Genomic DNA, 60,948 nt, shown 5'->3' with positions numbered 1-60,948 from the left:
GGGAGGGTGTTGGGGGCACACTGCCAGCACCCAGGGATGGCTGTGCCCTGTGTCCCCGGCCACCTGATGACTCCCTGTCTTTGCAGCCGTCAGTGCAGGCGTTGCGGGAGAGCACGGAGCAGCTCTCCCTGCGCAGCGGCGCCTGTGCCGTGCAGCTGGAGCACGCCCAGTCCCTGCTCACCCAGTTCTCCGAGGCCCTCGAGGAGCTGCTGCCCTGGCTGGAGGAGACGCAGGCCCTGGGGGTGCAGCTCTCCCCCAATGCCATCAGCTACGAGGCCTTCAAGGAGCAGCAGGCGCTGCTGCAGGTGCGGGCAGGGCAGGTGCCAAAGGGACTCGCTCGGCTGCCCCGCGGGTTGGGAGTGGAGAGGTGACAGGATGGGGGTGGCATCGCCATGGGGACCACGGGGCTGGGGCACGACACGAGCAGGACTCCTCTGGGAGCGGCGCACATCCCTGTGGGGCGTATCCCATGAGGCACATCCCACCCCAATGCACCCCCACGGCTCTTCCTCGCTGCCAGAGCCTGCGGGAGGCCATTGCCGAGCACCGGCCGCTGGTGGGGAAGCTGCAGCGCGTGTCAGCGCAGCTGGTGGAGCTGAGCCCAGAGCAGGGAGCCCCGTTCCAGCGGCGCTGGCAGGAGGTGGAGGAGCAGTACGGCCACATCCGCGAACGCGTGCGCCAGGCAGCGGCTCTGCTGGAGGATGCCCTGCCGCGGTACAGCCAGGTAGGGGGCTGGCACTGCGATGGGGCGCGTCCCCAGGGGCCTACCCTCGAGTGACCGGGCTGGTTCCCAGCTGTCGGAGCGCATGGATCTGCTGCTAGAGTGCCTGGAGCGGCTGCAGAGCCGGCTGCAGAGCCAGCCCCCTGTCCGCGGCGACGCAGCCCACTTGAGGGAGCAGATCCGGGAGAACAGCCTGGCCTTGGGCGAGCTGGAGAAGCTTGGGGTGGCCCTGGAGGGTGTCCGTGCACAGGGCGAGGAGCTGCTGGCCACCATGCAGGCGGTCAGCTCCGACGCCGCGGCCAGAGGTACCAGGACGGAGGGGTGGGCACGGCCCCGCTGGCAGGCGATCTGTGTCCGTGCCAGGGCTGTGTGCGGTTGCTGAGTCCCTCGCAGCACCCTGACCCGTGGTTCCCCGCAGGGATCCAGGAGCGCACGGCACAGCTGCTGTCGCAGTGGGGCTGCCTGCGCGGCCGCTGCCAGGAGCAGGAGCGGTGGCTTCGGGAGCTGCTGGCACTGGCCGAGCGCTTCTGGCATGGCCTGTCTGAGCTGGCCGTGGCGCTCAGTGACACCCAGCAGCTGGTGCTGGGGCTGGAGGAGGCTGGTGGCGAGCCTGAGGCCATCCGCACGCGGCTGCGCACCATGCAGGTGTGGCTGGGCAGGGGCTTGGTGGGCAGTGCCACGGCACAGGCAGCCCCCTGGTGTGGGCAGTGCCCTGGGCAGCCCCCAGTGTGGGCAGTCCTGAGCCCCATGCCCTGCACAGGCACTGCGGGAGGAGATCGACGCGCTGCAGGGTGAGCTGGACACGCTGGGCAGCCTGGGCGTGGAGCTGATGGCCTCCTGTGGGGACCCTGACAAGCCCGATGTCACCAAGAGCCTGGATGATGTGAGTGTCCTTGGGGCTGAGCTCAGGCAGGGACAGGGTCCTGGGGTGTGTGGATGCTGTTTGTGGGGGTGGTGTGTCCCCTGACCGCCATCAGTGCCACTGACCCCTGCACCCCAGACCCTGCTCAATGCCACTGACCCCCACAGAACTCCACTGATCATGTGCCCAGGCAGTCCCATGATGTCTCTGATCCCCATGCCTGCATGCCCGTGCAGTGACACCCCTGTGCCCCGGCATCCCCCATGGCATTAGTGACTCCCACACTCTGTACCCCCGGGGCACTGCTGACCCCCCGTGCCCTGTCCACCCTGACCCCCACGTCCTGTCCCCCTGTGGCCTGGCCCTGCTGTGACACCACTGACCCCCGTCATCGGCCGCAGCTCTACTCCTCCTGGCACAGCCTGAGCCGGGTGTGGACAGAGCGGAATGGGCGCCTTGAGGAGCAGCTCCAGGCTGCCCTCAGCTACCAGGACACAATGCAGGTGGGTACCAGGGCCCGCAGGCAGATCCCCCATGGATGGGTCTGCGTCACCTTCCTGTCTCCACTCAGGGCTGCGAGGGGCCATGGGGCCACCATGGGGCCACCTTGGGGCCACCATGGGACCCCCCAACCCCACCCCCCTGTCTTCCCTATCCCCAGCGGCTGCTGGAGTGGCTGGACGCAGCTGAGCTGCGCATCGCCGAGGAGTTCCTGGTCGGTGGGGACCTGGACATGGTGCAGCAGCAGCTGGCGGAGCTCAAGGTGCTGTGATGAGCCATGCTGGACCGTGCTGTGCCACGCCATGCCCCGATCCCCAGAGCAGGCAGGGGCAGGGAGGGTAGAGGGTGCTCTTGGCAGAGGTGGGATGGAGGGGTGGCAGGTTGGACAGTGCTGGTGCCCCAGTGCTGAGCGCTGAGGAGCCAAGTCCTGCCGGGGTGGCCAAGCCCTGTCCCCCACAAGCCCCACAGGAGCAGCTCAGGGCCCAGGTGCCTGTGCTGTGCCATGTGGTGCACTGGGGACAGCCAGACCCTGGCCCGGTGTGTGGGACCAGATCACCAACCAGTGCCACCCCCCAGGAGTTCAAGCGGGAGCTGTACCAGTGCAAGGTGGATGTGGAGAGCCTGCGGCACCAGGGGGGCATGGGGCAGGGGGATGCCCCAGCCACGCTCAGTGACTTCCGCCAGCGCTGGGACCACCTGGAGGAGGAGATCGTCAGCCGACAGGTGGGGAGGGGGCACGGGGGGCACAGGGCAGGGCTGGGAGGACACATGGGGTGCCATGAATGTGCTGGGTGGGTGGGAGTGTCCTGGGGGTACCGGGTGTGTGGTGCTGGGTCAGCCTGGGGAGTTGCAAGTGGGCACTGGGTGGGTGCTGGGTAGGCAAATGGGGCCGTGTGGGCACTGGGTGGGTGCTGGGTGGGCAAATGGGCACTGGGTGGGTGCTGAGTGCTCTGGGCCCGGGCTGCCGTTGCTTCCCCCGACGTCGCGGCTCCCTCCCGACAGCATCAGCTGGAGGCAGCGCTGCTGGGGCTGGGGCAGTTCCAGCACCAGCTGGCGGAGCTGCTGCAGTGGCTGAGCCGCACCGGGGAGCAGCTGCGCGGCCCCGCACCCCTGCGCCCCGACCTGCAGAGCTGCGAGATCGAGCTGGCCAAGCACAAGGTGAGGCTATGCCGTGGCCCGGGGGACACGTGGCCACAGCCACGGTCGCACTGCCGGGTTGTGTGTCCTTGGGGTCCTGGCTGTGGTGGCACCCCCAGGGTGGGTGTCCTGGCCACAGGGCGCTGCCTGGCCCCTCCTCGGGTGCTGCGGCAGCAGGGCTGGGTAGGCAGCAGCGCGAGGACGCGTCCCCTCCCGCGGTGACACCATGGAAGGAATGAGCTGTCTCCGCGCCGGCCCCGTGCCACAGCCCCTTGCCCGGGCACGCTCGTGATGTGCCTGACGCAGGCGAGGCCGCAAGGGCCGGGCTGTCCCCGCGCCGGGGGGGCCGTGCAAGAGTTGCCTGTCCCGGCCAAGCCCGGCCACGAATCGGCAGATCTTGTGTCTCGGCCCTTCCACGCACCCTGCTGAGATCAAGAGCCCTGACACTAGCTTGGGGGCACCCATGGGTGCCATCCTTGCCCGATGCAGCACCCTCAGTCCTCAGTGCTGTGGTGGCAGCGATGCTTTGGGCAGCAGAGGTGTCTCGGGGTGAGGGGCTTTGCATGGTACAGATAGAGGAACGTGGGGTGTGGGTGCCCCTGCCCCGGTCCCAGCCATGACCCTGCCACCCCATCCCCAGGTGCTGCGGACCGACGTGATGTCCCACGCCCGCACGGTGCAGTCGGTGACTGAGGCCGGGCAGGGGCTGCTGCTGTCCAGCCTGGGGGACAGCGTGGAGGGGCTGCAGCGCAGCCTCCAGCAGCTGGGACAGCACTGGGACCTGGTGCGCAGCGAGACCGAGAGCCGGCAGCTGGAGCTGGAGAACAACCTCAGCCAGGTACGGCCGAGGGACTGCGGCGCTGCCGGGCGGCGGCCACGGCGCTGAGCCCCCCCTCGCCCGCAGGTGCAGGACATCACGCTGGAGATCACGGAGCTGCTGCAGTGGCTGGAGCAGGTGGAGCTGCAGCTCTTCTGCTCCAAGCCGGCCTGGGGCCACCCGGATGCCACCAAAGAAAAGCTCAATGCACACTTGGTGAGAACCAGCGCCAGACTGGGTCCTGCTGCAGGGCCGGCCCCTGGGGTCTGTTGATCTCTTGGGGGAACGTGTGCCCCAGATCCACCCCTCTCCACACTGCTGGGCCGGGATCCTTCTCTGCTGCCTCTTCTCCCCAACCAGGCAGACCCTGGTACCTCTCCCTCAGCTGCTCCGTGAGACAGAGCAGGAGCCATCCTTGTCCTTGTCCCTTACCCTGAACCTGTCCCTATCCGCATCCCTGTCTCCATCCCCTCTCCCTGTCCACTGTAGCTGCCTCTGTTGTCCCCATCCCTGTCCCCTGTCTACTTTACCCCTGTCTACTCTGACCCCTCCACATCCCCATCCCTGTCCCCTTTCTCATCCCCATCCCTGTTCCCATCCCCATCTCTGTACCTGTCATCCTCCCCGCCTCATCCCTATCCCCATCCCGATCCCTGTCCTCTTCCTCATCCTGCTCGCTGTCCCCATCCTGACCCGCTGTCCCGGCAGGAGCTGTGCCGGGAGCTGGAGGCGCGGGCGGTCACGTACCGGGGGCTGCGGGAGCGGCTGCAGCGGCTGCTGGACTCGTGCCGCGCCGGCCGGCCCTGCAGCACCGAGCACAGCCTGCGGCTCCTGGAGCAGAAGTGGGAGAGCGTCCAGGCCGAGGCCCAGGAGAGGAAGGTGTGCGGGGTGAGGGGCTGTGACCCCCGGGGGGCTCACCCTGACCAGCCCCGCTCAGGAGTGGCGGGTGCCCGTCTCCACCAGTCCCTGCCCCTGCCTGCAGGAGCGCCTGGCCGAGGGGCTGACGGTCACCACCGAGTTCCACGGCTCTGCGCAGGAGCTGCTGCGCTGGGTGGCCCACGCCGAGGAGCTGCTGGGGTCCCCCGCGCCCCCCAGCTTCGTCCTCGACACCGTCACCGCCCAGATCCAGGAGCACAAGGCAAGAGCGGGCGGGGCCGGCGCGGTGCCCTCAGGGCCAGTCCATGGGGCTGGGGTCTGCCCCGGGGGTCCTGCGGGGCCCCTGCAGGGATCTTCCCCGGGCTGCAAGTGGCATGTCTGTCCCCACAGCAGGAGAGTGAGTGGGCTCGGTGCCCCATCCCAGCATGGGCTGTGCCTGGTGCTCTGTGTCTTGTTCTGGCACGGGCTGTGTGCGGGGGCTCCTCACCTGCCCCAGGACCACCCACACTCAGCTGCCCCCTCCCCGTAGGCCCTGGTGAAGGAGGCAAATGCCCACGGAGAGAAGCTGGGCAGCCTGGAGGCCGTGGCCGCTCGCCTGAAGGATTTCAGCCGGAAGCAGGACGGGGCCGTCATCCAGAACCTGGTGCTGGCGGCGAGGGAGCGCCTGGGCAAGGTCCTGCAGCGGGCAGCCGAGCGGGGGGCGGCGCTGGAGGAGGCCCGAAAACGCAGCAAGCAGGTACCGGGACCCAGCCCAGCCACACCCACTTTTGGGTTTTGGTTTGCTTTGGACAAAGGGCCTGGAGGGAAAGCACAAGAGGGAATGGCTTCCCACTGACAGAGGGCAGGGTTAGATGGGATATTGGGAAGAAATTCTTGCCTGTGAGGGTGGTTTCCCAGAGAAGCTGTGTCTGCCCCATCCTCGGATGTGTCCAAGACCAAGTTGGATGGGGCTTGGAGCAACCTGGTCTAGGGGAAGGTGTCCCTGCCTGTGGCAGGGGGGCGGAACTGGATGGGCTTTAAGGTCCTTTCAACCCAAGCCATCCCGGGACTGTTGATTCCATGACATGGGTCCTGCCGGGAGCTGTGCCAGGAAGGAACCACGTGGCTCCAGTGTTGTCACTGTGCTGTTCATGGTGTGCCCCATGGTGGTGCCCAGGCCGTGCCACTCCTTTGAGTGGCTCCATGGCTCCTGTCTGCGTCAGCCCAGATCCGCTTTGCCCCTGTGTCCCCCCCTCAGCCCCCACAGCCCTCTCCTCCACTGCAGTTCAGCGAGTCCCGGCGGCTGCTTCTGGACTGGATGGACGAGGTGGAGCAGAGCCTGGAGGTACCGCAGGATGCTGCCACCAGCCAGGAGGAGATCAAGTGCCAGCTGGCTGACCACAAGGTGAGGGCTGCCCCGCTCCCTGGCATGGGGGGTCCCGGGAGGGTGGGGGGCACAGAGCTGGAGTTCTGGGGGCTGCAGAGGGGGGATCCCCGGCTGCCAGAGGGGTTGAACAACTCCCCAGGGCCATCCTGTAGAGTTGGGAGACCTGGGGTAGGGGAGCACTGGGCCAAGGGATGTTGGCACCCCAACAGTCCCAGAGGTCTTGGGGGAGGAGCTGGGGGACCCAACACCCACCTGTGGGGTGCGTGGGGCCCCTGCAGGCATTCCAGAAGGTGCTGCGGGCAAAGCGTCCGGTGTACGAGGCGACGCTGCGGAGCGGGCGGGCGCTGCGGGAGGGGGCCCGGCTCCCCCAGGACCTGCAGCCGCTGGAGGAGCTGCTGGGGGAGCTGAAGGAGCGCTGGGATGCGCTGTGCAGCCACGCTGCAGAGAGGTGGGAACGGGGCGAGGGGGAGTGGGATGGGATGAGAATGAGATGCAGGTGGGATTGGAATGGGTTGAAATGGGGATGGGATCGGGAAGGGGTTGGGATGCAGGTGGGATGGGAATAGGAATGGAAATGGTATGGGATGGTACTCTCTGTTCTCCACTCACTGTGTGGGTCCCAGGCAGGCACATGGAGCTGCCCTTCCTCCCCCAGCATCCTGGTCCCTGAAACAGGACCCCATTCCCAGCATTGCTGCACTCTGCCCTTGGAGTGCAACTGGGCCCCATCTGTGTCTATAAGGCGCTGCCAGGACCTGTCCCTGGCCATAACGGCGCTGCCAGGACTTGTCTCTGGCCATAATGGTGCTGCCAGCTCTGTGGGGTGGCTCCATGGGGTTACCCCCAGCACCTGGGTGCTGCAGCATCTCCCGTGCCCCCCTCGCAGGCAGCACAAGCTGGAGGAGAACCTGCTCTTCTCGGGCAAGTTCACAGACGCGCTGCAGGCCCTCATGGACTGGCTGTACCGCGCTGAGCCACAGCTCAGCGAGGATGTGCCCGTCGGAGGGGACCGGGACCTGGTCGGGGACCTCATGGACAAGCACAAGGTGGGTGGCCCGAGGCCTGGGGGGGCCCCGCCCAGCATGGGCCCCCAGGAAGCCCCAGGCTGTGCCCACCCTCCATCTGGGACAGCATCAGAGCCAGGCACAGGATGGGGCATTGACCACTGGAGTGACCCCTGCTTGACCCCAGCTTGTGCCCTTCGCCCTGGGCCCCACGTACCCCAGTGCTGGGAAGGGTTTGAGGTGCAGGGGAGCCCTGTGCCCACTGCTGGGAAGTGTTTGAGGTGCAGGGGAGCCCTGTGCCCACTGCTGTGAGGGTTTGGGGTGCACAGGAACCCTGTGCCCACTGCTGTGAGGGTTTGGGGTGCAGGGGAGCCCTGTGCCCACTGCTGTGAGGGTTTTGGGGGGGTGCAGCAGAACCCTGCGTGGTAGCAGGGTCCACGTGGGACCCCGTCCCACCCTCCTGCCCTCCCTGCCAGGTGTTCCAGAAGGAGCTGGGCAAACGTGCCAGCTGCATCAAGACGCTGAAGCGCTCGGTGCGGGACCTGACGCGCGGCAGCAGCAGCGTGGACTCGCAGTGGCTGCAGCGGCAGGTGGAGGAGCTCAGCACTCGCTGGGACCTGGTTTGCAAACTCTCCCTCTCCAAGCAGGCCCGGCTGGAGGCTGCACTGCGGCAGGTGAGGGCTGGGGGGGCAGCAGGGGAACCCCCAGGTTGGGGTCTGCAGCCGGTGCTCCCAGGGGGGAAGGTTGAGATGGCTGTGGGGGTGTGGGGTGTGCGGGTGGTGGGTGGCTGCGTTTCCAGGGTGCTCCATGGGGTGCCCAGGCTTGGTGGGTGGCTGTGCACTGGAGGGGTGCTCTCGGCTACCTGGGTGGTGTGGGTGCCTTTTGGGGTTCTCTGTGGGGTGCCTGAGCTCGGTGTGTGGGGTTCTGTGTCGCAAGGTGCCGTGGCCAGGTGCCAGGCTGGTTGCTGTGGGTACCTGTTGCAGGTGTGAATGTGTGCAGGGTGCCTGGGGCAGGTGGCTGGGTGGTACAGGGAGGTACTGAAGGGTCAGAGGAAATTGTGTCCAGGTGTAGAGCCGGGTGTGGGGTGTCCCCTTGATCCCACAGTGGGGTTGGAGTGAGGCTGGCAGCAGCTCTCCCTTGGCACAGCGTGCTGCCAGTGCCTGTGCCAGGGGCTTGTCCATCCAGCAGCGCAGGGCTCAGGGCCTGGCCAGAAGATTCAGGGGCCTGGGGGCTCAGGGGCCGGGACCGGGGTCTGCAAGGTGGGTGCTGAGCAGGTCCCCGCTGTCGTGGCAGGCGGAGGAGTTCCACACCCTGGTGCACTCCTTCCTGGGGCGCCTGACTGAGTCAGAGAAGACCCTCAAGTACGGAGTCTTCCCCGAGGAGGAGGCGGCTGTGCAGGAGTGCCAGACCCAGCTGCAGGTGGGTGGCAGCCCCCCCCCCCCCCCCAGTCCCCGCCTCAGGTTGGCTCCAGCTTTGCCCCAGGACCCCCAACACTGGGGTCAGCTGGCCCCAGCCAGCCCCTGCTGGGCTGTGGGATCCCCACAGCAAGACACGGGATGTTGGGTGCCACCACAGAGACATGTGTGATGTTGACTCCCACCACACCAAGAGCACGGGGTTTGGGGCTCCAAATGCCCTGAGGTGGGGAGATTTGGGCACCCCCACCCCAATCCACCCATCCCTCTGGTGCAGGGGGGTGCGGTGGTGTCTGGAGGGCTGAGCCCTGGCAGTACCATGGTCCATGTCCCCCCAGGAGCTGATGCAGTCCTTGCAGTGCCAGCAGCTGGAGCTGGAGTGCATCACCTCGCTGGGGGAGGAGATCCTCACCACCTGCCATCCCGACTCCATCATCACCATCAAATCCTGGGTCACGGTCGCCAAGAGCCGCTTCCAGGAGGTGAGACAGGTGCCCTGTTCCCATCCCTGCCTGGGGGAGCAGAGTGGCACCCGCACCTGAGGCAGGCACAGCCCCACACCTCTCCCACTGCCCCACACCTCTCCCACCACCAGGGACTGCCTGGGGCAGCCCCTCCAACCAGTGCATTGCAGGGAGCTGGGGATGCTCAGCCCCAGAGGGTCTTGGCCTTGCCAGTGCCCCCCCATGCTCCCCCATCCTGTGGCCTCACAGGGGGCCACCTGGGGCCTCCACAGCCCCCCTTGGGCGGTGGTGGCTCATTCCTGTGCAATGGCAGCCACTACGCAGCTGAGGCAGAGAAACCTGGGAGCAGTGTCCCAGGGATCCTCACCCCAGACCCTGCTCCCACAGGGGCCCAGGGCCTTCCTGGGTTTTGTGGGTTTGCAGGTAAGAGACTCCTGGCACTCCTGGGACCGGTCTGGCAGGTTCAGCCGATCCCACACAAAGCCCTTATTGAGCAGAGACCTGCAGGATCTGCTCTGGATCTGCCCTGGGGCTGCCCCCCTCACTCCACTCACCCCTAAACCGGAGGGCAGCTGGCATGTCCACACAGCACAGACCTGGGGACCCTTGGCACATGGGGGTCAGCACCCCCAGCCCTTCCTCAGCTGCCCAACAGGAGCCTGGTCCTGCCCTGTGTCCCTGCCGCGTGTCCCTGCCCCATGTCCCTGCTCTACGTTTACTACAGCTGCTGGCCAGGGGTCCATGTGCCTGCCCCATAGTCATGGTGGGCTGTGGAGCCCCCACGTCTCTGCTCCATGGTCACTAGGGCAGCTGTTGTGGTTCCACGAGCCTGTCCCATGGCCATGGTGGCCGTGGCTCCCGGTGCTGACTTGTTCCCCTCAAAGCAATGGCCCTGTGGCATCTGCTCCAGATGGGAGCCCCTGGGGTCCGCAGTGGGGTGCCCCCCATGCCCCACTGGCCCTGGCTGCCCTGCAGGTGCTGAGCTGGGCACAGCAGCAGGGCGAGCGGCTGCGGGCACAGGCGGCCGTGCTGGCGGCTGAGCGGGAGGAGACGGAGCAGCTCCTGGACTGGATCACGGCCGCCGAGGAGGCGCTGGGGCTGCGGGACCAGGAGCCTCTGCCAGAGGAGGCCGAGCAGCTGGAGGAGCTCAGTGCCCAGCACGTGGTGAGGGACCGCAAACCTGGCTCTCCCTGGGGACCCTGTCACCCCCCTCACACACCCCATCCAGCCCTGGGCGAGCACCTGGCCTGACCGAGGGCTTTGGGGAGCACCGGGCTTGGGTCGTGGGTGGTGCTTGCACAGCGGCAGCTTTTGTGTTGCGCTGTCCAAGCCCACCACATCCATACCACACGCTGCTGGTTAGGGAGGGTCCTGGGAGGGGGACAGTGGGGCCCCAGGGCCGTGGAGTGCTCAGCACCAGCGCTCCATGGCAGGTGTTCATGGAGGAGCTGAACCGCAAGCAGCCAGACGTGGAGAAGGTCACCAAGAGCTGCAAGAGGAAGCTGGCGGTGGATCTGGCTCCCCCGGCAACCCGCCGACTGGCCACACGTAAGGACCCCCATCATCATCCCCCACACACCCCGGACCCTCAGCTGCCCCCTCACGCCCCTCTCCCCAGGTCGCCGCAGTGGTGGGAAGGCGCAGGGCACGGCGGTGGTGCCGCTCGGCGGGCTGGAGCCCCAGACACCCCTCATGGCCCAGCTCCTGCACCGCTGGCAGCAGCTCTGGCTGCTGGCCCTGGACCGGCAGTACCGGCTGGAGACGGCCCTGCAGCGCCTGCGGGAGGTAGGGGCACCCCAGGGGTCCCACTGCCCCGGGGGTCTTCTGCCCATGGGACCCCCTGGCCCCAGGTCAGATGCAGATGGGGTCAGCAGTCCCAGGCCCTGTCCCTGCAGCTGGGGGTCCCAGCGCACCCCATGGGTGCACCTTGACATCCCTGAGTGGCTGCTGGAGCCCAGGGTCCCCCATGCACCCCAGAGTTGGGGGTCCTGGGCAGAGACATCCCCCTTGCAGCCTTGGCAGGGCCAGGGCTGGGAGCAGCCGGGCTGCACAGCTGGTCCTGAACGTGGGACGCAGCGTGGTCACTCCGGCTGACGCGGGGTGGATGAGGGGGTCCCGCTGTTGTGTTAATCCCCGTGTGTGCCCCTCCAAGCTGGAGGAGTTCGCACACTTTGACTTCGGGGTCTGGAGGAAGCGCTACATGCAGTGGATCAGCCAGATGAAGTCTCGTGTCCTGGACGTTTTCCGCGGCATCGACAGGGACCAGGACGGGCGCATCAGCCAGCGGGAATTCATCGAGAGTGTCCTTGCCTCCAGTGAGTGCCGGGGGGACTGGAGGAGGCTGAGGGGGCTGTCACTGGGGGGCTGAGGGTCCCCGTCCCCCCACAGAGTTCCCCACCAACGTCCTGGAGATGAATGCCGTGGCCAGCATCTTCGACATGAACGGTGACGGCTTCATCGACTACTATGAGTTCGTCAGTGCTCTGCACCCCAACCGTGACCCGCTGCGCCGCTCCGCCGACGCTGATCAGATCCAGGACGAGGTGTGGGGGGGGACAGCGGGGGGGGCTGGAAGGGTTGGAGCCCTGCCTGGGGTTGAGCTGAGCGTGCCCCCGCAGGTGAACAGGCAAGTGGCCCAGTGCAACTGTGCCAAGCGCTTCCAGGTGGAGCAGATCAGCGCCAACAGGTACCGGGTAAGTGCCGACCCGTGGCACTGCCGCAGGCACCAGCCCTTGGTCCCCAGCGCGGGGTTCTGGCTTGCTCTGACGCGTATGCACAGCCTGCCCCGTGCCGGGGTCCTGCAGGGGCAGGGAGGTGGCACATCCCGATGCCCGAGGAGCCCTGGCTCCTGTGGGAGGGCAGTGCCAGCGGGGCTGGAGGGCCCGCAGGGATGGGCAGGTCTGGGTGCTGGCACCTGCTCCGGCACCCCTTCCCAACGCCCAGCCCTGCCGAAACCCCTGGCCCCCACCGTGCCCCAACGTGCCTCTCCCCGCAGTTCGGGGAGTCGCAGCAGCTGCGGATGGTGCGGATCCTGCGCAGCACCCTCATGGTGCGGGTGGGTGGGGGCTGGATTGCCCTGGACGAGTTCCTGGTGAAGAATGACCCCTGCAGAGGTGGGTGTGGGGGTCCCACACCGGGCACTGGTGCGGGGGGTCCCTGTGCCTGGCGCGGTGCCTGCGGGCCATGCGGGTCAGCGGGGGCCATGGGGGGCACAGCTTACCGCGCTCCCCAGGGTCTCGCACTGCTGGGACCCCATCATTGCCACCTCGCTGCCTCCCTTGTCACCAGTGAAGGGAAGGACCAACCTGAAGATCAACGAGAAGTACCTGTCCTCAGACGTCTTCGGAGCCGCCGCCGCCACCAGGTGTGCAGGGAACCAGTCGGCCGCCTCCTCCAAAGTGCTGTCCCCGAGCCGCTCCAACTCCAGCCTCAGCCTCTACAGCAGCGCCTCGGCGCCCAGCAGCCCCCTGGCCAGGAAGGTAAAGGCCGCGGAGCCCCCCCTGAAGTCACGACCCCCCCCCCAACCCGCCTGCCACGGGCAGTGACGCTCACCCTCCCCAGTCGGTGCTGCGGAGGACGCGCTCCGGGGACCGGTGTCCGCGCTCCCGGGGCTCGGGGCTGCCCGACGGAGCCGAGCTGCACTTCAGTGCGGCTGAGGAGAGCCTGGCTGTGGCACCCCCAGGTGAGTGCCGGGCCGCTCCGAGATTCCTGCCGCCCCGTAGCGCTGGGGGCACAGGGGAGCCGGGGTCGGTGTGTGGTGTGGGGTGGCGCAGCGGGGCTGTCCCCCGGTCCCTCGGAGCGCTGGAGCCGGGTGCAGGAGAGCTCCCCGCCCCAGCGCCGCCCCCGTGCCCTCGCAGAGCCGCCCGAAGGGTCTCCTCCGGAGCGCTGCAGCCCCTGCCGCTGACCCCCGCGCCCGCCCTGCGCCCAGCACCCTCGGCCGGCCCCACTCAGGACCCTCCTCCCCGAGGCTGGAGGACGGCGAAGCCGCGGCCGTGCCCCCCGCGGGTCTCCGGCCCGGCGCTGCGGCCCCCCGAGCGGGGCTGAGCTGTCTGTCCGTCACCGATCCCGCCGGGGCCAAGTCCGGCGGATATGCAAGTTTCTCCCGGCACACACCAAGCCCCCGGGCTCTCGTCTCCCGCCCCACGGCTCCACCGGGCAGCGCGGGGGGGTCTGAGCCCCGGTGCCCCGCTCCCAGTGCCCGGGGCTGTGGGACCAGCCAGGCACCCCCGCGCTGGGCCCTCTCCTTCTCCGTGCCGTCAGCTCAGGGTGGCTGTGGTACCCCCGGAGTTTGGCGTTGCTGACGGGGGTCCCCATCCTGCCTCCCAGGCCCCGGCGGGAGGTGGCCGGGCTCGGTACCCGGGCACCGGGACCCCTGGCTGGGTGCCGAGCCCCATTTCTGGTGCTAACCCTCACCCCTCGGCCTTCGGCATGCACGCACGGGCCCCCGGCTCTGGCCGCCCCTGCCCCGGCGGGGCTGGGGCTGCCACGGGTGGGGGTCCCTCGCGCCTGCCCTCCCGTCCTGCCAGCGGCACCGGCGGGCAGCGGGACCCCCGCCCTGCTGACGCATGCTCGTGCCACCGTGCCACCCCGCTAACCGGACAGCAGTAGAGCTGAATGTAACCCCGGCCGGGGCCACCCGCCGCCACAATAAACTGTAGTGAGGTTCCTTTTTCTATGAGCACCCAGACGGAGTCTGTCCGTCCGTCTGTCTGCTCGGGGAGGGGCTCCACTCCATCCGTCTGTCTGCTTGTCCCTCTGCTGAAGCAGGGGTCCGTCAGTCTGTCTGTGTGCTCGGGGCAGGAGGCCGCACTCTTGTCTGACTTGTGTGCTCACCCCACTCTAGCGGCTGCAGTCTGTCGGTCTGTCTGTGTGCTCAGGGCCAGGGGCTGCAGTCTGTCGGTCTGTCCATCCCCTCACCGTGCTGTCAGGGCAGGGGGTGCTGCGTCTGGGCAGCGCAGGCGGTGTCACATCGCCAAAGCAGGTGCAGAGCAGCGCGGTGGCACTCGGTGGCTGGGCACGGCCGGGTGTGCCCCAGCCGGTGCCACCGGCAGAGCTGCCTGGCGCCAGAGCCGCGGCTGGCGAGCCCCAGGCGCTGCAGTGGTGCCAGCGGGCACCGCGCCGCATCACCTCCTTTTCCAAGGAAGGCATTGCTGGCATTCCTGCTGTGCCCACGCTGGGCACCATGGGGAGAGGCCAGATCCCTGTCCCCGACTGCTGGCTGCTTTTTGGATACCCCTCAGCCCTGAGGGCACCGGGAATGTCTGCGTGGTCCCCAGCCAGTGTGGATCTGGCAGCTGTGCATGCATCACCTGCATGCCCCGTCCCAGTTGGAATGGCTGGGGGACAGCTGGGATGGGCCCAGCTGCCTGTCAGGATGGGATGGGGTGTCTGGAGGCACTGGCTGTGTCCCCACTCCAAGAGCTGGGGAACACCTTGAGCATGGGGACTGTCCCCAGGCATTGCAGTACCACAACCCTTGCCTGGCACCTCCCCGCCTTGGGGGAGTCCCAGACCCCACGCACGAGGGCTGTGGCTGTTCTCTTTGGTCCCCCATCAGCACTGCCTGGCTGCCCCCTCCCAGTCTCGGTCCCTTTGGTCACCAGGCCATGTCCTGTGCACTGTTTCACCCTAAACCCCTCTGTCCACTCATTTTCTTCTGAATAAACACAGAGCCAAAGGGTCCAGGACTGGAATTGTGCCTGGGCCAGGCACATCCCTGGCCACACACAGAGGAGCCCCATGAATGCCCTGGCACAGGTCAGGACCCCTTGCCCGGCACTGCCGCAGCCCCCCAAGAGCAGGGCTGAGCCCATGGCTCTCCGTGGCACATCTGCCAGCACATCCCGGGACAATCCCGCAGCGCTGCCGGCGCAGGCTGGAACCGCCAGTACAAGTTGCGTTGCACATTCCTATGCCTATGGAAATCTCATCCACCCCTCCCAGCTGGGACAATGTGCCTGGCACCACCGGCATCACCGGCACCTCGGCTTGTGTCAGCCGCATCCTGAGCCCCAGGCAACGGCGCTGGCTTGGGAAGCAAAGACGACAGGCATGCGGTGGCTGGGCCCACACCAAACTGTTTTGTGTTTTTGCTGCAGTGCAGCCCCTGGGGGTGCAGCAAGGCTGGCACTGATACAATGGACAGACACACCCACACGGAGCACAGGAATGGGCACACGGGAACTGCACCCACTGAAACTTCACCATCCTCAGGGAGAGGAGGTGGGGAGCAGGGATGCCCCTGGGAGAGCCTCCGTGGCTCTCCGTGGTTGGTGTCTGCAGCATGTGCTGAGTTTGAGGGATCACATTGCCAGGGCAGCAGGTGAGCAGGAGGTAGCAGTGGGGAGTGGGGCTGGACACTCGGCCCCAGGTGGGACCACCATGGCTGGGTGCTCAGCTGTGAGCCCCCGAGTCCCACAGCCCCGCTCATGGGTTGAAGCAGCTGTCCCAGAGCTGCCTGACCCCACCGCAGGGAACCAGAGGCGGGTGCTGCCCTGTTGCCCAACCACCCCAGCACTCACCCTGGCTGTGGGAGCCCTGGCAGGGGAACATGGCCTGCCTGACATCCCACTCCACACACCCCACGCAGCCACCCCAGACCTGGCTGGAGCCACTCGTTTCATCCCACCCAACAGAGCCTGGGTCCACCTTGGGGATGAATGGCCGTGCCCCAGGGCAGGGGACTGGCAAAGGGGAGAGCACTCAGGTGTGTCCCCCCAGACACCTCCCATCCTCTCTTCAGTTCTCAGGTGTGAAGAGAACTGGTGCCAGGGCAGCTCCCCCAGCCCCAGGAGGCACCGCCCAGCTTGTGCCACTCTGCTCCTGGCTTTCCTGCCCTCAGCACAGCTGTGTCCCAGGCTGCTCCATCTCCCACCCACAGGCGCCAGGCTCTCCTGCCTGCAGCTTGCACCCACATCCTGGGCAAAGCCTTTGCCTGGCGCCTTGGGCTAGTGTGGCTAGGGAAGGAATGAGAGCCACAGGCTGGAGCCCTCCAGGCCCCCATCCTGCCCCATGGAAACCACTATCCAGGCACAGGGCAGGGACAGCGGCGGGGCTGGAGGCAATGGCGTGTTGGCAATGGAGGCTGGCAGGGCTGGAGGCCCCAGTGCCGCGTGGCTTGGCATCAACACCATCTCTGATCTCAGCTGGGGCCAGCTTGTGTCCAAGCACATGCGTGTGAGTGTGTGGAGCCACTTGCACGGCAAATGTGTGTGAGCACCTGAGCTCACTTGTGCGTGAGGTTGTGGGCACCAGTGCTGGGCACCGGAGCCCCAACGGGCACCTCCTGGTGCTGAGCTCAGCGTCTGACTCCAGCCCCAGTGACAGCCGCGCTCCTGCTCTGCCTCTGCCCTTCCCCAGCATCTGCCCCGAGGGATGGGGAGTGTGGCGACTCACACCCAAGCCGGCCCATCCTCCTTGTGCTGGCACCACCACTCTGCCGGTGCCACCAGCAGCACACTGAGCCCCCCAGAGCTGGGGCCTGTGCACTTTGCTGCTGGCCCTTGGGCTGTCCATGAGCCTGGGCTGACAGCAGCTGGGACACACAGACATGGCACAGGGGACTCGTGCTGCCTGGTGATGCAGCGAGCACCAGGGGCTGCTCTGGAGGCATTGGATGGGATGTTCCTGCATATGGGAGCTCGGCCACTGGCAGCAGTTTGTGGTGGGTGGAGTGGCTGCTGCTGGGACCCCTCACTGGCTCTGCCAGCTCAGCCCAAGCTCCTGCCACTCCTGCTCAGACCCAGTGCCTCCCCCACAGCCCCTGCTGGCAGCCGGGCATGGCAACTCTGCCAGTGCACCCATGACACCCGGCTCAGTTGGCCACCAACCCAGCACGGGGGGTTTCCGCTGTAGGACAACTCCTCCAACACGGAGTGACCACATCCCAGCACCTCTGGGCTCCCCCCTCCCCACAGCCATTGTCCCTGTGGCCCCACAGCTTGGCTGGCATGGCAGGGGTGTCACTGAGGCTCCGGGAGCCGTGGCTGCCCACAGGCAGGGGAGAGGTGCCCAGGCTGGTCGCTCCTCGTCCTGGTCGGTAGCTGAGGAGCTTTGATGAAGCTGTGCGTGCTTTGGTTGGATTTGCCCACATCGCAGCTGCTCATTACGGCTCATTAACACCACAGCCCTTTCCCGCTGCCACGGGCAACAGCAGTCACCCTGCACTGGCTGGGGGAGTGTTGCAGGGCTCAGCATGGCCCAGTATGGCCCAGCACAACCCAGTATGGCCCAGCACAGTGCACTGGGTCCTGTGTGCAAAGCTATTCTGCCCCAACAGACACCTGAGGCCCCCTCCTGCCTGTCCCTGCAGCCCGGCAGAGAGGCCATGCCCCCATCAGCCGTGCCCATCTCTCCGGTCACTGGCCACCATGTCCATGCCTGGTCCCGCTGCAGCCCCGGGGCTGGCTGGACTCCCAGCGTGGGTCACAGGGCCACAGGGCAGCTGCAGAGAGGCTCCGCTGGTCCCCGCCCTGCTGGAGGTGAGCTGCTCAGCGCCTCGGCAGCAGGAAGTTCTGCGGTGCCCGTGCCGAGCCCTCTGTGGTGTCGGCGAACACTCAGCGCTGTTTGCCGATGGATTAAAGCTCCTCAGCACCTCTCATGAGCGGCACCTCTGCCAACGTCTGGGCAGCCGTCAGAAACTTGTGCCACTTTCTGGGACACAGCTGCCTCTCCATGGGCCATAGGAGCAGGGATGAGCACGGTGGCAGCCACCAGCCCCGCCAGGAAGGACGCAGTCCCTGCCGCTCTCACCAGCCCTGCTGGTGCTGCCCCTGTTCAGACATCACCCCACAAGTCCAGGGCATTGTGCCAGCCAGTGCCTCTCTTGATTCGGCAGCTCTGGGTGCTCCAGGTGACCCTGCCCGGGTTCCTTTGCCCTCCTGGACCACCAGCTTGGCACTGCCGAAGCAGGGGGCACACAGGGGCCACCCTGCCCAGGTGTTTGGCAGTGCCATTCCAATGGGAATGTCCCTCCACCTGGAGTGCACCACCACTGCCAGGACTGGCTGCACCCACAGCGGGCACCAGGGCTCCGTGCCCACTGGACCGCACCGTGCGGCATCGTGGGCTCGCCCAGCCAGCCCCGTGCCTGGATACCGGCACCTCTCCAGATAACACACTCCCACACACCATAAACATCTTGCCCAAGTGCTGCATCCCTCCCGCAGCACCTCGCCCTGCAGGGTGGGACTGGAAGAGGCTGTGGCATGACCCCCCTGCCCCAGTGGCCCCAAAGGCCTCTTTGCTCTGTGTGGTACCCGCTGCTCTCACAGGGCCCACCAAGTACCTGTGGCACTGGGGAGAGGGCTCAGGGTGCTCAGAGGGGAGCAGGAGCAGGATGTGGGGCTGGCTGCAGGGTCTGGAGAAAGGGTGTGGAGCTGGTGACGGAGGCAGGGCAGGGGTGTTTGGGTGACTCAAGCAGCAACAGGATGGTTTGGGCATGTTTTGGGCAATTCAGGCTTCATGCACATCCAGGGGTGTGGGCAAGACTGGGGGGAGCAGGGAAGGATCCCTCCTCTACCCCAGCTGCCGTGGTTCTGGGTTTAGGCCTACACTGGGGGCCCGTCAGCCCTGCAGGTGCAGCCTGGCCAATTCAACGAGGCACAGGGGCACTGCTGGCAGTGGGGAGGGTTTGGGGGGGTGATGGAGAGAAGGATGAGGAGCTGCTAGGGATGAAGGCAGTGCTGACCCTGGGAAGGAAGGTCTCTGCTCTTCACTCTCACCTCCTCTGTGGAGGGCACAGCCCACCGGAACAGGGCCACCTTCTGCACCGCAGCCCTTTTGGGACCAGTGAACCCCTGCAAGGAGGGACCCCAGCTCCCAGAGGGAGCTGTGGGGAGGGCTGGCCCGCGAGTTTCTGCGGGGGCTGGGCTGCTGTGTCATCCCCAGGGGCGGGGAAGGGCCAGGTTTTAAACGTGCTCTGGTCCCGGCCAGGAAGCAGCAGTGGAACTCCGGGCACCTGCCAGAGGAGCCCGTTGTGTGACCGCCGTGCACAGGTAGGAGTGCTCGGGCGGAGCGGACCCCGGCTGGGCACCACGGGCCCCCCGTGCCGGGGGCTGCAGGGGATAGAAGCGCTCCCGCGATCCCCGGTATGGGAGGAATGCAGCAGCACTCCCGGTGCCGGGGTGGGACCGTGGGCGGAGGGCAGCGGCCGCACGGGGCTGTGGCACCACGGGCACTGCCAGCCGTCCTGCGGCACAGGGGGAGGATGGCGGTCCCTGACCCCGGCACTTCCCAGGAGCAGGACAGGAGGTGATGGCTGCCCGGGCAAAACGGGCTCCCGGGAAAAGCCCGTGACGCCTCGAGGCTCCGACGGCGCAGGCGGGCTCGGCGGGTGCTGAGGAAGGGGCAGGTAGTGGGACAGGGCGGGCGGGGGACTGGCAGCAGCCTCCCACAGTAGCCGGTGAGGCGGGTCCACGGAGCGGTGGGGTCGTCCCTGTGGACAGGGTGCGACTTCATGCTACAGCAGCCCCATTCGGGCACCGGGCAGGACCCCGGCGGTGCGGACCCTGCGCCGGGGCAGCCGGGCGGGCAGCACTGCCCGGGAAGGGGCGCTGAGCTGCCCCCAGCCCGCTCAGAGCAGGGCCCCCCAAAGTGCGGCCCAGCTCCCTCCCTGTTCCCATCACCCTCCGCCACTGCCCCAGAAAACTTCCCTACTGCTCTCCCTCCCCCGAAATACCTCCGGCCTCAGCCTGTCCCACGAGACACCACCCTGCAGACTCTCCCCGGCCCCGCCAAGCTCCCACCCCCAGCCCCAGCCTCTCCCAGCGCTCTGCAGTCCCTGCCCCAGCAGACAACTCCTCCGCCACCCTCTCCCGACACCATGTCCCCCACTCTGCCAGTAAAACTTGTCCCTTCTCCCGGTCCCTCCCCAGGGCCCCCGGCAGCCTCTCCCTCCCCAGCCGGTGCCGGTCTCCGGGTGCTCCCTGAGGGTGCAGACGTGCGGATTGTCCCGCGGGACGTGGGGCAGCGGCGCCGCCGAGTGTGCGAGGAAGGGCCTTGCGCGGGGACTCCCGCGGGTGGCGGTGGGTGCGCGGAGGCCGCGGCTCACACTGGTGCCAGCGACTTCCCTGACGCAGCCGGGAGTGAAAGCCACGGAGCAGTGGTTGCGGCTGCCAGGGAGTGCTGCCCGCGTCGGGGAGAGACCGTGGCCCCGGGGAGGGTGGCAGGTGCCAACACCTCTGCCAGGAATCTCCCTGCCTTCGTCGGCAAAGTCGGTTACTCAAAGTTTCCAATGGGACTGATGCCTTCTGACGAAAGGGAGCGGAGCCCTTCCCCTGCCGCTCGCCCTCTGCCTCCCCCTGCCCGGGGAGGGGCGGGGGGCGACACCTCGGCCCTTTGATTCCCCAGACCTCCAGGCTTTCAAGCTACCACAGTTCTGGGTGGTAATGCCAACATTCCATCTGCACTGCGGGGCCAGTGGCCAGTTTGGCTCTGGGAACATGTGGGGACCTGCCTGGGGCTGTCCGGATACTGGAACCACACCGGTGCTGGTGTTCGCGGCCGTCTCAGCTCTGGGACATGCAGGGACCTGCCTGGGGCTCTCCAGACACCGGGGCCACACCGGCGCTGCCACCGCTGCTGTGCCCACGTCACGGCTGGGCTGAGCCCAGCTCCTTCCACGTGCAGCACAGCCGGTGCCATCCAGCCCGGCAGCTCTTGCCAGGAAAGGGCTGCAGGACCAGAAACAGCTTTCCCGGCCCCAGGAGTGGGGCGGGCAGAGGTGTTGGGAGGTGCTGCCAGCCCCGCAGGTGTTTTGCATGTGCATGGCACAGGGATGCCTGTCAGCGGCCCGCGTGGGCGTGGGCAGTCAGTGTGAGCCCGTGGGACGGCAGGGACAGCCCTGCGAGGCGGGGAAGCCCCTCGCTGCCAGCCCACGGCGCAGGACAGAGCAACTGCTCCGGCTCTCAGCCAGCAGCCGGACCCCTTGCCCTCCCCCCCAGGAGCCCCCTTCCCCCCAGGCAGAGACCCCCGAGTCCTCCTCCCCTCTCCCAGTCCTTCCCGGAGGCAGGCGCAGCCCCAGGGCCTCCCGCCCGTCCCCACCTCTTGGCGCCGGAGCCGGGCGCAATCCTGATCCTTGCAAACACAAACAGCATTGCCTGGGCAGATCCGAGCCGCACTGACATCACCGGGTGGAGGGAGCCCGACTCCTGTTGAGGCCTTTCCCCGGGCCGGGCAGCGAGCCCAGAGCACGGCTGGGACAGAGGAGCAAGAGTAAGGAAAAGGTGCTGGCGTGGCCGCGGGGCACAGAATGAGCTGGAGGGACACATGGGGATGAAGCCGGCTGCACGGAACCCCGTTGGAGAGGCTGCTCCTGGGGTGAGCAGGGCCCGGGCACAGCACTCGCCGGCACTGTCATGGTGCTCTTCGCTCCACGCACTTGTTTACACGGGTGAAAACGGGGAGGACCTGGGTCTGTGAACTCCAGGCAATGAGACAGAGCTTCTCCACAGTGTCCCCACTCGATGTGACCTCTGCGGGAAGGTCAGTGTGGCACCAGCTCTTCCTGGGGCTCTGTGTGGTGAATACCTCGAGGCAGCCCTACCCGGGCTGTGTCCTTGCAGCTGGGTCCAGAGATGCCGGTGGGCAGCACCGTGACCCCCGTGCAGGGCTGCAGGAGCTTGGGCTGGCGCGTCTCCTTGGTCCTCCACAGCACTTCGTCTGGCCCTGACAGACCGGAGCTGGGGCTCTGCCTTGGGGGACGGCATTCACGAGGGAATGAGCCATCGGACCTGCCCCTTCGCTCCTCAAACCTGCTCCAATCCCGCAGCCTCCTGCTGCAGGACGGCCTCCTGAAGGGTGCTGGCACAGACGCTGTGGAGGCTGCGGGCAGGGAGGCTCCTCTGCCGCCGTGTGCCACGGCCACAGCCCGGAGGCGGTGGCTGACCGCAGCTCCCAGAGCTCGGCACGCCCGTGCTTGACCACAAGCACCTTCCAACCTCCCGGTGTTCTCGGCCCAGTGCCGCGGCCGTGGCAGATCCAAGCTGTCAGGATCCAGTTATTAAAGTTATCAGGAATGGTTCTGCCCGAATTAAGGTGCAAACGAGACCATATGTCAAGGTCAATAGTATGGGTTTTATTTGATAGTAAACATGAGAGAGATAGAAAGAGAAAGAGAAATAGAAAGTAGGGGGTGGAGACAGAAGTAGAGTGACAGAGACAGAATAAAGAAAATATCACCACTCCGTGGATCCCAGCGATGTTCTGTTGATCCTCTCCAGCTGGTCTTCTCGGCGGTGAAGGTCCCCCCAAAAAGCAGAGAATCCGATGGGTTAATATAGCTCAGGCCAGGTAGGACCTGGCATCTCCCTGGGTGGGGGCAGGATTTGCCACTGTCTCTTACAACAGACTCCAGGTTTGTGGTATCACGCGCAGCCCTGTGGTGCAAGGAATGGCTGTGGGAGGCACTTCGGGGGGTCTCTGATGGATTAGGGCACTGCCTCGGGTGCTCCTCACTTGACTGTACCGTGGGTGTGGCCTCCCCAGGGCTGGGGGTTCCACAGCCGGGCCGGTTTGAGTGAGGGAGGATGGGTTCACTGCCCCTGAGCAGAGGTTACCACACAGCGAAACTTCCTCCCCCCACCTCGGCTGGGGGGCAAATCTGTGCAAACCTGCTCCCAGCAAATGAGTCTGTGGGCTACCATGCCGAAGCAAGCCAGAGATGATTCTTAGCACAGCTGCTGGGTTAGGCTCGCATTCTTTTCCTTGTTTACTTGTTTACTTCTCCCCTGAAGAATGGATTCCCTTTATCTAATCTCAGCAGTCTGATTTTCAGTCCAAAGTTCCAGCCAGGCATTCTTTAGGGAGGGGTGGGCTTTGACGGCTCCTTTATTCAGTTTTATGAGCAAAACTTTATCTCAGTGCTTGAGACATGAACTGTTTCAGTCTGACACAAGCACATCCCGCAGCTCTGCAAGCAGGAGGGCAGGTTTGGATTAGGTGTGATCTCACCCTAAGGTAGCCGTGGGGGCTCTTTGCCTGGTGGCCACTGCTCACTGAGATGGAGCGTCTGCCTTCCTTGCATTGCTTGGATGGGGTGAGAAGTGGGGCACAGTGGAAGGAGAGGGAGGTTCATGCAGCACCTGCGATGGGAGCGCATGGACATGCATGGCAGCAACCCTAGAATCACAGAATCATGGAACGGTTTGGGCAGAGAGGGACCTTAAAGCCCATCTGGTCCCACCCTGTGACATGGGCAGGGACACCTTCCACTATCCCAGGTTGCTCCAAGCCCTGTCCAACCTGGCCTGGAAAATTTCCAGGGATGGGGCAGCCATAGCTTTTCTGGGAAACCTGTGCCAGGGCCTCCCCAGCCTCACAGGGAAGGATTTCTTCCCAATATCCACCTAACCCTGTTCTCTGGCAGTGGAGAGCCATTCTCCCTTGCCTGTCCCTCCATGTCCTTGTCCCAAGTCCCTCTCCAGCTCTCCTGGAGCCCCTTTAGGCCCTGGAAAGGGCTCTGAGCTCTCACTGGAGCCTTCTCCTCTCCAGGTGAGCACCCCCAGCTCTCCCAGCCTGGCTCCAGAGCAGAGGGGCTCCAGCCCTGGGAACATCTCTGTGGCCTCCTCTGGACTCTCTCCAGCAGCTCCACATCCTTCTGCTGTTGTTCCCCAGGGCTGGGGCAGCTCTGCAGGTGGGGCCTCACCTGAGCAGGGCAGAGGGGCAGAATTCCCCCCTCCCCTGCTGCCCATGCTGGGGGGTCAGTCCAGGGCACAGGGGGTTTGGGGGTCCCAGTGCACGTGGACAGGGCATGTGGAGCTTCTCATCCAGCGACTCCTTGAGTTTGGCCAGATCCCTCAGGATGGCACATCGGGTTTGGACATGCTCAGCCTTTGGCTGTCACTTCCTCCTGTCTGAGAATATTTAAGTTTCTGACTTCCCTATATTTAACATGCAAAGCATAAAAAGTTGATTTCTCACTGAGCTTTCCCACTCTCCCCTCTCTCTCCAGAGTCCTGAGAGCTGTGGAAGGTGTGCAGCAGGAGGATGGAGAGCAAGCCAGCAGTGAATGGCCACGCTGTTCCCAGCTCTCCCAGGGAAGACACGCCAGGGACAAACCACTTGTGCCAGGACGCGATGTCGTGCAAACAGCAAAAAGCAGCTGGCAGAGATGTGGTGGGTCCAGATGCACCCAGGGAGCCCTCGGAGACAGCTGGCAGCATTGCAGGCGTGTACGTGGAGGCTTCAAAGAGGATAATGAGCTTTTATGAGGCCACCAGAGAGCATCTACTGAGCCTGGATTCAGCCCTCTGCCTCCTTGAGGCCCAGGCAGCCACGGGCTCCATCTCCGACCCGGTGGGGAACTGCCGTGTCCCCGTGGCAGAAGCTGTGCGGATGGGGCTGGTGGGGCTGGAGCTAAAGGAGAGGCTGCTCTCGGCAGACAGAGCTGCTACTGGCTTTGTGGACCCCTACACAGAAGAGAAAATCCCCCTCTACCAGGCGATCCAGAAGGAGCTGGTGGGGAGGGAGCAGGGCATTCGCCTGCTCCAGGCCCAGATGGCAACCGGAGGTGTCATCGACCTGGCCACTGGCGGCCGGCTCCCGGCAGATGTGGCCTGTGAGAAGGGATATTTGGACGAAGAGATGAGCCAGCTCGTCTCTGACCCCAGCAATGAGGACAGCAAAGGGTTCCTTGACCCCAGCACTATGGAGAAGGTCTCTTACTCGGAGCTTAGGAAGAGGTGTGTTGTGGATCCGGCCTCAGGCTTCCTCCTCTTGCCGCTGCAAATCACATTCCCAGGGCTGGGAGGGAGGGTGAGCAGCAGGGACCTGATGGACTCTGGCATCATCAGCCCTGATGTGTTCCGAGGCCTTGAGGAGGGAAAGATCTCTGCCCAGGAGGTGGCAGAGAATGACATTGTTCAGCACTTCCTGCGTGGGACAAGGAGCGTGGCTGGTGTTGTCTTGCCTTCTGGGGAGCAGAAAAGCCTTTACCAGGCACTGAGGGAGCATCTCCTTGTGCCTGGCGCCGCTCTCATGCTCCTGCAAGTCCAGGCCTCCACTGGCAGCCTGACAGACCCCCTAAAGAACAAAAGCTACTTCGTGGATGAGGCTGTCAGGGTTGGTCTCATTGGCCCAGAGCTTTATGAGAAACTGTCTTCGGCTGAGAAAACCATCACTGGATACAGAGACCCCTCCACCGGGGAAATGCTCTCTCTGTTCCAAGCCATCAGGAAGGGCTTTGTTCCCAGGGATCATGGCCTGTGCCTTCTGGAGGCTCAGGTGGCCACGGGGGGTGTGATTGCTCCAGGCAGGCACCTCCGTGTCCCCATGGAGACAGCCTGCGAGTGGGGGTATCTGGACGAGGCCACCAGACAGCTCCTCTCCAGCCCTCCTGATGACGTGAAGGGGTTCTTCGACCCTGGCTCCAAGGAGAAGCTGAGCTACACGGAGCTGCTCCAGCGCTGCATCACCAATCCCAGCACAGGGCTCCTGCTGCTGCCGCTCAGCGGGGATGGCAGTGAAGGATCCCAGGGAACACTCACCTTCTTTGACCACAGAACCCAGATGGCTCTGGAAAACACAGAGGTACCCATTGCTGCGGGGAAATTCAAGGGCAAGTCGGTGTCTCTCTGGAAACTGCTCTTCTCCGACTACATTCAGGGTGAGCAAAGAGCTGTGCTCGCTCAGCAGTTCCTGGCAGGAATGCTCTCCCTGCAAGGACTGGGAGAGGCCCTCAGAGCTGCCATTGAGGAAAAGGCTGCCACTGCTAATGTCACCTTCAAGGGCCTGAGGGACCAGGTGACGGCTGACCAGCTCCTGAGCTCGGAAATTATCAACAAAGACTTGTTTAAGAAACTCAAGGAGGGAGAAACATCGGCCAAAGAAGTCGTCAGCATGGACACTGTCAGGAAGTACCTGCAGGGCACGGGAAGCATTGGTGGGCTGCTGCTCCCCGACTCCCAGGAGAAGATCAGCATCTACCAGGCAAAGCGGAAGGGACTTCTAAGGCCGGGAACGTCTCTGATTCTCCTGGAGGCACAGGCTGCCACGGGGTTTGTCATTGACCCAGCTGCCAACAAGAGGTATTCTGTGGAGGAGGCTTTACGAGCAAACGTCATTGGCCCGGACGTTTATGACAAGCTGCTGGCTGCGGAGAAATCTGTCACTGGCTACAGAGATCCTTACTCAGGGGGTAAGATCTCCCTCTTCCAGGCCATGCAGAAGGAGCTGATCGTCAGGGATCATGGCATCCGCCTGCTCGAGGCCCAGATCGCCACCGGCGGCATCATCGACCCCGTGAACAGCCACCGCATCCCTGTAGAGGTGGCCTACAAGCGTGGCTACTTCGACAAGAAGATGAATTTAATCCTCTCCGACCCCAGTGATGACACCAAGGGCTTCTTTGACCCCAACACCCACGAGAACCTGACGTACCTGCAGCTGAAGGAGAAATGCATCACCGAGCCCTCCACCGGGCTCTGCCTCCTCCCTCTGAACAGCAGGAAGAGGCAGTTCATCGATGAGGCCACCAGGCAGCTGTTCAGGAGCTCCTGGCTGCCCGTCAGGTTTGGGCGCTTAAGGGGGGAGAAGGTCTCTGTGTGGGACCTGCTGAACTCTGAGTACTTCAGTGAGGGGAGGCGCCGGGAGATTTTCAACCACTTCCAGCTGAGGAAGCTCAGCCTGGAGCAAATCCGACTCATGTTGGAGGAGGAAATGAAGAAATGGGCCTCCATCAAGTTCCCGGCCATGAGAGGCAATGTGAGCGCTTATCACCTGATGGAAACTGGTATCATTGACAGGGCCCTGTTTGAGCAGGTGCTGGAGGGATCCGTCACCCCAGAACAAGTGCTGCGCATGGACTCTGTCAGGAAGTACCTCTATGGCTCGGGCAGCATTGGGGGGATTGTGCTCCAGCCATCCAACCAGAGAATGAGCATTTATGAAGCCATGAAGCAGAACATCGTGGTGCCAGGAGTAGCCCTGCCCCTGCTGGAGGCACAGGCTGCCACGGGCTTCATCATTGACCCTGTGAGCAACCAGAAGCTCCGTGTGGATGAGGCTGTGAGGGAGGGCGTCATTGGGCCAGATGTCCACGAAAAGCTGCAGCACGCGGAAGGGGCTGTGACAGGCTATAAAGACCCTTTCACAGGCAAGAAGATCCCCCTTTTCCAGGCGATGAAAAAGGGCCTGATCGCGGACAAGCAGGCCATGCAGCTCATGGAGGTGCAGATGGCCACAGGAGGCATCATTGACCCAACGTGTGGCCACTACATCCCCCTCAAGTCAGCCCAGCAGCGAGGGTGCCTGGATGAGGACACAAGCAAGGCCCTTTCCAAGCCTAGTGATGACCACAGAGCCTTCTGCCTCCCAGACAGCAAAGAGAGCGTGACCTATGCTGAGCTCATCCAGCGCTGCCAGAAGGACGATGTCTCCGGCTTCCACCTGCTGCCTCTGGCACAGACAGCTGCTCCTGCCTACACTGATGAGCAAATCCAACGGATTTTCAAGGAAACCATGGTGAAGGAAAAAGGAGTCTCCCTCTGGAAGCTCGTGCACTCAGGGTATTTCACTGAGGAACAGAGGAGCAACTTCATGGAGAAGTTCCGGTCAGAGGAGCTGTTGCTGGAGCAGCTGGTCGCTCTTGTGCTCAGACTGGTGGGGGAGATGGAGATGAAAGCCAAGACCCAGATCTCCCTGGAAGGCCTGAGGGGCAGTGTCCCTGTGGTCTGGCTGCTGGACACGGGCATCATTTCTGAGAGGACGTTTGAAGAACTGGCTCAGGGTGTAAGAACTCCTGAAGAAGTGGCTGCAATGGAGAGTGTAAAGAGGTACTTGCAGGGCACAGGCAGCATTGCTGGGGTCTTCATAGAGGCATCCAAACAGAAGATGAGCTTCTATGATGCCATGAAAAACAATCTCCTCCTCCCTGGGGCTGCTCTGAGGCTGCTTGAGGCTCAGGCAGCCACGGGATACCTGACTGACCCTGCAACAAACCGGAGGCTCAGCGTGAGGGATGCCGTGAGAGCGGCTGTTGTTGGAGAAGAGCTTAGCGAGAAACTCCTTCTGGCTGAGAGGGCTGTGACGGGCTACACAGACCCCTACACCGGGAGCTCCATCTCCCTGTGCCAAGCACTCAGGAAAGAGCTCATCCCCCTGGCAGAGGCTGTGCCCTTGCTGGAGGCCCAGCTGGCCACGGGAGGGGTTGTTGATCCCATCCACCACCTCCACCTGCCACTCCAGGCTGCCTGCAGGTACGGCTTCTATGATGAGGACCTGAACCAAATCCTCTCTCAGCTGGATGACAGCACCAAGATATTTTTTGACCCGAACACCAAGGAGAACGTGACCTACCAGCAGCTGAAGGACCGGTGCATTTGTGAAGCTGAGTCGGGTCTGTGGCTCCTCCCTCTGTCAGAAAACGCAATGTTCTGTGTGGATGAACAGACCATGAAGGTGCTGAAATCGGTGACTGTTTGTGTCAACGTGGGGCGGTTCAAAGGACAGACCGTGTCTGTCTGGGACCTCCTCAACTCTGAATACTTCTCAGACAGCAAGAGAAGAGAGCTGGTGCAAAAGTACAAAGATGAGAAGACTGAAGTGCTACAGGAAATCACAACAATCATCACCACAATCATCCAAGAGACTGAGGCACAAGGCAAGAAATTTGCTTTCAAGGGCCTGAGGAAGAGAGTGTCCGCCAGTGACCTCTTCCAGTCCCAGCTGATAGACAAAAAAACCCTCGATGAGCTCAACCAGGGGAAGAAAACAGTCAAAGAAGTCACTGAAATGGAGTCTGTCCGCAGGTACCTGGAGGGCAGTAATTTCATAGCAGGGGTCCTTATACAGCCAAGCAATGAGAAGATGAGCATCTACCAGGCCATGTGGAAGGGCATCCTGAGGCCAGGGACCGCCCTGGTGCTGCTGGAGGCACAGGCAGCCACAGGCTACATCATCGACCCCGAGAAAAACAAGAAGTTTTCAGTGGAGGAAGCATTAGAGGTGGGTCTGATCGGAGGGGAGATTTTTGAAAAGCTGCTCTGTGCAGAGAGAGCTGTGACGGGCTACACTGACCCCTACACCAAAGCCCCAATGTCCCTGTTTGAAGCCATGAACCAAGGGCTGATTGTGAAGAGCCACGGCATCCGCCTGCTCGAGGCCCAGATCGCCACCGGTGGCATCATCGACCCCGTGCACAGCCACCGTGTCCCTGTGGAGGTGGCCTACAAGCGTGGCTACTTCAACCAGGAGATGAATCAGATCCTCTCTGACCCCAGTGATGACACCAAGGGCTTCTTTGACCCCAACACCCACGAGAACCTCACATATATGCAGCTCCTGGAGAGATGTGTCCAAGACCCAGAGACTGGGTTGTACATGCTGCAGGTTGTAAAAGAGAGAGGAAAGTACTTCTACATTGATGAGTCCACAAAACAGGCTTTGCGCTCGAAGTCCTTTCAAGTGAAAGTTGGAAAATTTAAGGACCAAACAGTTTCTGTCTGGGAAGTCCTCTGCTCTCACTACATCTCAGAGCAGAAAAGGAAAGACTTGGTGATGCAGTACAAAAGCAAAACCCTTATGCTGGAAGACCTGATATCCCTCATCTTAAAAATCATTGAGGACACAGAGCGAAAAGGAGAAGCCCTCAAGGTCAAAGGACTGCGGGGGGAGGTGTCGGTATCAGAATTGTTCAACTCCGAGATAATTGACAAGAAAACTCTGGATCAGCTGCAGGATGGGAGTCTCACACTTGCCAGCCTCACAAAGAGGGACACCATCCAAAGGTACTTGGACGGCACTGGGTGTATTGCTGGGGTTCTCCTCCCACTGAGGAAAGAGAACATGAGCATCTACCAGGCGCTGAAGAAGGGCCTCCTCACAGAGCAATGTGCACTGGGGCTGCTGGAGGCACAGGCGGCCACCGGCTTCCTCATTGACCCCCGGAACAACCAGAAGCTCTCTGTGGACGAGGCCGTCTCATCCGGGCTGGTGGGCAGCGAGCTGCGTGAGCAGCTACTGTCGGCAGAGAAAGCTGTGACAGGATACACAGATCCTCAAACAGGAAATAAAATATCTCTCTTCCAGGCTGTGAGACAGAAGATAATAGTCAGGGATCGCGGCATCCGCCTGCTCGAGGCCCAGCTTGCCACTGGTGGCATCATTGACCCCAGGCATAGCCACCGCCTGCCCATGGAGGTGGCCTACAAACGTGGACACCTGGACGAGGACATGTTCCTCCTGCTTTCGGATCCAGATCATGGTAGCAAAGGCTTTATAGATCCAAACACTCATGAGAAGATCAGTTACAGCCAGCTCCTGCAGAGGTGTGCCAAAGACGGGGAGAGCGGCTTGTACCTGCTGCAGGTCCTGGAAAAGGAAGGCGACTATTTCTACATTGACGAGCAAACGAAAAATGCCCTGTTGTGTACAAAGGTCCAAGTGCCTGTGGGAAAATACAAGGGACAAGTGTTATCACTGTGGGAACTTCTCTGCTCTGAGTACATCACAGAGGAGAAAAGAAAAGAACTGGTGAAAAAATACAAAGTGGAATCCCAGCATATTGTGCAAGGACTCATTGAGACAATACTAAAGATCATTAGAGAAAAAGAAGAGGACAGAAGTGATGTCTGGTTCCAGGGAATCCGACAGCAAATTACAGCATCAGAACTGCTCAGTGCACAGATAATTACAAAGGAAACAATGGAAAAACTCCAGGAAGGAAAAGAGACGGCACAAAAAATAGCACAAATAGATAGTGTAAGGAGATACCTTGAGGGAACTGGAAGCATCGCTGGCGTGCTGGTGCCCTCCAAGGCCGACCCTGGCAAGATGGAGAAGATGAGCATCTACCAAGCCATGTGGAAGGGCATCCTGAGGCAGGGCACGGCGCTGGTGCTGCTGGAGGCCCAGGCGGCCACCGGCTTCCTGGTCGACCCAGTCAAGAACCAGAAGCTCTCTGTGGACGAGGCTGTGTCCTCTGGGCTGGTGGGCAGTGAACTACAAAACAAACTTCTCAGTGCCGAGAGAGCTGTGACGGGCTACACCCATCCCTACACGGGACAAAAGATGTCCCTGTTCCAGGCCATGAAGCAGGAGCTGATCGTCAGGGATCACGGCATCCGCCTGCTCGAGGCCCAGATCGCCACCGGCGGCATCATCGACCCCGTGCACAGCCACCGCCTGCCCGTGGAGGTGGCCTACAAGCGTGGCTACTTCGACCAGGAGATGAGCCAGATCCTGTCCGACCCCGGCGACGACACCAAGGGCTTCTTCGACCCCAACACCCACGAGAACCTGACGTACCTGCAGCTGCTGCGCCGCTGCGTGCCGGACCCGGACACGGGGCTGCTCATGCTGCAGCTGATGGACAAGGGCTCCGTGCTCTACCAGCTGACCGAGGATGCCCGCAAAGCCCTGCAGGCCGCCCGCACCACCCTGGCGGTGGGGCTCTTCCAGGGCCAGAGCGTCAGCGTCTGGGAGCTCCTCTTCTCCCGCTACATCCCTGACCACCGGCGCCAGGACCTCCTGCGCCAGTACAAGGCGGGGACGGTCACCATTGCAGAGATGATCGACCTCCTCACGGCCATCATCACCAAGGCTGAGGCCCAGGGCCACAGTGCCAACGTGGCCCCCAAGTCCGCAGAGAGAGAGGTTCTGCCAGAACCCATCCAGAACGGCAGTGCTGCAAACTCCCAGAAGGAATTGAAACAGAAGCGGGAGCAAGAGCGGGACCAGGAGCGACAGCAAGAGCAGGAGCTGGAGCGATCCCTCAAGTCTTACACCGTCGAGGTCTCGGCAGGCGGCTTCCAGGGCAGGAAGGTGTCCCTGTGGGAGCTCCTCTTCTCCAAGTTCGTGTTGGAGGCAAAGCGTCGGGAGCTGCTGGGGCAGTTGCGGGCCGGGAGCCTGGCGCTGGCCGAGCTGGCCACGCTCCTCACCCACCTTGTGGAGGAGGCGACGCAGCGCAGCAGCAGCGTGAAATTCACAGGCCTCAGGAGGCAGGTGAGCGCCTCGGACCTGCTGGACTCGGGCATCATTGACACGGACACGCTGGCCGACCTGGTGCAGGGCGCCAAGACGGTGCAGGAGGTGACGCAAATGACCTCGGTCAAGCGCTACCTGGACGGCACGGGTGTCATCGCCGGCGTGCTGGTGCCCTCCAAGGCCGACCCTGGCAAGACGGAGAAGATGAGCATCTACCAGGCCATGTGGAAGGGCATCCTGAGGCAGGGCACGGCGCTGGTGCTGCTGGAGGCGCAGGCGGCCACCGGCTTCCTGGTCGACCCAGTCAAGAACCAGAAGCTCTCTGTGGACGAGGCTGTGTCCTCTGGGCTGGTGGGCAGCGAGCTGCACGAGAAGCTGCTGTCGGCCGAGCGGGCCGTGACGGGCTACTCTGACCCCTATACGGGCGACAAAATCTCCCTGTTCCAAGCCATGAAGAAGGAGCTGATCGTCAGGGATCACGGCATCCGCCTGCTCGAGGCCCAGATCGCCACCGGCGGCATCATCGACCCCGTGCACAGCCACCGCCTGCCCGTGGAGGTGGCCTACAAGCGTGGCTACTTCGACCAGGAGATGAGCCAGATCCTGTCCGACCCCAGCGACGACACCAAGGGCTTCTTCGACCCCAACACCCACGAGAACCTGACGTACCTGCAGCTGCTGCGCCGCTGCGTGCCGGACCCGGACACGGGGCTGCTCATGCTGCAGCTGATGGACAAGGGCTCCGTGCTCTACCAGCTGACCGAGGATGCCCGCAAAGCCCTGCAGGCCGCCCGCACCACCCTGGCGGTGGGGCTCTTCCAGGGCCAGAGCGTCAGCGTCTGGGAGCTCCTCTTCTCCCGCTACGTCCCTGACCACCGGCGCCAGGACCTCCTGCGCCAGTACAAGGCGGGGACGGTCACCATTGCAGAGATGATCGACCTCCTCACGGCCATCATCACCAAGGCTGAGGCCCAGGGCCACAGTGCCAACGTGGCCCCCAAGTCCGCAGAGAGAGAGGTTCTGCCAGAACCCATCCAGAACGGCAGTGCTGCAAACTCCCAGAAGGAATTGAAACAGAAGCGGGAGCAAGAGCGGGACCGGGAGCGACAGCAAGAGCAGGAGCTGGAGCGATCCCTCAAGTCTTACACCGTCGAGGTCTCGGCAGGCGGCTTCCAGGGCAGGAAGGTGTCCCTGTGGGAGCTCCTCTTCTCCCGCTACGTCCCTGACCACCGGCGCCAGGACCTCCTGCGCCAGTACAAGGCGGGGACGGTCACCATTGCAGAGATGATCGACCTCCTCACGGCCATCATCACCAAGGCTGAGGCCCAGGGCCACAATGCCAACGTGGCCCCCAAGTCCGCAGAGAGAGAGGTTCTGCCAGAACCCATCCAGAACGGCAGTGCTGCAAACTCCCAGAAGGAATTGAAACAGAAGCGGGAGCAAGAGCGGGACCGGGAGCGACAGCAAGAGCAGGAGCTGGAGCGATCCCTCAAGTCTTACACCGTCGAGGTCTCGGCAGGCGGCTTCCAGGGCAGGAAGGTGTCCCTGTGGGAGCTCCTCTTCTCCAAGTTCGTGTTGGAGGCAAAGCGTCGGGAGCTGCTGGGGCAGTTGCGGGCCAGGAGCCTGGCGCTGGCCGAGCTGGCCACGCTCCTCACCCACCTTGTGGAGGAGGCGACGCAGCGCAGCAGCAGCGTGAAATTCACAGGCCTCAGGAGGCAGGTGAGCGCCTCGGACCTGCTGGACTCGGGCATCATTGACACGGACACGCTGGCCGACCTGGTGCAGGGCGCCAAGACGGTGCAGGAGGTGACGCAAATGACCTCGGTCAAGCGCTACCTGGACGGCACGGGTGTCATCGCCGGCGTGCTGGTGCCCTCCAAGGCCGACCCTGGCAAGACGGAGAAGATGAGCATCTACCAGGCCATGTGGAAGGGCATCCTGAGGCAGGGCACGGCGCTGGTGCTGCTGGAGGCGCAGGCGGCCACCGGCTTCCTGGTCGACCCAGTCAAGAACCAGAAGCTCTCTGTGGACGAGGCTGTGTCCTCTGGGCTGGTGGGCAGCGAGCTGCACGAGAAGCTGCTGTCGGCCGAGCGGGCCGTGACGGGCTACTCTGACCCCTATACGGGCGACAAAATCTCCCTGTTCCAAGCCATGAAGAAGGAGCTGATCGTCAGGGATCACGGCATCCGCCTGCTCGAGGCCCAGATCGCCACCGGCGGCATCATCGACCCCGTGCACAGCCACCGCCTGCCCGTGGAGGTGGCCTACAAGCGTGGCTACTTCGACCAGGAGATGAGCCAGATCCTGTCCGACCCCGGCGACGACACCAAGGGCTTCTTCGACCCCAACACCCACGAGAACCTGACGTACCTGCAGCTGCTGCGCCGCTGCGTGCCGGACCCGGACACGGGGCTGCTCATGCTGCAGCTGATGGACAAGGGCTCCGTGCTCTACCAGCTGACCGAGGATGCCCGCAAAGCCCTGCAGGCCGCCCGCACCACCCTGGCGGTGGGGCTCTTCCAGGGCCAGAGCGTCAGCGTCTGGGAGCTCCTCTTCTCCCGCTACGTCCCTGACCACCGGCGCCAGGACCTCCTGCGCCAGTACAAGGCGGGGACGGTCACCATTGCAGAGATGATCGACCTCCTCACGGCCATCATCACCAAGGCTGAGGCCCAGGGCCACAGTGCCAACGTGGCCCCCAAGTCCGCAGAGAGAGAGGTTCTGCCAGAACCCATCCAGAACGGCAGTGCTGCAAACTCCCAGAAGGAATTGAAACAGAAGCGGGAGCAAGAGCGGGACCGGGAGCGACAGCAAGAGCAGGAGCTGGAGCGATCCCTCAAGTCTTACACCGTCGAGGTCTCGGCAGGCGGCTTCCAGGGCAGGAAGGTGTCCCTGTGGGAGCTCCTCTTCTCCAAGTTCGTGTTGGAGGCAAAGCGTCGGGAGCTGCTGGGGCAGTTGCGGGCCAGGAGCCTGGCGCTGGCCGAGCTGGCCACGCTCCTCACCCACCTTGTGGAGGAGGCGACGCAGCGCAGCAGCAGCGTGAAATTCACAGGCCTCAGGAGGCAGGTGAGCGCCTCGGACCTGCTGGACTCGGGCATCATTGACACGGACACGCTGGCCGACCTGGTGCAGGGCGCCAAGACGGTGCAGGAGGTGACGCAAATGACCTCGGTCAAGCGCTACCTGGACGGCACGGGTGTCATCGCCGGCGTGCTGGTGCCCTCCAAGGCCGACCCTGGCAAGACGGAGAAGATGAGCATCTACCAGGCCATGTGGAAGGGCATCCTGAGGCAGGGCACGGCGCTGGTGCTGCTGGAGGCGCAGGCGGCCACCGGCTTCCTGGTCGACCCAGTCAAGAACCAGAAGCTCTCTGTGGACGAGGCTGTGTCCTCTGGGCTGGTGGGCAGCGAGCTGCACGAGAAGCTGCTGTCGGCCGAGCGGGCCGTGACGGGCTACTCTGACCCCTATACGGGCGACAAAATCTCCCTGTTCCAAGCCATGAAGAAGGAGCTGATCGTCAGGGATCACGGCATCCGCCTGCTCGAGGCCCAGATCGCCACCGGCGGCATCATCGACCCCGTGCACAGCCACCGCCTGCCCGTGGAGGTGGCCTACAAGCGTGGCTACTTCGACCAGGAGATGAGCCAGATCCTGTCCGACCCCGGCGACGACACCAAGGGCTTCTTCGACCCCAACACCCACGAGAACCTGACGTACCTGCAGCTGCTGCGCCGCTGCGTGCCGGACCCGGACACGGGGCTGCTCATGCTGCAGCTGATGGACAAGGGCTCCGTGCTCTACCAGCTGACCGAGGATGCCCGCAAAGCCCTGCAGGCCGCCCGCACCACCCTGGCGGTGGGGCTCTTCCAGGGCCAGAGCGTCAGCGTCTGGGAGCTCCTCTTCTCCCGCTACGTCCCTGACCACCGGCGCCAGGACCTCCTGCGCCAGTACAAGGCGGGGACGGTCACCATTGCAGAGATGATCGACCTCCTCACGGCCATCATCACCAAGGCTGAGGCCCAGGGCCACAGTGCCAACGTGGCCCCCAAGTCCGCAGAGAGAGAGGTTCTGCCAGAACCCATCCAGAACGGCAGTGCTGCAAACTCCCAGAAGGAATTGAAACAGAAGCGGGAGCAAGAGCGGGACCGGGAGCGACAGCAAGAGCAGGAGCTGGAGCGATCCCTCAAGTCTTACACCGTCGAGGTCTCGGCAGGCGGCTTCCAGGGCAGGAAGGTGTCCCTGTGGGAGCTCCTCTTCTCCAAGTTCGTGTTGGAGGCAAAGCGTCGGGAGCTGCTGGGGCAGTTGCGGGCCAGGAGCCTGGCGCTGGCCGAGCTGGCCACGCTCCTCACCCACCTTGTGGAGGAGGCGACGCAGCGCAGCAGCAGCGTGAAATTCACAGGCCTCAGGAGGCAGGTGAGCGCCTCGGACCTGCTGGACTCGGGCATCATTGACACGGACACGCTGGCCGACCTGGTGCAGGGCGCCAAGACGGTGCAGGAGGTGACGCAAATGACCTCGGTCAAGCGCTACCTGGACGGCACGGGTGTCATCGCCGGCGTGCTGGTGCCCTCCAAGGCCGACCCTGGCAAGACGGAGAAGATGAGCATCTACCAGGCCATGTGGAAGGGCATCCTGAGGCAGGGCACGGCGCTGGTGCTGCTGGAGGCGCAGGCGGCCACCGGCTTCCTGGTCGACCCAGTCAAGAACCAGAAGCTCTCTGTGGACGAGGCTGTGTCCTCTGGGCTGGTGGGCAGCGAGCTGCACGAGAAGCTGCTGTCGGCCGAGCGGGCCGTGACGGGCTACTCTGACCCCTATACGGGCGACAAAATCTCCCTGTTCCAAGCCATGAAGAAGGAGCTGATCGTCAGGGATCACGGCATCCGCCTGCTCGAGGCCCAGATCGCCACCGGCGGCATCATCGACCCCGTGCACAGCCACCGCCTGCCCGTGGAGGTGGCCTACAAGCGTGGCTACTTCGACCAGGAGATGAGCCAGATCCTGTCCGACCCCGGCGACGACACCAAGGGCTTCTTCGACCCCAACACCCACGAGAACCTGACGTACCTGCAGCTGCTGCGCCGCTGCGTGCCGGACCCGGACACAGGCCTTTATTTCCTTAATATTTTTAGAAAATAATTGTAAAACCTTTTGAGTTTTTTCCTTGTTTTTGCCTTGCACAAGAATGTTGCTGTTGTGAATAATTCTTTTGCTACTGGTCTTTGTCTTTCTTTTTCAAAGTATTTTTTTACCATGTATGATCTCAGTGAGGGAATTTCCTCCATGATCTCTTTCTTTTACCACCTGCCATCCACATCAGGTGCTGCTTTGAAGTGCCTCCCTCGAGCAGTGTTGTTGCAGCACATTGTGCCTTTTCCTTCGGTCGCCTTTCAGGAACTGAGGGGCCAGCCTGGGTTATCTCAGGTCATTTTGGTGAAGTGCGTCATCCTCATTTTCCTCACACAGGTTTAAGTGCATATCTTTGTTCCATATGGGTGGTGCTGTGAGTGGTATTTTTATTCTCTTCCTCTGTTTTCTTGCATATGCCAGCTATTTTCCCCAGAAGCTTTGCAGGACGATATTTGGGTTGCAGGTTTTCAAGCCTGAGTTTTGCCTGGAGAGCAGATTTCCGCATGGGCAGGATGCCAGGCTTGCGTTGGGTGTCACTGGTGTGGGACACATCATCTGTATTTCCTCCTCATGCCTCAGCCTGCCCTGCTTTTCTGGGGGTGTCTGGAGTACAAACAGCCTCAGCCCAGAGTGGTTTGGTCTCTTGCTGTGCTTTCCCTCCCTCCATGAAGCCTCTGTGTGGATGGATCCTCACAGGAGCTGAGTGTACCTGGCTGTGCTGTGCTTCCAGTCTGTCCACCCACAGTGGATCCTCCGTTCCCTCCTGCTCCTTCTGTCCTCCCGTGTCCTGAGCTGACTCAGCCCACATTCCGTGCTCCAGGAGAGGAATAGCCCCGAGCCACTCTTCCATGGAGTTCAGGGATGAATAATTCTACTGCTGTTTAACAGAAGGAAACTTACCCTCCTTAAATGTGCTGCCTTGGGCTGTTTGCCTTAATTAACCTGGTAATGTCCTGGAAAATGGACTTTTGGCCAGAGCTTGTACAGCTGATACCTGGGAACGAGTGTAGAGGAGCTGTGGGACTCCTCACCGTAACCTGCTGTGGAGCCCAAAGAATTGCACAGGCTCAGAAAGTGATGGGACAAATTAATGGGAGAGAAGTCACAGAATCATGGAATGGTTTGGGTGGGAAGGGACCTTCTTGTCACATACCCTGCCATTGGCAGGGACACCTTCCACTATCCCAGGTTGCTGCAAGTTCCGTCCAACCTGGGGATGGCTTCCAGGAATGGGGCAGCCACGGCTTCTCTGGGCAACCTCTGCCAGGGCCTCCCCACCCTCACAGGAAAGAATTCCTTCCACCATCCCATTTAAACCTACTTTCTTCCAATTTGAAGTCATCCTCCCTTGTCCTGTCACTCCAGGCCCTTGTCCCAGGTCCCTCTCCAGCTCTCTTACAGCCTCCTGTAGTTACTGAAAGGCCACAACAATGTCTCCCGGGAGTCTTCTCATCCTGGAAACTCAATTCTCCTTTCCATGGAGGCGAGCAGGAACAGCCGCTGTCGGGTCACTGGGCTGTGTCTGTGCTGCTGCTGTGACATCCGACTGTGTCGGTGCCAGCGTGGTGTCCCTGTGGCTGCTGCACTGTGCCACGATTTGGGACACTCCCAAGGACAGGGCACAAGCCACCCTGGGCTCTGGCAGCACCCAGACCTGGGCCCGGGGACCAGCAGGTGCTGAGGTGAGGCCTCCAGGATATTAAACACTGAGCCTGTGGACCTTGTCCTCTGTGCCACACTCCCTCCTCCCCTGCCTCCCTCCCCACCTTCCTTCCCAGTCCTTACAGCCATGGAATCATTTGGGCTGGGACAGCCCTGTGAGACCATGGAATCCAACCGCTCCCCCAGCACAACCAAGGCCACTTCTAACCCATGCCCCAGGTGTCAAATCCACACATTTATTGAACACTTCTAGGGATGGGAACTCCACCACTGCCCAGGACAGCTGTGCCAGGGCTGCACAGCCCTTTCCAGGAGGAATTTTCCCAATATCCCACCTGAACCTCCCCTGGCACAGCTTGAGGCCATTTCCTCTTGTCCTGTCCCCCATGCCCTGGGAGCAGAGCCCAACCCCCACCTGGTTCCACCCTCCTGTCAGGGTGGAACAGTGAGAAGGTCTCCCCTGAGCTTCCTTTTCTCCAGGCTGAGCTCCCCGAGCTCCCTCAGCCTCTCCTGGGGCTCCAGACCCTTTCCCAGCTCCATTCCCATCTCTGGACACACAGGCAGCACCAGGGCTGGGGAGACGAGAGACTGGAGCATCTCTGAGGGACGGGCTGAGGGAGCTGGGCCTGGTCAGCCCTGAGAAGAGACAACTGAGAGGGGACCTGTGCAATGAAGGGGGGCGTCAAACCAGGCTCTGCTCCATGGTGCCAACCACAGGACATGAGGCAATGGGCAGGAGCTGATGCCCAGTGAGTTCCACCTGAGCATGAGGAAGAACTTTTTTCCTGTGAAGTGACCAAGCACTGGAACAGAGACCAGAGAGGGTGTGGAGTCTCCCTCACCAGAGACATCTCAGAGCCATCTGGACATACTCCTGTGCCACGTGGTCCGTGATGACCCTTCCTGAGGGCCCCCACTATGGGTCCTTCCAGCCTGACCCATCCTGGTATTCTGTGAGTCTGGGATTTCGTAACCCCACCGTACCCAATCCAACCCACAGCCCCACTGTGCCCAGGGCACATTTGAGGATCAGCTGCTGAGAAAACTGAAAGTGGAAAACACAAGAACCAAGGGCCCTGCTGAGGCACAGGTAGGGACTCACCTCTCCCCCTCCATCCGTCCCTCCCTGCAGCCCAAAGCTGACCTGCTGAGGAAGCCCTGGGTTCCTTTTGGTGGGAGTGCAATTGGAATACCCCGTGTTCCAGCTCTCCGCAGCACAGCACCCCTGTGTTCCAGAGCACCTCCTGGATTCTTGGGTATTGGGAAGATTCCTCCCTGGGAGGGTGGGGAGGCCCTGGTAGAGGTTGCCCAGAGAAGCTGTGGCTGCCCCATTGCTGGAAGTGTCCAAGGCCAGGTTGGATGGAGCTTGTAATAACCTGGTCTAGCAGAAGGTGTCCCTGCCCATGGCACTGAATGATCTTTAAATTCCCTTCCCAAACTGTCCTGTGATTCCATGACTCCTGAGCTCCTGGCAGAGGCACCTCTGCCTTTGCTCTGTGGGCGCATTTGGGAGTGCTTGGCCAAGCACCACGAGCTGCCACAATTGGCACAGGTCTGCAGGTCCCCAGAGGCCACTGCCCACATCTGGTCTGGCCACAGTGGCCATGTGTGTGGTGGCACTGTCCTCCTGAAGGTGTTGGTGGCCAGGCGCCCCGTGGGCTGAGCCAGGGGTAGAAGGCTCAGCTGGGAGAGCACAGGCTCAGCCACCCCAGGCAGAGCAGCCACTTTTATCCAGTGACAATCTCTGGGGCAAGATTTCCCCTGTCTGCTCTAAGCAGGACGTTCTACCAGCACCAATCACCTGTGTCTTGGGGTGACTTTATGATGTTGTATCCCATATCGCTGCCCTATGCCCAGAAATTAATTCTGTGCCTTTCTATGCCTTTAAACTGAGCCTGAGAGGGGAGAAAGAAAAGTGTACTTTTTCAAAGCAGTTTGCAGTTTGTTTTCATGTTCCAAGGACACAGAGATAAAAACCTGTCTGCTTCTGCAGTGGCAGGAGCGGGAGGAAGCAGCTTTCCAGCCAGTTTTTGGGTTTCTTTTTCTCCAGAGAGAGACGGAGAGTTGAACTTTTGTTTTCCTGGGACTTTGTTTTTTCCTTTTTTTTTCTCTGCTGGATGGTTTCAGCATCAGGATACATTGGGAGGAATTTCCACCGAGGCCTTGGCCCTGGAGGTGGGGCCACCACCCCGTCCCAGCTCCAAGGAGGGGGAGAGAGAGACTACGGAAGGACTCTGAAATTTTCCCAGGTTTTCTCTCTACAGTGAGAGGTTTCATTACTTAGCATTAGTATCTTTTTCCTGTGTGTTCGTTAAATAAATAGTTTTATCTCTTTCCCTTTCCTTTGAGGAAAATTCTTTTTTTCCCTGAACCTGGTGGGGGGAGGGATGGTTGTAACCTGCCTTCTCTCAGAGGACATATTTCCAAATTTGCCCAAACTGGCACAACCTGTCACCTGCGTCCTGGGAGAGGGGGATGGCACAGACGGCTGACCCTGACCCTCAGAGAAGGGCAGTGGAGCTGCATCTTTGGCCAGCTGGGCAGAAGGGCAGAGCCCACCAGCTCCAGTTAGATCTGCACGTCCTCCAGTGCCCAAGGTGAGCTCCGGAGATGCCCCCACAGCCTCAGCTATGGGGGGCTCGGGGGCTTGGAGTCCCCATGGAGCAGGCACTGAATGAGCAGAGCTCTGTCCATACCTGTGCCCTGTCCCAATGTGCCTCAGGGGAAAACAGGAGTGTGGCTGGGGGCAACCTGGGCCAGATCTTAAGCATGTTCCTTCCCCTCGCTATGCTCCAGAGCTGCGGAGGGAAACTTGGCTGCCAGGAAGCCAAAAAATAAGCAAGTTCCCTGGGAAGGGTGAGGGAAGCATTTGCAGCCATGGTGCACCCCTGGCACCAACACAGTGACCTGATACCATCCCTGCCGCTCTGGCACCACCCCAGCACCCCCAGATTATCTCCCTCCCGGATCCTGCCACAGGCCAGGTGCCCCAAACACCAGGAAAAGCCTGGCCGATCCCTTTTTCCCAGGAATCATGAGTCGGGGAAGAGGATACTTGATAGTCCATTTCCCACAGAGATCAGAGTTGTGCACTCTCTCCCAGCCAGAATAAAGAGCATTTTTGTCTGTGTCCGTGTCTGCCTGTGCCCGTCCCCTGGGCGCGGGGCTGTTTTGAAAGGGAACATTTTTGTTATTCTTTCCTCCCGGAGGCGCCGGCGCTGAGAACAGGCGGGGCAGGGGTGGCGGCCAGCGGCACCTGCAGGGGACGGCAGCACCGCCGAGGGTCCAGCCCCGCCGAGGGTCCAGCCCCGCCGAGGGTCCAGCCCTGCCGAGGGTCCAGCTCTGCCAAGGGCACGTTCCCCCTCGGGCCCAGCTCTGCCCGCTCACGGAGCTCGGCGGGTCCCGAGTCACTCCGCACCTGCCCGGAGCTCGCTCCCGGCGCACGGCCGGCTCCACGCCCTGGGAATGCCGGCGCACGAGCTCCACGCCGTGGGTCGGGCCAGGCAGAGGGTGCTGCCGGATTTCTCTGGTTACCGGTGTCCCCTGTGTGACAGACAGAACTCTTTCAGACAAACTGGTTGAGCCTTGCACTCCTCGTGATTCCCTGGGATTGATGCCTTAAACCGGCTGATTTCTGGCCAGGCAAGGCAAAACGCCGGTCAGAAGCAGATCCTCTGATAAGGATTCCTTCTGGTAAGACACCGCTGACTCGGCTACGCCAGCACGAGGAGCAGGGCCAAACAGCATCATGGCATTAGAAGGGGCCAGAAACCATCAGAGACCCCCAAAGACCCCCGAAGCACCCCCCGACTCATTTCGGAGGCTTCCTCCAGAGGACAGCACATGATTCAGTGTTGCATCCAGTAGTGTAAAATTGCCCTCCAGGGGAAACACCTGGACACCCCCACCTAAAGCTGAATGTAAATTAACCCACTGGATTCCTGTTTTGTGGGCCCCCACCCCTGATGGATGGAGACTGTGACCATCAGTCCGACCACAGACACCGAAATTGCAATGGTCAAGTCTCCTCACTGGGTGATGGGTGGTGGGTGATACCTTTCCTCTCCATTATCTACTGTCCTTCCTTCCTTCCTTCCTTCCTTCCTTCCTTCCTTCCTTCCTTCCTTCCTTCCTTCCTTCCTTCCTTCCTTCCTTCCTTCCTTCCTTCCTTCCTTCCTTCCTTCCTTCCTTCCTTCCTTCCTTCCTTCCTTCCTTCCTTCCTTCTTCTCCTTATATACGTTCCTAAGTGATATACTTCTAAATTTTTATAGATGATAACCAAAACAGCCACATCCTTCCTTTCCACTGAAAGGAATTAAAGCAATCACATTGTTTTAAAATAACCCTGGTCATGTATACACAGGTCATTCAATGTCGTTTCACTCTGATACACCCCAAGGGGTGGATTAATAAGAACCCTGCCATGCTCTGCCTGTGCACGGATGTTTCCTAGGGCTGTCCAAGTGCAGGGGCTGCCATCCCCACGTCCAGCATAGGCTCTGTGCATCACCCTCCACAGGAAAACGCCCTCAGCAGCCACAGGTCCAGGGGCTCAGGGACCAACGCTGCCGGGACCAGCTGGAAGGGAACCGGGAGCAGCGTCAGCACCTGAGCTCTGGCACCGGAGGTTTCCCAAATCAATCACTGAAGGAAAACCCTCCCCGAACACCCCAGTGCTGAAACATCCTTGGGAAAGGCATCTCCCAGCCCTCTGATGTGGTTCGTGGCTGCTTCAGCCAAGACTCCCACACCTTCCGGCAGGTGAGGCTGCGGGGCTATGGATGCCCGAGCCCAGGTGTGTCCCGGGAAGCTGCAGGACCAGCTGGTGAGTCAGCGAGTGCAGGGGCATCCCCGGGGTCTGTGCCCCTCTCTGTGCCCCAGGGAGCTGCAGAGGCGGAGGCAGCGCACAAATGTTTCAGGGGCTCCCCCAGACCTGCACTCACCTGGTGTTGTTTTTCAACATAAAAACATCAGCCCTTTCTAACACCTGACAGCTTCGAGGCCACACGGGCACAGCGGCGAGGCAGCACTGGCAATCCAGTGCCACTGATTCATGGAATCACAGCCGAGCCCAACTGTTCCCCCAGCACTGCCAAGGCCACCACTGACCCACGTCCCCAAGTGCCACATCCACACAGCTGTTAAATCCCCCCAGGGGTGGGGACTCTACCACTGCCCTGGGCAGCCATGCCAGGGCTGGACAGCCCTTTACTGGAAAGGTATTTTCCCAATATCCCAAAAGAACAATAATAATAAATTTTTTTTAAAAGTATGTGTTATATATATTAATAATTCCCAACAACTTGAGGTCATTTCCTTCCGTCCTGTCCCTCGTTCCCTGGGAACAGAGCCCAGCCCCCACCTGGCTGAACCCTCCTGTCAGGGAGTTGTTGAGAGCAAGAAGGTCCCTCCTGATGTGACATGAACTGTCCCCAAATGTGATGCTGTCCCCTCCCTGACTCCTGCTGAGCACAGGACGTGTGGTCACTTGAGGACCTGTGGTGCCACCTTGCACAGAGGCACAGGGCCCTGGCAGGTGCCAGAGTACGTGCCAGGGGGGTATCAGGCAGCTCAGCTCTGGCTGCTCACGGGGCAGCTCTGGGAAGCTCCAGGATGTCCCTACGGATGGTCCAGCTCCCAGGGAAGGGGAGAGCTGGGGCCTCTGCAGGTCCACTAACTCCCCAGGCCTGAAGCAAAGTGGTAAGTCAACGTTCTCCCCAGACAACCCAGCACAGTCTATTTGTGTTCTCACAAGTGTCCCGCTCCTGGCACTTCAAGGAAAGTGAAATGTGGAATCGCTGTGTTCGAAACCCAAACAGCAGCTGCTGCCCCAGTCACAAACCTCTGACCACGTTCACAGCACAGGAGGCCCAGCGCCAGCCCCAGTGATGCATCAGCTGCTTCCAGAGGGAGAAGATAAAACAGGCAAACCCATGCATTGCTCGAAGGGACAGCGGCTCCCAGGATCCCTGCAGGTCTCCACCGGCGCAGCTGAAACCCACATTGCAGCACTGCGGGGATCCACATCATCCACCTGCCGACGGGTCTGCACAGCCTGGCTGGCACCCCTGGACAGTCTCCTCTGCAGGAAGTCTCCAGGACTTGGAACAGACTGGGAGCAGCCTAAGGGAGAGCCTGGTTGGTTCTCCACCGAAGAGGTGATGACCTGGGAGGGGCACGAGGAGAGGCACCAGCATTTCCACAAGACCCAGCTCTGTCAAAGGCACCTGTGAGGTGCCTGTGAGGGAGGTGGGGCTGCTCCAAGCCCGGAGGAGGTGACGCTCAGACCGACTCACTGTGGATGATGTTTGTCATCGGTCACACCGGCTGCCCCGGGCAGCCAAGGGACAGCAGGTCCGTGTGGCTGGTGGCTGCTCTGTGGGCACATCCCACATATGCAAGTGGTCAGAGGAGTCATGCCCTGGGCTCTGGAGAGTGTCCCAGAGTGCTCTCCACAGCTGTAACGGGACCAGGGCTCCGGTGCCGTGGGACATGTCCACTGCGGGGAGATAAAGCACAGCCTGTCTGTCAGCGGCAAAGAAACCTCTGAGGGAAGCTGCCAAATGCTGGCACTTCAGAGGCACCTAAACGAGCTGTGCCAGCTCCAGAGAGTGCTCCAGGGCCACTGGCACACTTTGGAGGAGTGTCCTGCATGGCTATGGCTGTGCCCAAGGAACAATGGGGGGGACCAACATGGAGTAACTTGGTGCTGCCACACTCAATGGGCCAGGTCTGTGCATGGAGCCTGGGCTGAACTGAGCTGAGCGAACAGAGAGGTGGGATCCTACAGCCTGAGAAGGCCAGGTGACCCTGCACCCCTCACACTCTCTCCTGCCAAGGATGCAGCCCGGGAGGAAGCGTTGCTGCAGCCCGGCTGTAATGGCTGAACCTACAGTGAAACAACAAAATCACCGTGGAATCACAGATGGGTTTGGGTTGAAGTGTCCCTAAAGCTCATCTGGTCCCAACCCCCTGCCATGGGCAGGGACACCTTCCACTACCCAAGGTTGCTCCAAGGCCCATCCAACCTGGCCTTGGACACTTCCAGGGATGGGGCAGCTTCTCTGGGCAACCTGTGCCAGGGCCTCACCACCCTCACAGGGGAGAACTTCTTCCTCTAAATAAATCCATCATTTTTCAATTAAAAACTGCCCCCCCCCCCCTTGTCCTGTCACTCTCTGCCCATGGTAAGAGAAATGCAATTAGTGAAGTTCCAGTTACGCCGCAATTACCAAGTGCAGCATCAGGCAGGCTGAGAGCAGATGTCAGGCAGGGAAGGGCTTCGGAGCAGGGAGCGAAGACACCAGGACCAGGTCCTGTACCCACCTCTCCCCCGAGGACAGGGGACCTCCTGCCCAGGTGTGTTCCCTGGAGCCAAACCCCCGCGGTGAGTCAGAGGGAAAAGCTCTCTGTGTGCTGATCAGCCAGTCTGGCGAGCGCCTACGCGAGCAGGAATGTGCTCCTGGAGCAGGACATCCAGGAAAGGCAGGGCCGGAGCCGGCAGCCCCTCCTGCACGCGGGGCACCGAGTCACGGCCACGCGGGGCAGTCACACACCCGGCTGCTGGCAGCTGTCCGTGCTGCCTCAGCCACGCCTTGCACACGCACTGTCACACGTGTCCCCACTCACGGGGAGTCACCCACGCCTTGCACACGCACTGTCACACGTGTCCCCACTCGCAGGGAGCCACCCACACTTTGCACACACACTGTCACACGTGTCCCCACTCGCAGGGAGCCACCCACACTTTGCACACTCTCTGTCACACGTGTCCCCACTCACAGGGAGTCACCTGCACACAGAGTCACACCAGAGCCCACACAGTCACACACACACCGAGGCACAGACACCTGTGCAGGTTGACAGGAGCACAGACACTGTCACGAGTGTTCCCATGCACATCCGTGGCCAACACTGTCCCTTCTCTGTCAGCCCAGGCATGGCTACAGGGACAGGCTTGGTCTCTGTCCCGGCCGGGGTGCAGGGACAGCTGCAGGATGCTGGCTGCAGCTCCCAACCAGCCAAGGGACTCAGGCGGGGCAAAGGCAGATCCAACAAGCCCAGATCCGTGGAGACCCCCGTGGCAGCTGGGACCATGGGCAGGGCTGTCCACAAGCAGCTGTGCTGTCAGAAAAAAGCGGTGGCTAAGTCCAGAAGCCTCCTGGAAAGAGACGTGTCCCACGTCTTGCAGCGGGACTGCTCCCCGTGCCCCAGCCCCTGCCACCCCCGGGGTCCTGGGCTGTGGCTCCGTGGTCAATGCAGGTCCGTATCCCAGGTATGCTCCGGTGTGTCAGCACAGGGCAGGGCCTCCCTGCCGTCCCCAGGGGCGGGGGAGGGAAGGATTTAAATTGGGCACTTGCCTCCTCTGCTCACCTGGCTGGCAGTCGGCGGGAGGAGGAGGAGGACCGGAGCCTGCTGGCGATCCAGCCGCTCTGGATACACGTCCAGGAGGTAGGACCGAGCCCACCTGGGGGTCACCGAGGCCATCACAGGGGGCCTGCACGGGAAGAGGGGACCTGCACGGGAAGAGGGGACCTCACCTCTATCCCAAACTCCAGCACGGAGAGGAGGTGGCTGCTGAAACTCTGGGGATGGGTGAGCAGGAGATCTCCAGGCAGAACTTGGTCCTTTCTGGGAAGGGACAAAGTGACCGAGTGGCACCAAGGCTGACTGGAGCTGCTGCTCTGCGTGATGTGTTTTGTGTCGCCAATGCTTCAGCTGAACTGGGATGCGGGAGGGAAACAGCCGGAGCTGTGGGACCCGCCTGAGCCCGGCGGCACCGGGGGCCGGAGGCCGTGGCTGGAGCAGTGGGGCTCGGCCCGGAGCCCGGCGAGGAGGCTGCGAGCGAGTGCTGGGCTGGGGGCACTGGTGTGATTCCCCTCCCCGGGGCGTGGGCAGGGCTGGGGACCCCCGCGCTGTGGGGCCACCCTGGCTCGCTCCGGCTGGAAAACCGCTTCCACTGGAGCCTCCTGGGCTGGGCTGCTGCGACAGCTTGCAGAGCCAGCCAGCCCCTGCCCCGGGAGCTGCGTGTGCAGCCCAGCCCCGGCATCAGGAGGCTGATTAGAGACCAGCTAATGACAGGCTGCAGTTGGGAAACGATTTTGCCGTGCAGGGTGTTCACACGACATCCGTGTCCTACAAAGGTGTCGCTGGCTCCAGGGTGTAACACCGCACTCCGGGACCCAGTGCCACCCCAGCAGGCAGCACAACCAGCCCATCGCCTCCCAGCTGCATCCTCGGAGTCGGGCAGGGAGGGAGAGAAACGGCTGCCAGGGGCTGGAGGCACAAGGTGGGACAGAGCCGCGGGCAGGGTCCCCGGAGAGCAAGGGCTGGGCTGGGACTGATGGGATAAATCTCTCCCCAATCGTGATGCATCAATCCAATATTTAAATGGATCAAAAGCAATGACTCAGAGACTTTCCAATCAGTTAGGTAAACATCAGAGACTTAAGCTCTGACCTTGATAATGAGTTAAACGTGTCATTAATGTCACTCACCACAGTTTACGGGAGATGGGTGTTCCCAAAGAAATCCTTTGGGTTTCGATTCTGCTGTTTTTACAAGACTGTGGCCTCATCACTGCATAGTGTTGGAGATGCTGAAAGTTTGTTTACAGGGCTTCCCAAGGGGACCAAGTGACAACATGTGAGACATCCCGTGAGTGGGTGGCATCCCTGCCCAAGGCAGGGGGTGGAACGAGATGAGTTTTAAGTTCTCTTCCCACCCCAGCTATCCTGGGATTCCATGATAGGTCTGTGATTGCTGCATTAAATCATACAGAGCCCAGTTTTGCAGGACAGGAGGGTGATAGGATGGGGTTTGGGGTCTCTTCCCACCTGGTGGCCTTAGAACAAGCAGAGACCTGGAGAACCCAGAGACCCACCCCAGCTGCAGCAGCGGCACAGCCAGAGGGAAAGTTTCTCTCAGCTCAGACCAGCTGCTGCCCGTGGATCTGAACAGCCACTCATCCATTCCTAAGACTGTTCCTGTGTCCTGTGGACTGCCAGGGTGGTGTGGGATCACACAGCACCCAGGAAGATCCCCACGGAGAGCCGTGTGCTGGGCTGTGCCTGTCACCCTGTGTCCTACCATGCTCACAGCCAGCCCGTGACCAGCACAGGGCCAGCCAGGGCGACGGTCTCAGAGGGCAGAAAATTACTGTCAGCACCAGCCAGCACCTCTCTGAGGCTGTGGCATTGTGTCAGGAAGCCACTGCTGTCTCTTGGCATGACCTGAGCTTGGGAAGAGACCACCAGCCAAATCTGCCTGCCCCAGGGCAGCTCCAGGGAGCAGGGAGGGAGCAGTGGGGTAGGCAGTGCTCCTGCCTCGTGCTAGCACCCAGTGGTATCAGCCCAAAAGTGAGTGGTGGTTGTGTCACCCAGGAAAGAAAAGTGGTTGAGGCCAGAGGTTTGAGGCAGCGTTGGGCTCTGAGAGAGCAGGTGGGTCCTCAGGGGGCTGGAGGGAGGCCAAGGTGTCCATGCTGCTGAGATTATGCTTCTTTGCATGGCACATGTCTGTCACGAACCTATGGTGTGTCCTCAGAGCTCTCTGCCCACCCCAGATGCACTCTGGCCCTAGGATTGCTCTGAGGGAGCAGCAAAGCCCCAGATGCCACTCCTCGCTTCTCCCTGGGCTCCTGCGGCCACCTCCAGGGAGAGGTTTCCTCCACACCCACTGTGAAAACTGCACACGGACTTGTGTCTTACCACAGGCTCTGTTTGTTTCTCCCTCCTCAGACACACTCAGTGCCCCACAGGAGCAGGATTCTTCCCCAGAGATGATGCAGAAGATGAGTGGATGCTCCCAGAACAACAAGTTGAGCAGCACAGGGAGCAACCTGGCTGCAGGTGAACACAAAGAGATGGGTGGGGGTGGGAGTAACTTCATCGCTGGAGTCTTCATCCAGGCCAAGCACAAGAAGCTGAGTATCTACGAAGCCATGATGAGGGGGCTGCTGACCCCGGGCACGGCACTGGTGCTGCTGGAGGCACAGGCAGCATCTGGACTGCTCACAGACCCCGTGAGGAATGAGCAGCTCTCGGTAAAAGAGGCGCTGGCTCAGGGACTCATCGGTCGGGACTTCTACGAGAAGCTGCTCTCAGCGGAGGGAGCCGTGACAGGGTACACAGAGCCCTACACTGGACACAGGATCTCCCTGTTCCAGGCCATGAAGAAGGAATTTATCGTCAGGGAACATGCCATCCGCCTGCTCCAGGCCCAGATCGCCACCGGCGGCATCATCGACCCCGTGCACGGCCACCGTGTCCCCCCGGAGGTGGCCTACAAGCGTGGCTACTTTGACCAGGAGATGAGCCAGTTCCTCTCTGACCCCGAGAATCAAACAAGAACTTGCTTCGACCCCAACACCCACGAGAACCTGACGTACCTGCAGCTGCTGCGCCGCTGCGTGCCGGACCCAGACACGGGGCTGCTCATGCTGCAGCTGATGGACAAGGGCTCCGTGCTCTACCAGCTGACCGAGGATGCCCGCAAAGCCCTGCAGGCCGCCCGCACCACCCTGGCGGTGGGGCTCTTCCAGGGCCAGAGCGTCAGCGTCTGGGAGCTCCTCTTCTCCCGCTACGTCCCTGACCACCAGAGAGAGGAGCTCCTGAGGAAATACAAGGCGGGGACAATGACCATCCTGCAGATGATGACCGTCCTCACTGCCACCATCACGGGAGCAGAAAGGGAAAACGGGGCTCTGGGCTCATGCACAGCCAAACCCAATAATAAGGTGAGGGCGTCACCCCCGGCTCAGGACACACAGTCCCAGGAGCAACAGTTGAGAAAGTCCTTGAAGTCTGCAACCGTTCGTGTCACTGCTGGGGAGTTCCGGGGGCAAAACATTTCTGTGCTGGACCTGCTCTTTTCCAAATACGTCCCTCAGGGGAAGCGGCAGGAGCTGCTGGAGCTGTATAGGGCAGGGATACTGACCACGGAGCAGGTGGCCACTGTGGTCACCACCATCGTTAACCGAACAGAAGCTGCGAACGCCAAGCTTGTGGCAAATGCCAGGAGCCCACACAGGGCAGCGGCAGTGGCAGGGGAGGATGAAGACAATTGTTCAGCACACCTGGATGACTCCTTGAAGTCCACCACCATCAGTGTGCCAGCTGGGGAGCTGCGGGGAAAGCAGGTCTCACTCTGGGACCTGCTCTTCTCCCACCACATCCCCGAGGAGAAGAGGCAGGAGCTGCTGGAGCTGTACCATGAAAGGTTATTAAGTCTGGAGCAGATGACAACTGTTGTCAGCACCCTCATTAAGAAAAAAGAATCTACAGGCAGGAAATTCCGAATTACAGTCAAGAGTTCCAACCAGGACGCTGTGAGAGCAGCAGGAGAGGAGGGGGATGATCCCCCCAAAGAGGAACCGTGGGAAACAGCCTTAAAAACCACAGTGGTTGACATTGAGGTTGGGGAGTTTCGGGGCCACAGGGTCTCCCTGTGGGACCTGCTCCACTCCCACTACATCCCCGATGAGAACAGGAAGGAGCTCCTGGAGCTGTATGAGGCAGGTGAGTTAACCCTGGAGCAGGTGAAGACCGTTGCCAGCACCATTGTGACCCGGGCAGCAGCAGAAGCAGCAGCAGAGAGGGCAGAGCCAGCAGCACCTGTGAATGAGCCCAGGGCAGAGCCAGCAGCCACAGAGGCTGAACCCACCCCCCTGCACGGGGACAGGGCTTGGGAAGAGACCCTGAAGGCCACCACAGCCGAGGTGTCAGTGGGGGAGTTCCAGGGCAGGCAGATCTCCCTCTGGGACCTGCTCTTCTCCCACCACATCCCCGAGGAGAAGAGGCAGGAGCTGCTGGAGCTGTACCGTGCAGGGACATTGGCATTGGAGCAGTTAAAATTTGTTGTCACCACTCTCATTGAGAAAAAAGAATCTACAGACAGGAAATTCCGAATTACAGTCAAGAGTTCCAACCAGGACGCTGTGACAGCAGCAGGAGAGGAGGGGGATTATCCCCCCAAAGAGGAACCGTGGGAAACAGCCTTAAAAACCACAGTGGTCGACATTGAGGTTGGGGAGTTTCGGGGCCACAGGGTCTCCCTGTGGGACCTGCTCCACTCCCACTACATCCCCGATGAGAACAGGAAGGAGCTCCTGGAGCTGTATGAGGCAGGTGAGTTAACCCTGGAGCAGGTGAAGACCGTTGCCAGCACCATTGTGACCCGGGCAGCAGCAGAAGCAGCAGCAGAGAGGGCAGAGCCAGCAGCACCTGTGAATGAGCCCAGGGCAGAGCCAGCAGCCACAGAGGCTGAACCCACCCCCCTGCACGGGGACAGGGCTTGGGAAGAGACCCTGAAGGCCACCACAGCCGAGGTGTCAGTGGGGGAGTTCCAGGGCAGGCAGATCTCCCTCTGGGACCTGCTCTTCTCCCACCACATCCCCGAGGAGAAGAGGCAGGAGCTGCTGGAGCTGTACCGTGGGGGGATGCTCCCCATCCAGGAGCTGCTCAGCATCACCAGCAGCATCGCCATTGATGGCCATGAAAAGCACTTTGGGGCCCTTCCTGCGCACACCGTGGATCTTCTGCGTTCTGAGGGCTCCTACATCACGTTTGGCCCATCCCAGGAGCGCAGGGTGTCGGTGTGGGAGCTCCTGTCCTCCAAGCAGGTCTCCGAGTACAGGCGGGAGGCACATCTCGACACCTACCCCTCAGGAGGGCTGACAGTGAACAGAATCACCATCACCACCACCATCACCACCGGCCCCCGGCGTGAGAAGAGCCGCCCCTGGCACCACTAACACCAACCCCGGCAGAGGAGGGTCCTGGGCACCTGTGGGACTTGGCTCTCCACGCCCCTCCGTGTGTCACAGCGGCGACAAACCCGTGTGTGGAGTGGGGTGGGCACTTGGTTAAACTCCTGCTGTCTTAACTCTGGTTGTGCTAAGATTTCTTTTGCCCAGCAGAGCTTTCCCAGAGGGGCTCTGGGGATGTCCAGGAGCCTTGGGACTGCACCGTGCATGCAGAGGCACTCACCAAGGACAGGGACACGTGGAGCCACCACCCAAGTCAGGTGGGCTGGAGAGTGCCCTGGGTGGGAGCAGGCAGAGACCCCAGGGCGGGGGCTGTGGGCAGCAACACCCGGCCCCAGGAGAGCCACGGAGGGACAGACACCTCATGTTCAGGACAGCTGGGACCCCGGCCCTGCTGCACAGCGGGGCCAGCATCTGGGGCTGTGGTGGCCTGTGGGACATGGAGACGTGACCTGTCCCTCAGTTCTGCTGCAGAATGGGGCCACAGGGGTCCCTGGACTGCAGGGTGGGGCTGCGAGGGTCTCTGGGCTGCTTGAGCTTGTGGCACATGAGCACTGAAGGAGAGAGACACTGGTGCCAGGGCAATGACACCTGTGACAGTGAGAGGTGGCTGGGGGCACCCACAGGAGCGGTGGTGCCTCCACGGAGCACGAGGACACTGCACGCAGGGCATGGGGCGCTGCTCCACAGAGGGAACGAGGATGCTGAAAATTCCTAGGAAGGGAGCACAGAAAAGGACGACAGATCCTGGGGCGCTTATTGTCCCATCCCATTGTCTCATCTCATTCTCCCATCTCATCCCATTGTCCCATCTCATTGTCCCATCCCTTTGTCCCATCTCATCCCATCCCATTGTCCCATCTCATTGTCCCATCCCATCCCATTGTCCCATCCCATTGTCCTATCTTATTGTCCCATCTCATTGTCCCATCTCATCCCATCCCATTGTCCCATCCCATCCCATCCCACTGTCCCATCTCATTGTCATATCCCATTGTTCCATCTCATCCCATCCCATCTGTTTGTCCCATCTGATGGTCCCATTCCGTTGTTCCATCTCATCAATCCCATCCCATCCCATTGTCCCATCTCATTGTCATATCTCATTGATCCATCTCATCCCATCCCATCTGTTTGTCCATCTCATTGTCCCATCTCATTGTCCCATCCCATCTGTTTGTCCCATCTCATCAATCCCATCCCATCCCAACCCTTTGTCCCATCTCATTGTCCCATCTCCTCCCATCCCTTTGTCCCATCTCATTGTCCCATCTCATCCCATCCCATTGTCCCATCTCATTGTCCCATCCCATCCGTTTGTCCCATCTCATCGATCCCATCCCATCCATTTGTCCCATCCCACTGTCCCACCTCGTGAGGACTCTGAGAAGCACAAGAATGATGAGGCACTGGGAAGGAGAGGGAGGATGAGTGGTCTCCTTGGATGGAGAAATGCCCAGGGTGGATGGCACAGCAGCTATGTGCTCCATGTCCTCTCCAGCCCAAGGATCATGGCTTATTCCCAATCCAGCATGAGACCAGCTGAGGCTGAGGGAAGGAATTCTGCACACTCGGGGTGTCTAGGCCGAGGAACTTCCCGTGCAGGATGTCCTGGGAGCTAAAAGTTCCCGTGGACTCACACAGCATTTGGAGTAAGTCATGGAGGAAAACCCATCAGGGCTGCTAGCCAAGAGGAGAGGTGGCTGTTTCAGTCATTCCCAGAGCCACCAACACCGTGGGGACACTGGGGCGGTGCTGCCATGTCCGTGCCTTTTCCCCACACCACGTCCCCTCACCATGTCCCACCCACCGGCTGGCAGCTGATGCCATGGACGGGACGGGGTGACACTGCAGCCCCCCCCGTGTCCCTGTTCCCGGCAGGGGCTGGACACCAGCCTGTGCCTCTGGCACCGGGACACGCCGAGGGCTGGGGTGGTGTCGGATGGGTAGGGAGGGCTCGCAGCCAGGGTGGGGTAGGATCTGCAGGGACCCGGCGCCAGCTTCAGCCTGCCCGGGGAGCTGAGGTTGGGAGGGCTCCAGACGGCTCCGGGGACTCGGGTTGCACTCCCACAGGAAGTGCTGGATTTCCAAAAAAGCAGCTGAAAGAAAACAGGAGGTTGTGCGAGGGGAGCGCTGAATACATTTGCATAGCTAAAAGCTCGTTGCATAACGGAACGAATCGGAGCAGTCTCCGAGCGCTCCCGGGGGCACGGGGGAGAACTGAAGGGTCGGGCAGCGGGAGCTCCATCCCTGCGGGAATGTCGCACCACAGCGGATGCACCGGGAAACGCCTCAGTGCTGTGGGAGAAGAGGTGGGGGACAGAAAAAGCTCCAGGACGGGACCTGACCTGCCGGAAAAGCAACAGGAAACCAACAAATCCCTCGCTGTGCCCACGGGCGTGAGTGGGAAAGCAGGGGCAGTGCCCACAGCAGCTTTCCCTGCAGGCTGATCACAGAATCACGGACTCATGGAATGGTTTGGTGAGAAGGAACACTAAAGCTCATCCCGTTCCACCCCCTGCCCTGGGCAGGGACACTTTCCAGTATCCCAGGTTGCTCCAAGCCCCATCCAGCCTGGCCTGGAACACTTCCAGGGATCCAGGGGCAGCCACAGCTGCTCTGGGCAACCTGTGCCAGGGCCTCACCATGCTCACAGGGAAGGATTTCTTCCCAATATCCAATCTAAATCTACTCTTTTTCAGCACAAAGCTGTCCCCCCCTTGTCCCCTGTCACTGCAGGCCCTTGTGAAAAGTCCCTCTTCTGGGACCCACAGGGGCACACACCTCTGCAGCGGTGCCCTCGAGTGTGGGACGTGGTGCCAGCCTGGCCCATTGCCCCCCTGGAGGCCCCAGCCCACCTGGACACAGCCCACGGGGCTGGCAGGGCGCTCCCAGGCCGGGTTCCGATGGCAGCACCTTCCCCAGGAACCTTCATGCGGAGCAGGCAGGCTCTGCCCTTCCTTTTCCAGCAGCCACAAATGTTCTCTGAGTGTCCAGCCCAATCTCCTCACATGCAAACCCCTCCATCAGCTGAAGCAGACCCACTCTGGCCCCCTGTTTGTTTCCGATAAGGCTGCCCTGGGCAGTTTTATCTCCCAGCACATCTGTCCTGCCAGAGCTGCTCCTGCTCTGCGTTCCTCCCTCAGTTGTGTCTCTGCCCCTTTTCCGCAGCGAATCTGTGGGGTTTTGGCATGGCTGGTGCTCGGGCTGCACACGGAGCCCTGTCTAGCCGCCGGCACCACCTGCCCCTCTGGAAACACCTCCTGGGGCAGCTGAGAACATGCCACGGCCTCATTACCCTGAGCCCACATCCCTCCTGAGTCTGCTGAGCCCACACAGGCCTTTTCCTCTTTAATCACCCCTGTGTCCTACGCTTCATGGCGTAACTGTTTGTTCAGTGACTCCAGGGCATGACTCTGCATTCGGGCCCATTCCTGATGGTCCCATGACTGTTCCTCCAGCTTCAATGTCACCTGTCCCGGCCCTCTGCGCTCCCTCAACTCAGCCCGCTCACCGCACCTGGTGTTTATTGACAAAGCTGCTGATAAAAATATTAAATTAATTTGGCTCTGAGAGCCCATGTTCCCCCTTACAACTCCCAGCACACTCCAGTCTCTGGGGCAGACAGGGCACTGCTCGTGTCTCTGTCCCACGTGTGCAGCATCCAGGCTGTCACAGGGGACAGAAGTTTCCTTTTTGGCTTTGCTGCTGCTGGGATCTGCTGGGGAGTGCAAATTGTCCTGGTTTGTCCCAACAGCACAAAGAAAGGGCTCAGCAACAGAGCCCTGGGGTCCCCAGCACCTTCTCCCCAACTCCAGAGGTCACACCTGGCACCAGCTCCATCTGTTACACTTCTCCTCATGAAAGATTTGACCTGGAAGGTAAAAAGGAACAAACCAAACTGTTACAATGAAGGTTTGTCCAATTTTCCACTGAACTGGTTCCACATCTTTGCTTTAATCAAATCTCAGAAAAGTGTTAAAGGTTGTTGGGACAGGGAACTCCCCAGCTGTGACATGACAGCCCGAACTCCTCCCTCTGTGACAGCCAGGAGATGGTCCTGCAGCCCAAAGTCCTCGTGGGGTCATGATGTCCTCCCTCCTCATCCTCCCTGGGTGGGAGAGGTTCTGCCAAAAGTTTGACATGGGCTGTCCCCTCCTCACCTCACCAGGAACTGCCCATCCCATCCCCCAACGTCCACCAGCGTCCCCTCAGCATGGGGAGTGGGACAGGGGCCTCGGCCAGCTCTGCCTGGGGATGGGGCTCCTCTGGGGGTCTTGGGGAGGATCCTGGACAGCAGTGGGATCACAGAGGGATGGGGGCTGAAGGAACCAGCAGAGATTTCAAAGTGAAAGCACAGCCTGGAGAAGCGGGGAATTCCCCATCAGCCAAGCACAGGGTTCAGGACATGGAGACTCTGGGATTGGGGTCTCAGCCACACTCAGCACCGGGTGTACCCACACCGTCCCCACCAGGAGCTCCACCAGCTCAGCTGCCACCCTTGTGAGTGGGGCCAGGAGTCAGGAAACCCTGACCAGGGCCTTACGGAGCAGCAGTGAATTCTCCCAGGAGCTGCTGAGGGCCAGCAGGGTCTGATACAAACCAGGTGCCCTTTGTGCATGACCAGCTACAGACAATGGGCAAAGTCCAACACCTGCCTCCAAAACCCAGCCAGCCTGCTCAAAAATACATCCCCTCTGCTCCAAAATACAACTTTCTGTCTCCAAAATACAACCAGCCTGCTCCCAAATCCAACCAGCCTGCTCCAAAATCCGATCCCTCTGCTCCAAAATCCAGCTGTCTCCCAAATCCAACCAGCCTGCTCCAAAAATACAATTACTCTGCTCCCAAATACAATCCCTCTGCTCCCAAATCTACCCAGCCTGCTCCAAAATGCAATTGCTCTGCTCCCAAATCCAACTGGCCTGTTCCCAAATACAATCACTCTGCTCCAAAATCCAGCTGGCCTGCTCCCAACTATAATTGTCCTCCAAAACACAACCAGCCAGCTCCGGTGCGAGCAGCTGCTGACAGTGCTCTCAGGGCCCTGACCCCCACCTCCCTTTGTTATCTCTGCCCTGAGAATCACTGAATCATGGAATTGCTGAGGTTGGAAAACCCCTCTGGGCCCACTGAGTCCAACCGTCCCCCCAGCACAGCCCAGGCCACCACCAACCCATGTTCCCTGGTGCCAAATCCACAGGGATGTTAAATCCCCCCAGAGATGGGGACTCCCCCCTGCCCTGGGCAGCTGTGCCAGGGCTGCACAGCCCTTTCCAGGGGCTTGTCCCTCAGCCCGTGGCCTGTCCTTGGTCTGTCCTACATCCCGTGGTCTGTCCCAAATCCCATGGCTGTGCTCTCCCACCTGCCGTGACCCATCCCCTGCCCCACTCATGGCTCAGCCTCTGCCCCCGTTCTGCCCCTCGGCTGCCATTCCCTGCACCCCCCACTCCAAGGGTGGGTGAGCCTTCCCGAGTGGATTCAGACCAAAATTCCCATTTTTAGCTGTGGTCAGCTCCAGCCAATGCCCTCATCCAAGCAACGCCCATGGCTCCCGTGGTCAGCCTCACCTCCACACAGGCACTGGCTCCCTTCCCGCTTCTGGAAGCACTTAAGGAAGAGCTGGAGACGTGTTTCCTGCCCAGCAGAAACACAGGCAGGGCTGGAACGAGCAGAACGAGCCATTCCAAAGGCTGCAGCCCCTCTCCCAGCTCTCAGGCCCGCCCCGTGCCCCGGGGGGATGGCGGGGATGTTCTCAGCAGCACCAGATGTGGAAGCAGTCCCAGAAAACTGCTCTGCCCCTCTCCCGGGATTGCTCTGATCGCATGTGTTGGATTCCTGCTGACCTGCACCCCCCTAATTCACACACCTGAGTCACCTGCTGACACCTGCGGCATGTCCACACCTGCTGCAGGTGAGCAGCTGCAGGACAGGGCAGGTTAAAGCCTGGTGCAACTCAGCCCCATAAATGGATCCTCCGGAGCCCTGTGCCGGCCACGTCGGCCCCCAGAGTGCACGGACAAACGTGCTCAGACAGACGGAGCAGCGGGAAGATGTTTTGGCACCTAAACCTTCAACCTCGACACAGAGTGAGCTGTGCAACAACACATGACATCATCACACCCCGGCCCCATCCATCACACACGGATAAAAATAGACACACGGCAAGAGGGGCCTCCCGGCAGCGAGAGGGGAAGGGAAGCAGGGAGCTTCCCCAGCCCCCACGGAACCAGCCTGGGGGTGTTCCCACAAACCCCAGGGCCTGCAGAGGTTCCAGAGTGCGATGAAAGCAAACTGACCCGAGAGGGGCTCAGAAGCCCCCACGGATTCTGTCAGCTCACAGTCAGAGCCGGCTCAGGAGGATCCATACCTGGGACCCACCTCAAATAACGCAAGGAGCTCCAGGCTGGCTGCACATCCCTGTGGGATAACCCCCTCCAGACCTCCATGCTGGGAAGCTGTTTCAGACCCCCTGCACCTGCCAGCCCCACCAGGGTCAACAGCACCATGGGGTCTGGAGGTCCTGGTCCAAGCCCTGGACGGAGCCATTCCCAGGGCACCTGGGGACAGGGGTGAGAGGAGCCCCAGCTCTGCCCTCTGAGTGCCGCCTGCCCGGGGCAGTGCAGACAGAACTTGCCCCCAGCAGCAAATCCTGCCTGCCTGGCCTCCCACACACCAGAATCCTGCGTGGAAACCAAAACCCATAGTGTCACTGCTGAGATCCCCAAGCTCCTCAGCCAGGAGCTCTGGCCTGCTCCTGTGCTCAGGGCAGCCAGAAAGGAGTTGGGGAAAGGAGGGGTTGATGGCAGCACAGCCAGGTGAGCTCCTCTGCCAGCAGCATTCCCTCCTGGAGCCCTGCCAGAGGCATCGGACCTTCCCAGGGTCCCTGACTGCAAATTGTGGTGGGAGAAGGTGAGACCGAGCAGAGGGACAACCTGAGAGGGGCTGGCAGAGGGACAGAACAGAATCTGGGACTAAAGGTCTCTGCAGCTGCCCCACACCAGGGGATTCCCAATGGAAATGGCCTCGTAGGGGCTGGTGGAGGAGATGCAGCTGGCTCCTGGGCATGAGAGTCCTGGAATCGTTTGGGTTGGAAAAGCCCCCTGAGTCCACCAAGTCAAGCTATTCCCCAGCACTGCCCAGGCCACCACTGACCTTGTCCCCAGGTGCCACATCCACATGGATGTTAAATCCCCCCAGGGATGGGGACTCCCCCCTGTCCTGGACAGCTGTGCCAGGGCTGCACAGCCCTTTCCAGGAGAAATTTTCCCAATATCCCTCCTGAACCTCCCCTGGTGCAACATGAGGCCATTTCCTCTCATCCTGTCCCCCATGCCCTGGGAGCAGAGCCCGACCCCCACCTGATTCCACCCTCCTGTCAGGAAGTTCTAGGGACTGAGAAGTTCCCTCCCCTCGAGCCTCCTTTCCTGCAGTGCCCCCAGCTCCCTCAGCCTCTCCTGGTGCTCCAGACCCTTCCCAGTTCCATTCCTGTCTCTGGACATGCTCCAGCCCTTCAATGTCCTTCTTTTCATGAGAGAGAGGCACAAAACTACCCCAGGACGAGGTGCCTCAGCAGTGCCAGCACAGGGGGTACTGCCCTCAGCCTGTGGCCACACTGTGGCTGGAACAGCCAGAGGCTGCTGCCCACCTGGGCACACCTGAACACTCTGGCAGGGCTGTGTTGTGAGCATTCAGCTCCAGATAGGCAGAGCCCAGGGCTCTGGATGTGGGTGTGGAGCAGCCTGAGGGTCCCATATCCTCGGGACAGCAGTCACAGGCAGGGGTCAAGCACAGGCTGCCTGCACTGCTCGGGCCCTGCTCCCTGTTAGCATTCCCAGCTGGAACCCTGGGAGCAGCCAGGGGCAGCCAGATGCTGCAGGTCACACTCAGCGAGAGAGTGTGGAGGCCACCAGGACAGAGCCCATTTCTCCTGTCCTGGGTGATTTGATGTCTGGGACAATCAGAGGAGGAAGGACTGTGTGTCTCCTGCCTGGAAAGGAACAGCAGGACAGGTATCGCTGCTGTGTATCCTCCAGCAAAAACAAATCCATGGATGGGACACTGAGGATGAGGAGGTGGGACATCAAGATGCTGTCTGGACAGGGGTGATGAGCAGTGGTAACACAGGAGGTGTCACTGCTGCAGGAACAGCCACTGCCCCTGCACCCGTCCACGGAAGGATTCCCACACTTGGAATGTTGCACTCAAAGTGACCAACCTTGAACGAGGAGATCCAGGGCCCAGCCAGCTACTGCTGCTGGATGGGATTTATGTGCCTCAAAGGACCTTAAGGATTCCTGTAGGAGCTGCTGGG

General features: G+C 61.7%; 3 protein-coding genes across 3 annotated transcripts; all 3 read left to right on the top strand.

Moving 5' to 3' along the window:
- Positions 1-392: 392 nt before the first annotated feature.
- On the top strand, positions 393-22,083 carry LOC138105322 (microtubule-actin cross-linking factor 1, isoforms 6/7-like). The gene is made up of 32 exons (XM_069005120.1): positions 393-455; positions 521-724; positions 795-1,026; positions 1,140-1,366; positions 1,482-1,604; positions 1,985-2,086; positions 2,245-2,346; positions 2,661-2,807; positions 3,087-3,242; positions 3,862-4,059; positions 4,126-4,254; positions 4,747-4,926; positions 5,021-5,176; positions 5,444-5,650; positions 6,179-6,298; positions 6,559-6,728; positions 7,167-7,326; positions 7,761-7,958; positions 8,578-8,703; positions 9,038-9,181; positions 10,139-10,327; positions 10,597-10,711; positions 10,782-10,948; positions 11,316-11,478; positions 11,552-11,706; positions 11,782-11,856; positions 12,159-12,276; positions 12,452-12,642; positions 12,725-12,845; positions 19,807-20,003; positions 20,065-20,187; positions 21,727-22,083. The coding sequence occupies exons 1-32, from the start codon at positions 393-395 to the stop codon at positions 22,081-22,083; spliced, it is 5,115 nt and encodes a 1,704-aa protein (XP_068861221.1).
- Positions 22,084-24,024: 1,941 nt separating this feature from the next.
- On the top strand, positions 24,025-37,248 carry EPPK1 (epiplakin 1). Its single transcript, XM_069005689.1, has 2 exons — positions 24,025-33,133; positions 33,518-37,248. The coding sequence occupies exons 1-2, from the start codon at positions 24,149-24,151 to the stop codon at positions 37,217-37,219; spliced, it is 12,687 nt and encodes a 4,228-aa protein (XP_068861790.1). The 5' UTR covers positions 24,025-24,148; the 3' UTR covers positions 37,220-37,248.
- Positions 37,249-47,278: 10,030 nt separating this feature from the next.
- LOC138105552 (epiplakin-like) lies at positions 47,279-53,064 on the top strand. Its single transcript, XM_069005691.1, has 2 exons — positions 47,279-47,323; positions 49,609-53,064. The coding sequence occupies exon 2, from the start codon at positions 49,650-49,652 to the stop codon at positions 52,620-52,622; it is 2,973 nt and encodes a 990-aa protein (XP_068861792.1). The 5' UTR covers positions 47,279-47,323; positions 49,609-49,649; the 3' UTR covers positions 52,623-53,064.
- The last annotated feature ends 7,884 nt before the right edge of the window (positions 53,065-60,948 follow it).

This window comes from Aphelocoma coerulescens, chromosome 2, assembly GCF_041296385.1.
Source record: "Aphelocoma coerulescens isolate FSJ_1873_10779 chromosome 2, UR_Acoe_1.0, whole genome shotgun sequence".
Lineage (NCBI taxonomy): Eukaryota > Metazoa > Chordata > Aves > Passeriformes > Corvidae > Aphelocoma > Aphelocoma coerulescens.
This window is presented reverse-complemented; position numbering and strand designations above follow the sequence as displayed.

Excerpts from the sequence above, each read along its gene's own strand:
- LOC138105322 (XM_069005120.1), top strand. The coding sequence starts at position 393 with ATGGGGACCACGGGGCTGGGGCACGACACGAGCAGGACTCCTCTGGGA. Across the intron at positions 10,712-10,781 it reads AACCCGCCGACTGGCCACAC|GTCGCCGCAGTGGTGGGAAG; the intron begins GTAAGGACCCCC and ends CCCTCTCCCCAG. Across the intron at positions 11,857-12,158 it reads TCAGCGCCAACAGGTACCGG|TTCGGGGAGTCGCAGCAGCT; the intron begins GTAAGTGCCGAC and ends CTCTCCCCGCAG.
- EPPK1 (XM_069005689.1), top strand. The coding sequence starts at position 24,149 with ATGGAGAGCAAGCCAGCAGTGAATGGCCACGCTGTTCCCAGCTCTCCC. Across the intron at positions 33,134-33,517 it reads CCATCCAGAACGGCAGTGCT|CGGGAGCAAGAGCGGGACCG; the intron begins GCAAACTCCCAG and ends TTGAAACAGAAG.
- LOC138105552 (XM_069005691.1), top strand. The coding sequence starts at position 49,650 with ATGATGCAGAAGATGAGTGGATGCTCCCAGAACAACAAGTTGAGCAGC.